A 59923-nucleotide genomic window follows, 5' to 3' on the forward strand; every position below is an offset into this window, starting at 1 on the left:
ACAAGAGACTCGTGACAAAAGGCAACGATTGGCAGCATTCCTTCCATTAAATCAGAGCGAGAAGGTGTCAAAGTGACAATTAAAACGGCAGTGTTTAAAAAAAGAGGCAAATGAGTTGAGCATAACTTCCTATTTTCACCTCAACGTTGTTACATGTCTGTTAATTAGAACAGATGTCTCCCTGATCTGTGCAAAACAGAAGAGGACCCGGGAAATGTGAAACACGTGCTCATCCACAAATATTACTAAATAAATATTACTAATTCCCATGTTCTGACAGCAAATCTTTTGCACTAAATGGAAAGACCTGGCAGTTCAGGATCCTGTCTTGCAGGGCATGGCTTACTCTGCAATACCCAAAGCTCAGATGGAATCATTTTCTCCTCCTTACACCTGCAAACACCTGGTTTATCCCAAGAAACACAAGCCTCTCCTCTTCCCCGCACACATTTTAGTTACACTTTATCCCCCCCAGGGCCCCTGTTTAGTTTATTTTGCTCACAGAGAAAAGACTCCATCAGTCACTAGCATTTGGTAAGCTCTTTAATGGCAAGCCTATGGTGTAACTACACTGTTGGATTTGACGCCTCAGCGGTGGGAGAGGAAAGAGGAAGGGAAGGATAGACAGGGCTCCACTGAAGGCTTACACCTGTTAAAGCATTGAACAAAAGAGCAACGTCCTTTGGCAACATGTCCCACAGCTTTGAAGTCCCATAGAGACAGAGATCTTCCAGTCAGAAGAACAAATGGTGGCAAGCACGTTAAGGACGGTCTTTGCACGGCATGGTCTAACATTATTCCTGCCTGACGTGTTGAGCTCTGACTGATCCCCACATCGTTAAAGGAAAACTCAACAACAAAAAGATGTTAATGACTAAAATCCGGGGTTGTCATTTCCACTGCCACCCCAAAGATGAAAGCAGACGTCCTTCATACACGGCGCTACCACAGATCTCTGCCTACAGGAGCAGCAGCATGTCAGTGCAGAAAGGAAATTTCAGAGTTCGATGTATTTTACATGAAACTAGACAGCTTTGTTGTAGTCAGTAGTAGCTCATTTGAAGACTGTTTCTTCACACTAAGGAACACCCTCTTTGTTAATCTGAGCATTTGTGACCAGGATGGTACAGACAGCGCTTTGTTACATGGCTTTGTGGGCACCAGGGTTTGTGATAACACAGATGTGTCTTCAGGTATTTTCTTCCTTAAAAACACCTCTTAGCTATGAGGGAAAAAAGCCGTGCCTAGAGCCTGTAAGTGATCATTTGGAACACTGAAGGAGTGACTGTGGCTAAGTGAGCAGGTTTCATTCTGCAGCATGCAGTGTGCTCTTGCCACAGACATCACATACCAACAATGCAACCGAGACTCAGAGGTCCAGAAAAAAACCCAAAGTGAGAGATTCTGGCCTCCAAACATTTCCTGTCAGAGATACGGACTCAATTTAGGGGTTCTCCTTATTTTAGCACCTGCTTTAGGAATGACCACCTCCAGCCTAGCCTGTCCCAGGGTGTGCAGCTCTCCACAATGCTCACGTGAAGGCTTCCAGCTTCAGCTGCCTGCACAGACAAGCTGCAGGGAGGTGGGGATGTCCTGCCAAAATTGGAAAGACGGAACAAAGCATTTCCCCATGGTCAGCAATTAACAGAAAGGGGCATGCAGCCAAAGCCCCCAAAAGGACCCTTACTGCTTTCCCTTGTCCTGTGAACAGCCTGCAGCCAACCAGCACTGAGACATGCCAGCTGGCTTACCAGTGACCTGCAGTCAGAGAGACCTCACTTTCTAGATGCCCAGCCAGGACAGCTTTAAAGGGGCCTGATTTTCAAAAGGTAGATCAGTTAGGTAGGCATCAGTCTCACACTCTTGTGAAAGGGATCTTCTTCACTCTGTCTGCTTTGTCTTTTCTGAAAGTGGGAAATTCAGAGGATTGAGAAGTACTGATGTTGGGTAAGGATGGACACGAGGAAAGGAAGGATCAGGAGTTAACCTTGCCTTCCACCACAGCTAAAGCTGACCACAAGCTGAGTGCCTGTGAAAGATCAAAAAAAAACAAGCTCAAAAAGGCTGCTGACTTGTTCTGTATGGCATGTTTCCAGAGCAATATCCATACTGTCACTGCAGTCAATATTCCTGTCCCAGTCTCATGTCCCAGCTTCCAGAGGAGAAAAGGCCAGTGACTTGCTAAGCAACCTTGCAGGCACATCTGCCCCCAGCCACCATCTCACGCAGCACACCTTACACATGACACTGCACCAAAACACAGCAGCCATACAGTCAGGTTGCCAAAGCATAACCAGCTTGGGCTGCTCCCCTACCAAGGAGCATTTTTACAAGCAGTCACCTTCCAAAGGCACTAAACAAAGAGGAACCAGCCCAGGGCAGAGCTGAAGAAGCCTGCGATCAGGCCATTGTGCTCAGGGACGCACTGCTCCTCAAATCTCTGTGAGGAGATAGTTTGACAGTGTTTTTTCTCAGTGCATTATGAGCAAATCCTGTTAAAGAGGTTTTTACTGCACACTTCATAAAGAAGCTTCCTGCTCCCTGCCTGTCACTCTGACCTGCTCACACCACCACAAATAATAACGCTGGAGAAGAGGAGAAGGCCTTTTAGTTTGCCTCTTCTCTACCCCTTCCTCCCTCATCAACTCAGTGTATTCATTGGGCCGGATGCAAGCAGAAACAAATAACTGTGCTCAAAGCCCTTGAACCGCCCAGAGCAATTTTAATAACTCACACACTGCGGAGGTTCAATAAGCAGATACTTTGCGGGTAGTTGGGGTGGTCTCCAAATCCCGGCATCTTCCCAGAAAGGTCCTTTTCCTGCACCCACTGAATTTCACAGAGGCCCAGCTGCTGAAATACAACCAAAGCTCAGAGCAGGGCAGTGGCAGAGCCCTACGTCCATGTTTTGTTATGGAGTCCCCACACCTGCAAGCATTTGAACATGTGTTCACAGGTGCAGCCTCCAGTCTAGCAGCCCAGCCATGGGCCTTGCTGCCCTCAGTGAATTACTGAATGGCTACCAACCCCAAAATGTAGAGGACTGAAGAAAAAATAAAACACAAATAAAATATGTAAATACTTTGTGATATGGCAAAGCCCATCCTGCATCTTCTTCATCGTTAGGTACGCATGGAACAAGTAACATGATCATACATACATGTATTTGGTCAAAGGAAGCAATAGCTATTCTTTGATAAAATATGTTCTATATTAATGCTCATTCACATTTAATACACACGTCACTTACGTTTTCTATGTATAAAATTCCAGTTTATTGTTAGCGTTGCCTGGCAGTGCTTCAGTACAGCAGTGAGGCTGCACATTCTGCTCCCAGCAGATGGGTGGGACACGAGTGTGCAGCTTTCTGCAGGGCTGAGCCTCATGCAGCCTCCAGAGTTGTGTCTGAATGCTGGTTGTAGTGGGGGCTTAGCAGAACAGCCCCCACCTACCAAACACCTGCGCTCTGGTGGACAGATCACTCCGATGGCACATGGCACTCCAGAAAAAGTGAGTTAGTGAATGCAGAAAATAATATATCTACATGATTTACAGCTTTACGTTTGCATACATCCATATTAATGTTCAACCGCTCATTAACAATTCAATCAATAGTTTGTGCTACTGTAAATTACATCTTGCTTGGCACTGCAGCAGAGGGAAGCCAGCCCCAAAAGATCCATCTGTACGAGCCATAACCAAAGCAATGGATGCTACAAAGAGAAAGCTTCTCCTGAAGCAAGGCCCTTCCTACGGTTATGGCATCTTTTTTTCATGGGGAGGAACAAGAACTCAGGGACCTAAAGCAGGGATGGAACCCACTGTTCTTACACTTCATATTTGTAAGCAAAAAGCCTATTGCTGCTGCACAGTGTTAAACAATGAACTGCCACAGTTCTCACATCACTAGTCCATAGAAAATGTGTTGCAACTACCATGTTTATGCCTGCATGCCAAAAGAATGTACAAAGTTTCACTGAGCTCTGTTTCTCTTCCGTTCTTTTCTATATTCTTAAACCTGAACTTTGAAAGCATTGCAGACATTTCTGTGCGGAATCGGGTACCGCACGCCGTCCTGGTTATGGAAGGTCTTTGCCTCAGGCTGGAAAAGTCAGGTGCTCTGCACCTCTCAACCCATCATCAGAAATGTAAATCCCCAAGAAAACTTCCTCTCTTAAGTAATCTTGAAAAATAAAAGTCTTTTAAAAGTCTATGGAAAAGGAGATGTTGTTACCAACGGGGGTTTTCAAAGTGGTGTGAGCTGTTTCTGGGAACTGTCCTATCATTTTCTCTTCGCTCCCTTTTTGTTTTTATAAAGCTAATTCTGTATAAAAGGGCTTTTGAAGCGCGTGACCTTCATTTTGCCATTTAAAAAGAATCTGGAAGGAAGGAGTAAATTCAGAAACACAATGATCAATCACAGAAAACGGATGTCTTACAACAGCATCGCTCTGATTCTTGTATCTTCAGTACAAAAGGCATGTAAATAAAGAGACCCTGCATCTTCACAGTCTGGCACTCATTGGAGCCACTTAAACCTAAGCAAAGTAGGTATCAAATATGGGGGGCCTCCTGCTTGGGTAGTATTTTAGCTCCCCTTGTCAGAGGTGGAAATGCCCAGATTAGCTCAAAGGCCCACAGGGAGGAAAAGGTCCAGCATAATGTTACAAGCTGGTTTATACACCTATGGCTTCCAAGTTAAGTTGCACTTCAATTGGCAACGCTGCAAGATCTGTGTAGTAATTTATCAATGTTTTCAAAATAGTGAAGCTTACAATTGGTTTTCGTGCACACATGGGATATGCAATGGCTGTTTATAATTGGTAGAATTTGTACAAAAACAGTATTTGGCTTTGGGTTAAATGGCGTGAGAGAACCCAGATTCATTCTGATATGTACTGTCAATACCAGAGCCCTGACTGCTCCCAGTTATGAATCCAATCACTTGTAAACCCAGGTGTCAGTAAAATGACATTAACAGGTCCAACACAAATACTCCCCGGTCTTCTCACTCCCCATCATTTTAGCTGAGCTTCCATGTGCATTTCTGCAGCACTGACCACTATTAAACTAGTGTATTTCAGGAGAAACTTCTCAAAGTCTGGTGCTCTGTCTGGCAGGGAGCCACCAACCACAGCTGTTGAACTAAAAAGAAAAGTGCTGGTTGCATCGACTCTCTGCACCAATTTCCCCGAGAGGTGACGTGCAAGGAGTACTCAGCACGGCAGCCCTGCAGTCCCTACATTCAAGGCAATCCTACATTCATGTCAGTGAACGTTACTCTCAAACACAAATCAAGGAGACGGTCAGCAACAAAACTACTTCTAGACTGGTAATGGCAGAATACTACCAAGACAACTCCATAGAAACTCCACTGAAGCAGGAGCAAAATTCAGGTCACTTCTTAGCAAAGCCCATCACAGATTGTTATTATTATTATTTTTTTTTAAATAAACATTTCATAAAACTTGTATCCTGGGAGCCAGATATCCCTCGTGTGATGCGCTAAATTGAACAGGCTAATGTGGGACTATCTGACCCCACCTGGTACCACAGGATTCCCAATTTTTCAGCTGCTCTGAAAATTACTGCTGACTGACACCCATTTGTTGGTGATCCGCTTCTGGTTCCTCTTCTTCCATATCTGCATTATATTCTTCAAATGCATCATCATCAACATCCGGAAGCCCGAGTAGCTACAAGGAAGAGAAAATATGGTGTAACAGCAAATTACGCACTCATGTTGTTTCACTGCACATCTTCCCACAGTACCTAGATGCCACTTCTTAGAAATTCAAATCCTAGAATAACAGCATTACATAACTATCTCGACTCTCTTTCTCTCCCTCATGCGACGACAGAGAAAGATTTGAAAATGCATCCTTACAGCAAATGAAGTGCTCAGAGACCAGAAGATAAATAAAACCAAAGCAAAGCTCATTCAAAGAGCTCTGCCTTTTTCCCTGAGGTCATATCACAGTTTTTGAGTGTTTAGACTGGGCAGTGGCTTAACTTCAGAACAAACCATGATCACACTGCAGCGGTATTAATTTGATTTAAGATCGTGTTCAGTAACCATCCAAAAAAAGAAACAATCCACATGCAGAATTGATAGTGCCCCTAAAACCCTGAAGATCCCACCGCGTTAAGTGCTTCTCTTAAACTCTTTATTCCATTACACCTGCGTGCTAGGTGAAGCAATCTCCATAAGAAATACTGTGTATTCAATTCAAAGTTGCCCAAATCCCTTTATATTTCCGACCAGGGAAGATGAGCTAGCCCAAATCTAATTTTCAGTGTCTGGATACCTCCATCCGACGGCTCACACTTCTGCAATGGCATTTGTTTGCCACAGGAAAAGGAGCAAATAGAAGTGCTTGAACTTTTCCCCTCCCCTCCAAAAGGCTGCCAAGCCAACAGAAGTCAGGAAGACAGATGAACCTAATAATAAGCAAACTAATGTATCTGTTCTGGAAATCTCATATTGGAATCCTACACTACCAGCTGTTAAAAACCTCAAAGCAAAATCACGCGCCAGGCATTATTTGGAATAGTACGTATTGAGCTTGCTAGGGCTGGAAGAGCAGCACAGCCACGTGCAACACCCTGTTTGGAGTGTGACACAGCTGCTGTCTCTCAAAAGAGACAAAACCTGGAAAAATCAAGGCAGTGATGCTTGCTCGGTGGTAATATGCAAATGAGAAGGCCGTGACGAGGCAGATGTTTAGTTGAATTTTGATTTGAATTTAGTCCACGATCAACACTCTGAATTGTTAGGCGGATATAAAGCCGATACACAGCATCAGCCTCTGGGTCCATGCATTCTTCAACGTCACCATGAGAAAACCATTTGTTCAGTTGCAGGGCTTCTCGGCATTGAAATGGAAGGAGAATTTGCTGACTAACCCCCCTCCCTCGCATTTTAAAAATGCCTGAAGAGGGACCCCAAGTGTTCTTGCTTTCTGAGCAGAACAAACAGTAAATACTCCAATGCACGCCTATTCTTCACATCTTACATTCAGCTGCATAACATGAATGTAAAACTACGTGGTTCATTTTCAGCATGTGGGGGCTTTCATTCTGAAGCTAAAATTAAAACGCTTTTTCAAAGCAAGGCCTCTACACTTTTTTTATCCGTCAGAATTATTTTCGCTCAACTGAGATTTGGTGCATTCAAATTAGATTTGTGTGTGGCATTGCTCTGTTTACATCAGCCAGCAGAAAGAGCTTTGATCACATTTTTTTTTGCCCAGCTCCAGTTATAATTCCTCCCTGATTTGCAGGGAAATGAGCCATAGGAGTGAGAGCCTCATCTTGGTGTTATGGAGACCGGGAGCCTTTTGGGTATGCAAAAGTAGCACAAAACCTCACAGCATACACCAGGAGAACCATGAGGACATGCATAAGCCTCCAGGTCTCTGTCATGCCTCCCCCCTCCTGCCTTCAGGACACACAGCTCTCCTCTCCCAGGAGTGGCAAACATCAGGGTGATGCCACCCACCTTAGGCAGGTTTTACAAAAGAAGATGAGAAACATGGTGTAAACTGGCCCCAGAGTGACTCTCATGTTTGCTTCTGGTCTGTATCTGCTACATAGCAGTCTGGAAAGGATTTTAATGGAGAGCAGAATCAAGGAGGGAAGAGGCAGGCAAAAGGAACAAAGGTGGCAGGTGGTGGAATGCATGGGGAGGAGGACAGGGAGGGTGGTGAGGAAAGAAGGAGGACAACAGCCTGCAGCAGCACAGCATGAACTACGGCTACTTATTCCTACTGGCCAAACTACCCATCTGCTGGGTACTTCTTGGAAGTAAAGGGGAAGTAAGCGGGACGTGCATGAATTCAAGCACTCAGGCTAAGTGGCTTTTACACAGCAGACTCCCCTCTCTGGACACAGGCTTTTAGATCAAAGGTAACTACAATCCATGAGTCCAGCAGTTTGCTGCTAAGTTTTATGACTCACATTTTGGTTCTCTGCAAACTCTTGAGGTTGGTGCCATTTTCCCTCAGGCATTTTTTTTATTTCCACATCTTTCTTAACTCTTTCAAAGCATCCTAATGCAAATAACCTAGTAGCTTTTACATCTCAGACTCAGGAAACAAGCAATGCATCCTACCAGAAGCTGACATACAAGCACACTGAAAAACAACCCAAGTACACAAAAGAGCCCTAGCACACCATGGGATGCTGTACAGAGGTTATGTGCTTCAGTTGCAGCTCGGTGTGAAGGGATTCCAGGTGGATGTGCTTAGAAGCACGGACACCTCTGTCTGATCCCTCATCTCCCTGCCAAAGGCTTTTAAAACTGCCTGATCATCTTGGATGTCCAGCTGGAAACACACAGGGGAACCTATCAGAAAGAGCACACCAAACTCCACAAATCTGCTCCCTTCTCAGCCTCTCAGACTGAGTACCCAAGATCATGGGGTGCTTCAGAAAAGCATGATCTGATCTTTAGCTTTCCCTACGCTGCTGTTTTTCAAACGGCAATCAGCCAGACCTTCCTCTTACAGTGAGCTTTGTTTGGATACTGGGGAAGAAACAAACTGTAAATGCACCATTACCTCCACACTCACAGCAAGGCTTTTTCATTAACAAAACAGGTCTGGCAAAGAAAGGACGGGGGATGGAGGGAAGGAGTGCCAAGGATACCATTTCCCAGTACTGATTGGTTCCATTTTGATAAAGGCATGAGGGTGTACGATCGGTGAGATACTGGAGCAGGCTGCCCAGGGTGGTTGGGGATGCCCCGTCCCTGGAAGTGTTCAAGGCCAGGCTGGATGGGGCCCTGGACAACCTGATCTAGTAAACATGGAAGTCTGGTGGTCCTGCCAGGCAGGGGGTTGGAGCTTCATGATCCTTGATGTCCCATCCAACCCGGGTCATTCTGTGATTCTGTGATAACTGTTTCCATATATCCATAATACCACACTTCACTTTTTAAGTGAATCATGGTTCTGTGTGTCTGCTATTTTTAATTATTACATTAGGGGAGATACATCAGTACATTTCTCATTAGACTTGTCAACACACAGCCAGACACTGAATAATAAAACCAGTTCCATTACACTGATGTAAACCTCTCAGTATCTTAGTGAAAGGTGAATCTCATAAACAATCTTTGTGGTACAATCCAGGGAAAATGAAGAGGTACTTGGCTGCAGTCTGCTAGAGGGCTCTAGGAATGGAGGGTGTTCTTGAGCAGAGGAAAAGCACCGTGAAATTCAACAGTCAGCAAGCAATGCTAGAAAAAAATCAGATTATAACTAAAAGAGTTTTTGGACGAGAGTATAACTAATGATGAGAAGGAAAACTGCCCATTAGTGTTGCACTCATTAAGTCACCGGAAGTCTTCACATCAAGACTGGATGTCTTGGTAAAGACGTGTTCCAGATTAACTACCGCTTGTGAGCTTGGCTATAGGAATCACTGGGTAAATGCTAACGAAGCACCCAGACTAAACGAGCATCATGGTTCCCTCGGCTTTGATTTTTTTATCCCAAAGAGTAGCTTAACTCAGTTTGACTGAAGCCAATTTCTCAGCAACTTAAGCTACACTGAAATAAATGCGGTTTAAAATGAAGTAACTGATCTGTACCAATTCAATTAAGTCCTTTTGAAGTCCTCTTTAGTTAAACCGATGCAAGTTTCTCCTCAAAGACACAGCTTTCCTGAGTAGGAGAAAACAGCCATGAAAATAACCAAGAGCTAAATATTGTCCTGGGAAGAATATTTGTATTTTTGTATGTTTTCAAAATGACAAACAGCTGTACTGAAGGATCAGATTTCCAGTCCTTTCTAAGAAAAGCGTGCATCTGTTCTATTTATTTCCAGTCTCTCAAGGATTAAAATCACGCTCTTTCATGTCAACCAGCTGTGGCTTTCCACGGCAATACAAGGGTGTAACATGGGGAGGTCCCATGTTTTCCTAACACTACTCCCTCTCGCTCTAAATACTTGGGGTAAATTTTCAGTCTTTGTGATTAGCCAGTCAGGAAAACTGAGGAGGGAAAGCTGTCTGCGTGCTGAGTTTCTGATCAGCTTTGCCATGGCCATCAAGTGAACCAAGGGCCTGCCAATGAAGCTCCACCCAGATGCCCAGCCCAAGTCACGTCAAAATCAGTGAGTTACCAGCAGTCAAGCTTCAATTATTGTATTTAATTATTAAATTTACTGTAGTTGTTGTATCTAAGCAACCCTTTCCAAAAGAGAGGCTGTGCAAAAGGAGCGTTTGGCAAAAAAAAAGAAAAAAAGAAGAAAAAAAAAAGGAAGCACAGCGGCCAGCCCAACAAAGTCACCTCACCCTAACAAAATCCAGGCATCAACCCAAATCTTGGTGATACATAAGGTCAGAGAAGGCTGAGTAGCAGCAAACCAGCCAAACAAAAGCCTCCTTCCCACAAAACCCAGCTTCTGCTTCAGCCTCTTCCCCAGCACAGAACAGAAGCATGGAGTCATTAAGGCTGGAAAAGCTATCTAAGATCATCCAGTCCAACCACCAGCCCATCACTACCATACCACTAAACCACATTCCTCAGTGCCACATCCACACAGTTATTGAACACCTCCAGGAATGGCATCTCCATCACCTCCCTGGGCAGTCTGTGCCACTGCCTCACAGCTCCTTCTCAGAAGAAATCTGTCTGAATGTTCAACCTGAACCTCTCTGGCATGACTTAAGGCCATTCCCTCTCATCCTAAAATTTGCAGTTATCAGATAGAGGCTGACATGCTAACACCCCAGTGCCTGAGAGAAGCAAGCTGCTGCAGAAGGGAAGTGGCTTTGCTCCATCCAGTGTGGCCATACTGACAGTCACAGACAACTGACAACACTTGGAAGTAAAACAGAGGCACTTACAGGTCTGAAGGATTTGAAGACTTTTTCCAGTATTTCATGGAGTGTCTTTTTCCCACAGGAAGAGATGTAATCCTGCGCGAGCTGCAGAAAAGGTAAGCAGTCCTCACTCTCACTCCAGACGTGCTGAAAGCCAACAGCAATACAAGAAAGAGGTGTTAACAGGGGCCCACGCTGACCTCTCCATGGGTTTTTAAAAGGTGATGGATCATAAACATCTGCCAAAGTACACCAAGCCCCCAGGTTCAAATCTGCACTGGGGGCTGGATCAGAAGCCAGGCTTCTGGGGAGGAACTTTGATTTTATTGACACCAAGAAATGGGAGAGAAAATCCCTAGTGACTGCGCTGGCAACATGCTTTGTATGCACACGTGTTTTACAGGCAGAGGTGCCTTCTTTGATATTAGCCATGTTTAGACCTGGAAGTCACATTGGGTGTTCTCATTAATAACCTGCTGCTGAATCTTCTCCTAGAGATTTGCTCCCCCTAGGCCTTGGGAGCCACATTTAAACCCAATTGGGATATTCCTCTCCTCTTGCTCGAGAGAAGCTAACTCCCCATCCTGGCTTTGTGAAGCCTCTCCCAAAAATGCTGCTGCTGCTCTGAGGCTGTTTGAAATGGAGAGCTGATGGGTGGGAGCACTCTGACAGCGCTGCTCCTTGCTCACAAGTGTGGCTCACAGCAATTTAATGTGCACTCTCAAAGACCTTTACCCTGAAGTCTTGTTGGACAGGACTGTCTTACAAAGACAAGTGGAACACCGCAAGAATTGTTGGAGACACTTAAATTGTTGGAGACACTTAGACCTCCATTTCTGCATGGCAATTCTTTTCCCCAAAGTGCTGTACAGCTTTTTACTGTGCTATAAACAGCAGGTTATGCTTCAGTGGGGACAGGAGAGGGTTTCTCTGAAGCTTAACTAATGCTCAGAGAAAGAGTAAGAACCACACACGTCCATCCCCAACGCAGGGCTCGCAGGCTGCCTCCCTGCTCAGCAGTGAGCCAGGGATGCAGTTTTCCATTTGTCTAACACAAACACTACTTAACATCACTGAAGTTGTGCCTTTAAGGCAAAAGCAGCAATCAGCCTCGCTACTGACCTCACTCAACCTGCATAACCGCAGCAAAATGGTATGCTAAGAAAAATCCCTGTCTTACAGAGTAGGTTCGACTTGTTCCAGGCACCCAGAGTTATCTCTTGGCAGTCTGGCAGCCCTCAAAAACACATACCACAGGTCTCACCATACCCCATGCCATTTCGCAGCCATGGGCCTTGCGCTCCTACAAACATACAAGCAGCTCCTGTTTCAAGAAAAAAAAAAAAAAAAGCCTGGCTTTGGGATTGTTATGGCCTAAAAAGGCAGGAAGTACATTAAATGGACTCAGATGAACCCTTTTAAAAATACCAATGAGCTCTTATCCAAATCACAACATTGTAACAACAGCCTGGAGATTTTGGAGGTCTGGCTCGTGATTTCTTAATGTTCAAGCAATAACCTTTTTATTGCTTCTAATCTTTGTGCCAAATATAAGGCCTGAATGTTACAGGTCAGCAGTTTGGTTTTTGTGCTGAATAATTGTTTATATGCACGTAATGATCACGACTGTTAACATCCTGGTTCTTGTTTAAGCTGTGGCTTCTTTCAGCGATGAGATCTACAAGCAGGGGCTTCTATATCCACAAAAATCAGGCCTTGCCCTTTTATAACTAACAGCTAGTTTGCTTCCAGGGAAAGTTGACCACGTGTCATCCTACCATGTTTTTACAAAGTCTTTTTCATTTTGCAGTCTCCACATTTCAGTCTCCAGCAGGGATGTGCCAGCAGTAGCAGAGAATAAGATGATGGAGCGCAGGGAGAAAACCTGAGCAATCCATTGTTCAGCCTTTGAAGAGACATATGCATGATATCACAAGGCAACAAACAAGTAAGGCTTCCACCAGTTTCCTTGCCAGCGGATTTAAAGCTGTGGCTGCGGCAACACGGACAAACTGAAACCATCACCTGCCATCAGCTTATGGAAAATATTCATGACCTCTGCTCTAAAATATTGACAGGAAATCTTGCAACCAGGTGTCATAATGTTTTTATTTGCTTGATCAGTTACTTTGAATATCAGCAATAACAAGGTGGCAAAACAAATGTCAAGACTGTAAGGAATAGCTCCTCAACCCTCACCCACATCACTTACGGCTGTACAAGTCCAATTAATCTTCTGAGAACACCACGAACCTTGGGAGCTAAACTGTCCATAGCTCAGCTGTCCAAAATGCTGATTCGGTGCGTTTTAGCATCCAGGACGTGCTGACAGTGGGCTCCTAAACGGGTCACCTGCACCCCCAGCATGCTGAAAGACCCAGCCCAGAGGCACCTTTCCAGGAAATCAAAATTGTACAGTCCTGGTGATCTCAGGTTTTATACAAGATCCCGTTTTTATCTCCCAGATTGCTTCTTGGCAACCTTGCCTTGTCTTTCTCCTCTTTTAAGCTCAGCATGCTTGTAACTTCCTCCTCATAAGTGAGTTATCATGGACTTCACTGGCACCTCCTACATAGTCTTTAAAGTCATATTATTATGAAATGAGGACATAAAGAAAGAGAACAAGAATACCAGGCACCAGATGCAGGTTAAACATAAGGCTCCTTTGTAAGACCTGTAAGACTAACACATCACAAAGTCTACCACTGGTCCTATTTCCTTGCTCTGTCATGCTCTTCCATCTTACCAGAGCTGTGCAACTCAAGGGGCTCAGCTGCAAATGAGAATCAGTCCCATGGCCCACATTAAGCCTCCTTAAAATAAAGCCCAGCTTGTAATTGCATATAGAAAGCAAACATAGTTTGGAACATGAAAAATAAGATAGGGAAGGATAGGATAGGATAGAACAGAGCTGCAAAAAGGCAGCAAACCAAGATAGCTGAGCTGGGAGTATAAGTGAAGGGCCCACAGTGCACTCGGAGCAGAAACGATGGTGCTGGTGAACGATGCTGGTGAACCACCTCATCAGCAGTTCTTAATCGTACTAAGGAAACATCATCAACAAGAAAAGAATTAAGCATTCTACCTTGAAAGTCTTGTTAATAGGAAAAGTGCTTTCAGCGGTAATGCCGTAAGAAAGAAACGTAGCCCTTCTGCTTGGTTTTGCCTTCAGGTGGGAGTCCTTCCCAACCAGCCCAGTCCTGCTGCCAGACTCATGCAGGGCCCAGCACGGCCTCCTGCTGCAGGTGGGCACTGGTCACACTGGGGCTGCCCTGGCACAGTGGTCCCACATGTCTTGGCAGAAGCAGAGCTCATCCTGGGTCGCTTCCCTCAGGATCCAGCACAGTTCTCTGCCCAACGTGGCAAGCATGCATCCTGCTCACCACGACCTGCCCTCTTGCTTGGCTGCTCTTTGTCTCATGGAGCCGGCTGTCAAATTCCTCTCTGCTCATCTGCAGGGTTGGGAATTCTTCAGTATCTCCCAAGCAGGACTAGGGCTGGAAGTTGCTGCAGGAAGAGCACGAGCCGCAGCTCCGACGTTCCTCCGGGAGCTATCAGAAACGCAGTCCTTTAATGCACCCGACCGGCGCTCTACACACCCACCAGTGAGGAGCCGGAGTCGGACCCGATGTTCCTTATGGTTCCCTTCCAACTCGGGATATTCTACGACTGCGTGACACCCTCAGCGGCGAGGATGCTCTCCCCAGCGAGGCAGGGGCCGGCAGCGGACACCCCAGCACCACAACTCGCTGCCCAACTCGGCGGGGCCCGGCGGGAGGAGCCGCACCTGCCCGGGGTGCAGCAGGGGCGGCCCTGCTGTCATCCCGACTCCATTTTATCCCTGCCCATTCTCCATTTGCCACACGGCCCTGCGAGACCCCAGTCAAACCCGGGCAGCACGGCGGGGGCTTTTGTGGAGGGGGGGTGCTGAGGAGCGGCGTACGTGTGTGTGTGTGGGGTGCATCGCGCCCCGTGCTCCCGGCGGCTGAAGGGAGGAGGGGGGTGTCTGTCCGTGCCCTGCCCGCGGGGCCGCCCCGCACCGGCCAACGACTCCATCTTGCAGCTTTCGGTGCTCGCACGGAGGGTTCCCCCTGCCCGCAGCCCCCCCCTCCCCCCCGGCACCGAGGACCTCCCCCCGAGGCCGGGCAGCGCGGCCCCCCCCATCCCCGGGCTCTAACACCCCCGTCCCGCGGTCACTCACGAAATTGTCTCCGCAGGCGGCCTCCGGGCACAGCACGTAGAAAGAGACGCCGGGCTCGGCGTAGAAGTCCATGCGGCGCTCCGTCTCCTCGGCGGCGATGAGCTGGAAGGGCGTGCGGGCGCACCATCGCTCCGCAGCCTCCGCCAGCGCCTCGAAAGCCATCGCCGCCGCCGCGCTCCTCGCTCCGCGCCCGCCCCCGCCGCGCCCCCGCCCCGCTGAGGTGCCGGGGTGGCCCGCGGGGAAGTGGGGGGGAGGGAGGCGGCGGGCGGTGGGCCGGGCCTGGCCGCCCCCCGGCGAGCTGCGAGGGAGGGGGCGCCTCGGAGCACGCCGCCCCCCAGAGCCCGCTCTTCGGGTTCGCTTCTGCCTCGCCGGCGCCTCGCCAGGATTCGGGGCTGTTCGGGAGGACGCGAGGCGCTCCGAGCCGAGCGGTTGGTGCGGCTCCGCTCGGCAGAAGGCAGCAGGCGCGGTGCGCCGTCCGAACCGTGACGCCGGGAAGTCTGACGTGACAGCCCGTCTGCCTCAGCTCCCGGACTCTGTGGTGTCCTCCAGGCGCTTGGCCTGGGCCCGTCGCACCGCGCCGAGCAGGCGAGCAGGGCTCGGGGCTGTCGGAGCAAAGGAGCCCCCATCCCGCTGCCGCTGCCGAAGGGGGCAGTGACCCAGCAGAAAACCCCAGTATGAGCACAGCAGCGCGGTGCTGGGAGGGCTGGGACTTGTGCGCATACAAAGCCAGGAAGGATGCAGCGTTTTGGCATCCATCTGCAATGGCAATTTCAGACAGATCATGTCCCGGATAGTGCCTATGGCCTCCGTGCACCTCCAGAGCCCCTTGTGAACCCCTTTTTATCCCTTAAGACACCACTCTGATGTGTGCTATGCTTGTTAGCTCCCTTCCATGGGGTATGGAAGCTGGCAGGTTCCACTGAGACGTTAAATGCCTTAATGCAGCAAGTGCTGCTAAGCCTGTGTTAGTTTGATGTCATCGATGAATCTCAGAGCCACAGAATAGCAGGAGTTAGAGGGGACCTCAAGGGATCATTGAGTCCAACACCCTGCTAAAGCAGGTACCCTACAACAGGTCACACAGGTAGGGTCTTGAATATCTCCATACAAGGAGACTCCATAACCTCTCTGGGCAGCCTGTTCCAGTACTCCATCACCCTTACCATAAACAAGTTCTTTTGTATGTTAGTACAGAGCTCTCTATGTTCACGTTTTAAGCCATTGCTCCTTGTCCTATCACTATGCACCACTGAGAAGAGCCTGGACTCATCCATTTGCCTCCCACCTCCCTTTAGATATTTATAAACATTCATCAGATCCCCCTCCATCTTCTCCAGGCTGAACAGACCCAGGTTACCCAGCCTTTCCTCATGAGGGAGATGCTCCAGGCCCTTTATTGTCTTTGTGACCCTTTGCTGGACACCTTCTAGGAGATCCCTGTCTTTTCTGAACTGGAGTGGCCAGAACTGAACACGATATGAAGACATTAAAGAGTGTTAATCCCAATACCACAGAGCATGGTCCCTAACATGGCGGATCAAAGGTACAAGACAGCAGCAATGGTGAGTGGATAAACCAATGTTCTGCAGTTTGCACAGACTGGAGGAGGTCCGGCCGCCTCCGTGATTATTTTTCCTTTATTTCTCTCATGAAGAGCCCTCTTTGGCCTACTTTCAGTGAACTGCCAAGTCATTTGCATTCATTTGCCTGACCAGCTGTAGTAACCCGCTTGTCCTCCCGTGGCCCTCATTATTCCCCCTTCTGCTGTGGTCTAAATGCAGAAAGGGCAGCAGGGTGACCTCCAGAGAATTACCAGAGATGCACCCTTATCGGCTGTACCATTCTGAGCCATTCTCACAGCTGGCTGATGTCTCACACATCATTCTCCACCTGCCTGCCCTGCTTCTGAAGGCACTCAGCTTCCCCCAGACTCATATTGGTGTTCTTCTTATCTTTAAGGATAGAAATGTGCAGTTTCTCAAGTTCTAAATGACCAAATAAGAGTGAAAAATAAGGATCCCACTGCTCCTCCAAGTCCTGATATCCTCCTTTGAAGCCAGTGGCTGTCAAAAACACTGGCTGATTCTAAGAGCTGTTCACTTTCCTGGAGGCTTTCTGTAGCACAGGCTGCATACACCTTTAATGCTCAGTGACCTTTGGAAAACAATATTTCTTTCATCTCAGCTATAAACATAGTGGCAGGAGCAGAGAACTGTGAGCTGTGCTCGGAGCTGACCAGTTGGATGTGGCCCGCCTGGGGGTTAAGGGTGGAGAAACCAGACAGCATCTGCCTTCACACATTGCCTTGGGCAAAGAGGTTGGCATGGCTCCGCTCCTGCTGCTTTCACCAGGAACCTTATACATGCATCGCTCTCTCATAACGTTGGCTACACTTTGATTATTGCTTATCATTGGACCCGTGCAGCCTGCGTGGCCAAATGGGGGTGTGTAATCACTTGCTTTACTAAGACATGGAAGTTGATTTTGTGAAGACCTGAATGTCATAAGGCACCATAGGCTCTTCAGGCAAACAATTAGGATTTCTTGTCGATTTGCTGTCCTTTATGGTACTGAAAGGGCACAGAGATGCAGACTGTCCCTGATTTTCAGATGAATTGCTCGGCTGGTATAAAAGATACTCTCATAATAGTCCCAAATTAGCTGATTGCTTGAAGTGCCAGAATACTTAATGCTCTGCTATTTTAAACATATGGAAATTGATTTGACACTTATCATCTATTTAGAGATGTAAATTTATTGAAAAAGATGCCACTTCTTCCTCAGCTCCAGGCAAGCTCTGACGCTTGGTTTTCTGGGCACAGGCAGTTTTTTACAAGGCCCAGTGATTTTAACTATGGTGATTTACATTCTTTCTAAAGGCAGAAGTAGAGGAAAATTGACTGCATTATCTACAGAGAAAAAAGCTTATCAATATGAGCACTAGTGTAAACTGACGCAGCTATGGCTGTAGCTGGTATGTTGTACCCTGAGGACCTTATAACAGACACAGACACTGGCCCAGGCTTGACCAAAGCTTCTCTTGCAGCTGCTCTGGCAGTAGGGCCCACACTGACAGCAGCAGCGTGGGTTTCTGTCACAGCAGCACTGGGACACCATCATAGGAAGTGATGGAGTGCTAGCAGTGTCTGCTGTCATGATGGATGGGTGAAGACATAAAGGGCATACAACTAATGGAGAGCATCCAAAGAAGGCTATTAAGATGGGGAGGGGTCTGAAGGGCAAGGTGTGTGAGGAACGGCTGAGGTCCCTGTGTTTGCACAGCACAGAGCAGAGGAGCTGATGGAGGCCTGATGGCGGCTGCAGCTCCTCACAGGAGCGGAGGGGCAGCGCTGAGCTCTGCTGTGTGTGACAGCGACAGGGCCCGAGGGAACGGCATGGAGCTGTGCCAGGGGAGGGGCAGCTGGGGGTCAGGGACAGGGGCTGCACCACAGGGCGGTGGGCATGGAACGGGCTGCACAGGGCTGTGGGTATGGCCCCAGTGTTGGAGATCAGTGAGCGTTTGGACAGCACTCTCAGACACTGGGTCTGTATTTTAGGTGGTGCTGTGTGGAGCCAGCATTAGACTCAATGGTTCTTGGGAGTCCCTTCCAGCTTGGAATATTCTGTGATTCCGTGGTTCTAAGGCAGGGCACCCCTTGGGAAAGGGATCTGTGCCCCATGCAATGCAGCCAGAGCTGCTGAAAGCACAAAGCATCCAGCATTTATCTGCAGTCCCTGCAATGGCAAACCCTGGGCTGATGTCAGGCATGCAAGGCTGTACCAGGATGGGATGAGAAAATATATGGCCAGCCTGGTTGTAGCTCTGCCTCTGGATCCTCCCTTTGGATTTGGTGCGGTCACTTTACATCTCACATAACAGTCAGATGGAGATTCATGTGCATTCCACAGGAATGGGGCTGGCTCAGTGTTAGAAAGCACTTATGCACTGAATGCCCCAGTCACCCTCTCTTACTGTGCTCTGGTTTGCGTCACAAAAAGGGCTCACAAAGTGGGTTCCTCTCATACGAAAGGCACATGGTGTGAACACTGTAAACTCAGCAGTCTCCTGCATGATGGACCCACTCCCAGACTGTACCATTCAGCTGCATAGGCACAGCTATAGCATGTTTACTGCACCTTAAAGTCTGCTGATGGCATTTGGAAAGTGAGTGAATGGGCTGGATTAATTAACTGCAGAACCCAGTCTCTCGGCTAGCTAATATTTAATTGGAGACTTTATTTTCTTGACACCTGCTTATTTATGTTGCTGTCTTCAGCCTCGGTAGCACAGAAAGAAACTGTTTGCCATTCCTGAGGTAAGGAGGATGCTAAGGAGGGGTCAGAGCTGCAAAAGAAAAAGCCAACTCCCAATTTATAAAAGGATCGTGGTAGAGTTCAGAGGTTGGCTGTGGTTGTGCGGAAGTGAAAAACTACATCTCATTTGCAACATGCAGGGGATGCTTTCCTTCAGATCAGGCCTTGCAGAACTGTGCCTCATATAGGGAGGTTTTCACATGGGCACCTATGGAAAGAACTGTTTTCACTAAAGTTCGAGAGAATTAAAATCACAGAAGGAATGATGCATGCAAATTAATCTTCTGAATGGAAACGCTACTCAAGAGAAACAGGGAGAGGGTACCCAAATGAATTAGGAGCTCATGCTTCTCTGAGCGTCAAGATGCTCCTAACCTTGCTCTCTTTAGATGACACCCATGGACTCACAAATGGAGCCTGAGGCCAGAAGATCCGGGCTTCTGAGAGCTAATCTCAAAGCCGATACCAAGTGGTACGGACCCTTATCCTGCTGGCAGGCTGAAACAGTCAATTGCAATTGTATTTGCTCTGGGCTGGTCAGCGCAGTCTCCTTGGAAGTTGGACGTGGTTACTTTTGAAAATATGACACATCTGTGACTTCGAAAGGCACTTATCAGAAGTTATTTACAAAGTTTCAGGTCTTGTTAAAGTAGCCGGAATCACAGCCTGGTTTCTGTAAAAGAAAATCTGAACGTTTCTAACCCCCAGATTCAACTGGAAGAGCGCATCCTTCTGATTGTGTTTAAGGGAGCTTCAGCCATTGCCTTTGGTGTTTATGGTACAGCAATGTCCCGCTTTGGCAGTGCTTTGGCCAAAGATCTTAAGAGCAGAAAGTACAGTCCATCAGGGGTATTTTGCTGTATGACACCAGAAGATGTACCAGAATTTACAGAATCTATGGGATTCCAAGCCAAATATACAGGATTCCTGCCAAGAAATCCCATAATTTGCCTGATTTATTTAGTCAGCACTGTTTTTAAAACACACGGTCCAACTGCAATCCAACTCAGCCTTGTTCCAGCCTCTGCTTCCACCCACAAATGGCCTAAGTGTCATGTGTGGGTACACACAAACCCATTGGCAGTACTAAATGAAACGGAAGCATCAAATGTCTCACCAAAACTCTTGGTCACATCCCTTTAGCAAGATGTTTTTAATGGCCTCCAATACTTACAGTGAATTTTATTTATAATAGTGATGCTAAAAGCATTCAGCTAGTGCAGGCTCAGTGAGAAAACATCCTCACAGTAAGCAGTAGCAACTCAAGGGCTTTTCCCCTCACATAGAATTATTTGAGTTGGAAGAGACCCTTGAAGACCACCTAGTCCAGCTCCCCTGCAATGAAAAGGGACTTCCTTTCCTATCTATGTTCTTGGGTACACGCGGGTAATAAAAGCCTCCAAACAGCAAGGTGAATTCCACACATCATCACTCATTGTCACCAGCTGAACCTCAGTAACTCAGGCAATTACTGAGAACAAGCATTCCCCATTACACGCAATTCCAGGCCTCATTTCTCTTAGTTTCCAAATTAAAAAGATAAATACACGCATGGATTGGTGAACTTCATTTTTATTCACGTAAATAGACTCGGAAGGGGGAAAGAAGACTGTAAAGCTTTGCCCAGCAAACTCATTTTATACATAACCACAATGAGGCGGAAAAGTGTCTCAAAATCGGAGCGTCGCCTCTTTGAGCGACTCTGAGCAATGCTCAAGAACACTGCGATTCTCCTCTTAGTTCTTCTCAACCAGCCAATCTTTCATATTTACATCCAATAAATCAAATAGGAACCGCATCGATTCAATGAGATTGGCATAAGTTGCAATTGAAATCACTGTTGACTATCGGTACTAAAGCAATGCTGATTAAGGGAGAAGTCATGAGCAGGCCCTGTTTGCTGCGGAGTCTTAAGGCAAGTCATAGCACTGCACTGGAGGAAGACAGCGAACAGAAGAAAAGTGTTTATGGGTAAAAAATTAGCCTAAGGTGGTAAGACCTGCTGGTGTTAGGATAGAACCGTCGGGAACACTTTGCTCCATTAAGGGGTCTTATCGAAGTGTGGTTTAGTCCATTTATTTCTCTGGCGTGTTGAAGATACCCCCAGTCAACAAATTGAAAGCATTCTAAACAACTGCTTTTCTGCAAGTGATTTCAATTCCCATTTCCATCTGAATAGAACTTGCTGCAAATCACCAACAACAGATAAGCGACGTTTATAATTCCTCAGCATACGAGACATCAAGCGTTAGGATCCCCAACCAAAACATCAGGCTGGCAATAGCTTTAACACACTGCTGTTCATTAAAGGGCACACAAAGGGGGCAGCCAGCCTTTCAGCCCTACAAGCTGCCCACCAATCTTCTCACAGGGCTGACCTCCATCAAACACACCACGTACCTGTGGGCAGGGTAGGGATTCCAGAAAGCTTCTCAGGGAGGAGATGCCTGGAGCCACTTGTGACAGTGTGAGGGAGGGGACAGGCAGGTCCCGCACACGTAGGGACCGGCTCACACCCATGACAAAGCTGTGGGCCACCATGTTTCTCACTAGCCCAAATGGGTGCTTGACACGGGGCTGAAATGCTCACAAGCTGCAAGCAGGCCATCCCAACACAACACACCTCCAGGGGACACAAAGGGTGGCTGAAATGCAGCAGTGATAGGCATCTGTGTGGAAATATGCTGCTGTGGTTGGAGGGGAGGAAATGGGGGGTAAAGGTAAACATGACCTTGAGTACAAACACAAAGCAAGGCAGAAACTGACTGTGTGAACGAAGTTTTCCTGCTTGCTGATTTAAACCACAGTTAAAGTGGTGATTCAAATCAGTGTAGCCCGCTGTTGTCTTATCCTCTTCAGTTCCACGTATTTTGTACATATATAATTAGTAAACTTCCTATGACGTGTCCTGGATTTTAGAGCGTACGTGCAGCCAAGAATGAGGCAATGAAACCGTCACACTGCTGCCTTTCCATTTAAACACAGGCAATAACACCAACGGAACTCAGCTATAAGTGCCAGTAATGGGGGAACGGTAACAGAAACGCCTCCCTCCTCATCCCAGTCTCAAGCTGGGAAGTCAGGAGCAGAATTAGTACTGGTTACACTGCCAACTAGCATGCAGGACTCCCCCACAAATGTAAAACCTCAGGCTGGCAGAAGCTTGAGCAGAGCACATTTACTCATGGAAGAACAGGAGGAAAAAAACCACAAGACACCAAACGAATCACATCAGCGGTGGCTTTACATCAAGTATATTTCATAATTGTATGTTAAAATATGTACCCACATCATAAAACACTTTAAAAAAAACCACACAATTATTTTTAAACGTTATGTACAATAATGCAAAAATATGCCTAAATGAATGCAAAAAAAAATTAACCATTTAATAAAATCTCCCTTCCAATGACACCCTGCTCTTCAATACCTTAACAAATAAAAGGAAAGAGCTTGGTAAACAAACAAGAGTTACAACACAAACTATCAGACAAAAGCAGTGCAAAGCAGACATTTCAGAATAGAGAGGCATCCGATCCAGTTTAAGTTCCAACCGGATTACACCACAACTGCAGGGTCGCTCAGCCTGTATCACTTGAATTTGGGGTTTAAAAAGTTAGCCTTGTGCTCAAGATTAAGAGGCTGCCCTGGAACTCATTTCCATCGGAGCAAAAAGTTAATGATCATCCAGCTGAGCACCCTTTAAACCCCCTTAAACAGGGGTGAATTTCATGGTAAGCAAACATTTCTTGTTGTGTGTAATTCTGCCAAGCACGGAGATCCCGTCCAACAAATAGTACGGACTAAAGTCTACCTGGACAGCTGTGGTGGGAGAGAGATTTGTGCTGTTCCACAGTTGCTTTGTCGTCTCCTCTTTCTGCATCCTTTAGGAAACTGCAAAGAAGGCCCTGGGCCTGACCATTTCAGCAAGTCCATTATCTCCTATTTGTGACACTGCAATTTCATTGGCAATTGTGCTCCTATATATTTCTAGGACTGAATGTCTGAATCAAATTAGATGCTTCAGTTGCATGAGGAAATGCTGATCTGGTTCTTACTTGGATGTGCTCAGGTGACTGACATATATCCTATATCTCGCTAGAGTATCTGCCCTCAGAGCGCAGCCGACCTGTATGTGAAATACAGCTCTTCTTTGTAAGAGCAATCTGAAGAGGTTTCGGTATTGCTCCCTATATGAGAGGTGGCAGGAAGCTCCATTTAAAGACCTGCTTGTAAGGCACTGGTGCAGCAAGGTTTGTGACGAACATGGTTTTATGATTTCTCCTTTCCAACTATTGAAAAGTATGTCCATGAAATCAATCATAAATAGCAATAAAAACACATTAGAAAAGTCCCAAATCAAATAAATCAACTTAGTGTTGAAGCTTAATTTTTTAACAGTCCCACTTCAGTGCACACTGTAGGTTCTGCATGGTTGGTTTTTTTTTAATACTCACTGTTGGCTCGTGCTCACCCTATATTACAAAAGCCCCCCAACAGAGACACAATGGGCTGAATATCTTCCACTATGGACTGAATATCTCCTACAAACAAGAAATTCTCAGATGACATGATGAAGTTGCACGTTAAGCTTACAAATAATGAACAGATAAGAACATAGGGGCACATACTGGCTTACCCACTGTACATACCTATGTAAAGCTTTTAAAGAATAAGAATATACACAAAATATACACTCAATTTGCAAGGTAAAACAGCCCTCAACATCTGATATTTTACAGAGTTACACATTCCTTCTATTAAAATTCCACACATGGAAGAATTCCTGTGCCAGATCCTCTTTGTAAGCGATATGATCACTTCAAGGTAAATTAGTTCTTCATGTATATGTAAGAGAAGCAGGAAAAAATCTCAGCCTCTAGTCATCACTGTCACTCCCAGATTCACTCAACTGCAAGTCATTTCCTATGGGAAACAAAAACAACAGAACACAAGAAGTGTGTAGGCACATTTAATTGCAATCAAAGCAAAGTACAGCCACGTGTACACTAGAAGATATAAATAAGCATAAGAACCGAATGCAAACGTCATCTCTTGCTCCCCATGCCCAAGAGCATTAAGAACTGCACAGGGCTCATACAAAGCCAGATCCAGGTCCAACAGAACCACCTGATCTGCTCCCCAGAGGGAAGACAGCACTCCCTCTGCTAGCAGCTGCAGAAGGCACTCCACAGCCTCCACTCACCAAGCTCCTGTATACAGCTCTAGGACCAGGCACTAAGGAATTCCCTGGCTTTCTTGACCTTATTAAAACAGACTTCTTTGTTTTAAGGCAGCTTGGGTAGCCAGCGTAAGGTCTCCACGTGTCAGTAAGCCAGAAAAAATGTTAGAGCCACTGCAACTCAAAGCTATTGGCTGAAATCAGCTGATACAGGGCGTGAAGGTTAAGGAAGGCCAAGGGCAGCCCTCCAAAGTGCAAAGAGAGATCCAACACAGGAAGGACTGGAAGTAGATCAAACCTACAGTCTTTGAGCCTGCATCTGTAATCTGGGGAGGTGGATGGGGTAAAAGTGTGCAGTAATCATGCTCAAGTTCTGGTTACTGAACCCAGCCCTTCGGGCGCTCTTCCAAGACGCTGTCCCAAACACAAGCCCTCTGCAGAGCAGCCTCGCAACAGCTACAGCCTGGATTTCTTCATCTGTTTCCCTCTTTGGGGGAAATTTGAGTTCTGGTCACCAGTGACTTGAATACTCAAGGTCACATTAATCAGAGCAGAAATCACTGCATGAAAAAAAGGAGCTACCTTAACAGCTCCCAAATCCTACACGGGTCAGAGACGTCCAGAAATTCAGTGACCTACGTGGTATTGCAGCCTTGGCCCAAAAGAAGCAGGGAAGAGGCAGCTCACAAACAGAAACAGGGACATGGAAAGAGTCCTGCTGACTTTGCTGAACTTTGGTTTTCACCCAAGTTTCACCTCAGGCATTCACTACTGTCAAGAACACTGACTGGCTTTGCCAGTTTTCCAGCAAGCCTCTTCAGTATCATCTGTATAAAAGCTGAACTTCCCTTTCTGAAGCTGGAAACGCTACATTTATCTGCATTTGAACTACACAGTTCCCTCTGTGTGGATTCCAAGAGATGTACTCAAACTTGCCTCAGGAGAAATTAAAAACAAATTACGATAAATAAGTTACGGTTTCTTGTAAATGCAGTATTTTAACTCCAATGAACCTGATCCAGAATAAAGCCTAATCTGTGTTTCCACATTAAAATAATTCTCATCATCTGGTGCACCATATCCACCTGCACTAATGCTCTGCTGTCCACTCCTTCCACTTGGAGGCCTGAATTGAGACTCAGCATGGTCAACACAGGTGACAGTGCTGATGCCCACAGGTTTTAGACCAGACTGAAGCAATCTTCAGCTTCAGGCACATCTCAGCCTTCTCTTAAACATCCCCCACATCTGTCCAGATACTTCAGTGCACCTCCCTGGGATTACTGTTGGGCCAAGTGTACTTCATGGAGCTAGCTTAACATACTAAGTGATCTCAAGCAGCTTCCCAGAGTAATAAGACAGACAGAAGCCTTTACTTACGGAGCGTGTTCATGAGCTGATTGCTTCCTTGTGGCCTGCTGGTGCCGTTAGCAACAGCATTCCTATTGTTATACTGCTGGTGAGGTGGCTGGGAAGGGGAAACATGTGCCAGCTCTTCCCCCTCACTGCTGGAGCTTTCATCTTCACTTCCAGATGAGCTTTCTGAGTCCGATGAGCTGCTTCCACTGCTGCTGCTCATCTGCTCAATGATTTCAACCTCCGCTCTCAGCTCTGAAATAAAAGGACATTCATCTGGTTGGAACCTTATAGAATTTGGGAAAAGAATATGGAAACGCAATCGTTTTGTCAAGTACAATTTATAACATCAAAATAACTCAAATGAAAAGAGAGAGTCGGGAAAGAAAAAAACAAACCATCCTGACAGTTTTTTCAACCCAGTTGTTGCAGCTGAATTTGAAGAACAGCGAAGTTCAGTGCCATCAAACCTTCATTTCTGTTGTTGTTATTTGGAAACTCTACGCTTACGAAAACCTCATTATTTTCCCACAGGTTTTTACGCTTTACAAACAAACTAAACACATTCCCTCATTGAGCGCTACAGGCCAACAGTAAGGCCTGTTTTTAAAAAGAGCATTTAAACACGCAGGATTCTAAATTCTGGTAGAAGTCAGTGACATTTCGGCTCCTGGTAAATGCAGAGAAAAAGAGAGCCAGCATTGGCATACCACCACAGCAGAAAGTACCTTGACTTAAGATCGTGTGTGAAACTGCTCCCCAGCACCAAGTCACAGCTCATTTGAAAGGAACTCGTGGAACAGATAAATGACATCAGGTGACTCAGCAGTGGGGCAGACAAGAACAGATGAGAACCTTCACACGCTGGGGAGTGGTGACAGTACTTTAACCTGCCATAGAGCTAACGAGTAGCCAGGGAAAATGGACTGCTCAGAAACCGGCAAGATATTCAACTCTCACACCTCATTAATGGTTACCTGTGTAAAGAAACAGTGGAATACCACGACTGCCTCATCAGCAAGAGTTGGTGCTGGCTGAACAACCAGTTACTAAGCAGACGTTAAGGTAAGTCACAAACCATTCCACACTGTTAAATTTGTAAAAAGTATAAGAAACCATCAAAATTTAGGCTCTCATTGTGCCAGCAGTTCTGCACCCGCAAGGTAAGAACACAGTGCTTGCTCTGGAGAACTCAAAGGCTGAAGAGACAAAGAAGAAAGAAGAGACAACACAAGCACAACTGTGCCTACCCAACAAATGGAAAAGCTTTCATGGCTGGAGTCTGGTACAGGTAAAAATTAGCACTGCTAAGTCACTGTTCTTACCTACCCTTATTTCAAATGATAAACATTCACGGTGTTCAAGGCTAAGTAAGTCATAGGGGAAAAGTAAACAAGAACAAAAGCACTTTCCCTTTAAATATTGTTTTTCCTAGCTTCATGAAATTTCCACATACTTCTAACAAGGATAAGAATCGTTAGCTATAAGTTGCAGTGTTGCTAATACGTTACTAGAACATTCTGGATCGTAGCAAGTACAATCACATACAGACTGCAGTCCACAAAGCAAGAAGATTCAATAAATAGGTCTGTAAAAGGATAAGTGAAAATAACATATAAGGTAACGGAGTTATCAGTGGCAGTGGTTAGGGATGGAAACTCGGCTCAAAGCTGTCTTCTAATCAACATTTGCCTCACAGGGGCTGTTCCACTTCCTTCCACATGCCTTGTCTCTTAGTTCCTCAAATCTAGAATTCTAAATGTCTCATCTCTGGGAAGATGAGAGAAAAGTAATTGTTTATACTAATGTGGCTGAGCCAACGATGACACCAAAACCTTGCAGGTAAAAATGGCCTGCTTTAAAAATGTCAGGTTTTGCATTTTTCAATTTGCCTGTCATGCTTAGTGCAGATACAGGTATTGAAGCATCAGCTAAATGCTTCCTTGCAGTGCCTCCAATTAAAACAGCTGTGCACGTATATACCTGTACCTATACGCTAAGCTGAACAATGAAAAAGTCAGACCTTTCCTAGACCACTTTTTGCTCCTCGAGATCAAGCTCCTCATGTTGACGAGCCTTTAAGGCTTAAAAGATGAGAAGAGTCAGGATGTGCATCACCTAGCTTTGAGGAAAGCCTTTCATACAGTGTACTTTTGAACATTTGCCTTAATTGAGTCTACATCATCTGAAAAGGCTGACATTGCCAGGGGAATCTTTTGCATCTCTAATGTTACAGCTGTAAGTTTACCTTCAAGAAAAGAAAATGGCTTGCTGTTTTATACTGACAGTCCATGCAGTTAAAGTAAAAATAATAATAATAATTTAACAGCCTTTCTCAGCAGGGCTCTTTTCTCTGTGTATTTCATACCAAATGCCATAATCTCTTCCAGTAATCATGGCTAAGGGTTCTTGCCTCTTCAAAACCAATAGGCAATGCAGGACTTTTAACTAAAGCCCTAACCTTGGGCTGCAAGAATAGCACAGGCTTTTGGAAATAATGTCATTCAGCATTAGGGAGAATAAGGCAGAATGCTCACAGCAGAATACTCACTTTTAATAATGGTATGCAAGCTGGAGAGAAATCAACTTGATATTGGCATTTTGAATATGCAGAGATGGCAGCTAGAAGAGGCAGTACTTCACTGTGAAGTGCAACAATTTTGGTCGAGAAGTCCTTGAGAGTCAAATATTGTTCTGTGGCATAAAACTTACAAGACTACAGCTGCCTTTTAAGTAAATAATATCTGCTCAGATTTTTAAGCACTGAATCTATAGATTCCAAATGGGATATACATTTATGTGGGTTTTGCACTTAATGTGCACTTTAATTATGTCAAAATTATTACAAACGTTTCTGTCGTGGTCAAGTACATCTCATAAATAGCAGTAATTTCATGTATGTAAATGGCTATTGTGGAGCACCTTTGCAAACGTTCACTGCTTAATGATATTTCACCATAAGTAGCCATGTATTCAAAAGAATAAGCTCTTACCCTCTCTGTTCCTCCTTTCAGGCAGGAGGACAAGATAAAAGCTGTCACAGCAAAAGACTCTTCTAGTGCAGGACCCTATAGACAGTCTCCCAAAGGCCTCTCTGCCAGCAGAAAGGACTGGTTTAACTCCCATGTGTTCTGCCTATGTCCTCAAACACTGCTATTTAGACAGCAGTAAAAAGGGATGGATGCAAGGACCAACTGACCCAGAAGTCCATTTCCCAGCTCATTTGTAAGGGGAGATGAAGGAACGCACAGCTGAGCGTAGTGGAGGTAAGCAAAAACCTACACTGAGGCTGGCTTAAAACTATTGTTAAAAATCACAGGGGCTGTGTTTTACCACACCCTTGAATAGGGCACACTGGGAGCAGGGATAGCCACAGCGCCACAGAGATGTTTTCAACGACTTCCTATGAGGATTTTAAGTTCTGTGCTGTATCCATAAAAGAAGAAACATTGAATTTCATCTTTATGTTTTTTGTTTCATACACTGGAGTTAATTTAATCACAGGACAAGCCAAGGCTTGAATGGAAAGAACACAATCTCTTCACAGCTTAAAATTCTTTAGCCATAAAGATACACATAAAAGGACTGAAGACTATCTTACAGCTTCTACATTTAAGTTCTCTTAATTGCTTTCATTATACAATGGTGCCACTTTAGTCCTACCTTTGCCAAGTACTTCCTCATTACGTAGATGGTTTAGTAATGCTGATGCTCTAGATCAGGTGTGTCCAACCTGCAGGCTGCACGCAGCCTGGGGCGGCCAGTATTGAGGCCCCATAAGGTTGTAAACTTTTAACGTTATAATTTGATTTTTAGAGAGTCGACTGCACACAGCTCAAGCACAGACTGAGCAGGCAATGGAACACTGTGGAGGGCACAGCACAGGGCTGACTCTGCCTTTTGCACCACCACACACAAACAGAGTCGAATTGAAACCTGCACATATTGCACATTACACGTGTTGTGCCACTTGGCATAACACAGTCACTGCCCATAACAATGCTTCAAACCACCCACACCCGTTGTGCCTGTGAAGACGTGTGTTTTACAAAGCAGACATGTAAGTTTTCTTATTTAATTAATAAAGTTGGGCTTGTGTTATTTCGTAGAATGATTTAATAAGTTAACATGCTCTCTTTGGAAGAAATACCCACAACACTCAAGTTCTGTAATTTTCAATGCTTCACAAGTTCACAAGAAGTACAAAAGAGTCGGTGATTTGTTTGTTTGTTTGTTTGTTTGATTTGGCTACTCATTTCAATGAGTTAAACACATGTTTTTTCAAGGTGAAGATCAGCTAATCTGTTCTAGAGTTCAAACCATAGTAGCATTCCAAATGAGACTATGGCAAGCTCATGTGATGGCAAATAATTTTATGCATTTTGATATGTTGGCTAAATACAGTCCTGTGAATACTGGAAACTATGAAGCTGTTGTGCTTTCTGTTTTGATAAAGGTTTGAAAATAGGTTTCAAGATTGCCAAAATATCTTTGTGTGTGTGCGCGTATTTGTGACTCCATTTTCAACCAACATAAATGTTACCTGTGAATTTTCAAATGAAATACATAGAACTGCAATCAGACATTCAACTTGAAGACAAAATTTGATCATGTCTCTCTCCTAGATTTTTATAAGCTCCATCTGACCAGAGAGAAATACTCCTTGCTTCACAATCACACCTTGCTCACATCATTGCTTTCTGGCTGTACGTACATATGTGAACAAATATTTTCAAGGATGAAGCACAGGAAGAATAAAATTAGGTATAAAAACCTCTGATGGACACATGGAGAACTCCCTGAGAATAGCAACCACTGTCATCTAACCAGACACTGATGCACTGGTTTCACAAGACCAAGGTAGAATATCCCACTAGTTTTATGTTTTTCTTGCCTTTTTTTGTTTTAATACAAACATATCAAAGAAGTTTTGTTACTTATATAATATTAACTATGTTATATGTGTATTTCATATGCAGCCCAACACAATTCCTCTTCATACAACGCAGCCCAGGCAAGCTGAAAGGTTGGACACCCATGCTTTAGATAATCAATGGTCAAAGTGGTAAGAAGTGCTGAAAGATTGAGAAATGCTTAGAAAAATAAAAAGAGCACATACTGGAAGCAGAAAGTAAACTGCCCAGGTATTTGCTCTCCTTCTTTTCGGCCTCTAAGGATTCTCTCTATGAAATACTAATTCAACACCCTCCTTTTAGTGCAAGTCAGGTGTTCTTTAGCTTGATTTTGGAAACCAAACTCAATAGATCATTTGTTTGGTGGTACTTCCCAATAGAAGACGATCATGTGGCAAAAAAAAACCAAAACACACCAAAAACCCAAAACTGTAACAGTTCTAAATTATGTGACATATTTTTAGATCGCTAGAAAATAGTATTTGCAGTACAGATGTCACAACAGACAAATATAATTATTCTGCTGTAAGAACATGACCCTTACAAATTGCCACATATATGCGGAAGAGTGCCCCCATGGTTAAATATCTTATTATACATCATAAATAAAGACACTTAAAATTTACAACTGATTTAGTTTTTAAATTAATATATAACCTGATAGCTTTCTCCTTACCTATTACACAGGAAATAAAAATGGCAATGCAGCTAAGGGAACTGTAGCTAACAAACTCTCAGACTTCGATTCTGTCTGCTGACCAGCTTCCAGGTATTGAAAATATTACTGCTGTGAAAGAGTGAAACCAGTCAGCACCTATACAGACACACAGACAGCTTAGCTGTAAAAGTGTCACCTAATGATTATCAAGAACTGAAAAGAAAAAAAAAAAGCCCCATTAAGTAATTAACATAGACTGAGAAATTAACACAGGCCAAGTCTAAAGGCAAAAGTAGCTATGTGGGATAAGGGAAGAGATCCAGAAAGAAAACACTAGTCAAAAGAACAGCCTTAAAAGAATATAATTGTGTCTGGTGCCACACAAGTAACCAAAGGAACCAAAGAAAAATCTAAATTTAAGACCTTCCTCATCCTGACAGTATTAACTGCAGCAAAATAACGCCAGCATGAAAGGAAGGACTTGGGCAAAGAAAGTGAGCACTGCCCACAGTGAAACACTGAGACAATACTTTTCCTAAGCAGGAGACTCAGTTGAGGCAATAATCACTTGAAGGGTAAGAACAGCAACTGTACGTTAGGTGTGATAAAAGCTACAGAGGAGCCATAGTAATGGAAGTGCTGGGCTTGTTCTCTCCCTCATCCCTCACCTGATGGCACTGCTTGATACGGCACAGACTCCAGTTCATGTAATGAGGACACAGTCACTGAGCCTTTCCATCCCCCTGGTAAATGGTTCCAACCTTGCTCTACACAGGGATAACTATTTTTCTTGTTGCCTAACTAGATCTTGGATCAGCAGCTTTTGCTGCCGTTGCCTAAGACACCCATATTCAGCCTGTCTAGCATTCAGCTGCAGTAATTTCTACCTTCTGAATTCACACTTCTTTTGTCATCTTTCCAGGTTAGAGAAATAGTTTGCAAGAGAGCAGTATAAACAGTAGTATAAATACCTATATGCTGGCAAGAGAGAATAGATAATTCACCTTTAAGATGAGATATAAAGACAACAAACCAACTGTCAAGAACCAGCTTCTAATCCCTGAACGTTCTCACGTTTTTATACATTGTAAGTTGTAGTTTTTATTAAAAAGAAAAGCAATCCAAACCCAGAAGTTACACACCCTTGTTTACCTCTCTTAATGTCATCCAGTTGAGGCTCAGGTGAAGGATTATCTTTCAAAGGAGAAGTTTTAGGTCCAGTTGCTGGCTTGGTTGGGGCTCTGAACTGTGGAGGAGGTTGTGATGCTCGGGCAGACTGTTGTTCTATTCGGGCTTGGATCTTACTGCTGCCCTCTGCTCTGAAACAACAACCAGAGACATTGAGCACTACTGTGCATCTGTGTTCAGCTTTTTCAACATCCTGGTGCTAATGCGTGATGTGTGACTTCCTTTGAACAACACTCTATGTTGTTCCATTAAGCTGAGCAGTGAGTGACAGGTTTCTGTATGTAACACATGCTTTTGGCAGCAAGTATGCCTACTGCAACATCCTTAAAGAATGCATTTTCAAACTCAGATGTGTTTCATTGGTGCCAAATAGCTGAGGAGTAATAAGGGTTTTCTTTTGGCAATCAATATTTGTAATTTTAGCAAAGCATTAGTAACCATGCTAAGTTAAACCAACTAGATGATTACAAAAAGAAAACTCAACAAAATCCTGATTAACATTACAGCAAAATGCATGTTTTTCTCACTTGCAATGGTACATTCTCAAACTGAACTCTCTGAGAGGTCAACCTGACTGGAGCAATATGTTTTGCTGATAAACACAGCATACAAGCATTTATTTTCCACTTCTCACTCATTTACCATTATCCCTTAAAGCAACAACAACAACAAAAAAGGAAAAAGAAAAATAGCAAAAACCCAGCTTAATATGTTTCCTTAGTGGGAAATTGTCCACAGGATAATGCCGTACTTAGCTGTTCAATCCCAATCAGGTGTTATTTCCTTTTCTGAATCAATGATGTTATTCAGACTGTAGAACAGTCAACATCCTTGGAAGAAAAAAACATACTAAGGTCCCTCTGTGACACACAATAGTGAGGTTAAAGTATGGGGTGTATTTATCATATAGCAACAAAGCCTTTGGAAATATGTCTCTATGTAGCACAGCATGTAAACAGTTTACGTGTATAATAGCTCAGTTTTGGTTCAAGAGGGTCCCAGCTCAGTAATGTGACACTTTGTGCCTGTAAGCTATTCCCACACAGGAACAAGTTAAACTAGCCCATGTGGAACTTCCCAGGATTTCACCTAAACATCTTCTGGTATCTGCCCCACTGCATTTAGTGCTAATTAAAGAATGCGTGTGCTACAGTGAATTGCTGATGAAACCACAAAAACTAGGCACATATCCACCTCTTTCTCACTGAAATACAGCCTCTGCATATCACATCAATATATTTTACAAAAACATTTATGAGAAATTTTTACTCAAGAGGATGGTGAGGCCCTGGCACATGCTGTCTGAGAAGCTGTAGTGCTCTGAAGGTACTCAAAGCCAGGCTGGATGGGGCCCTGGGCAGCCTGATCTGATGGCTGGCAGCTCTGCCCACAGCAGGTGGGCCTTTAGGTCCCTCCCAACCCAAACCATTCCATAACTCTGATTCATTCTATGAGTCTGTGAATTAGAGTACAGGTGGAGATCTGGGGACATGCTCACTATCCCATGTGAAAGGTAAAAGCAACAGACTGTTTCCAGTATTAATTATGAACTTAGAAGTACAGAAGACTATATGTAAATAAAATACAGTTTATCCTCTACGAATGTATCAGGATGTTAATGCTAAACACACTGCTCCCATAGTGTCCATGGGTTGCTAAAATTGAAGTAGCCATGTGAAAATAAAAAGCCACTTCTTAGACAGGATACTGAAGGATTTAAAACCCATCACCTTTCCTCAAAACACAGGTCTCCATTTTTTTTCCCCCCTCCCTGACTCTGCTTAAGGAAAGCTGAAATGTTTAAACCTTGACAGAGCCAAAACTCAGTGTATCTGAACAGGGTACTGAACACAACCCCCCTGGTGCTCCTTTGGTTCCTCTCTGCCTTAAACTTCATCTGGAATTATCAGCAGGATTTAAATAGCTGGGAATCTAAATCTCACCTGTAAGCGCTCCTATCCAGCGGAGAAGATGCCCTGCCTCTGAGTGACACACAGATGAGTTACCATTACTGACTCAGAGGAGCATTACAATCCATTTACTTCTAACTCAAGGTGGTTTTTGGCAAACTTCCATCCAGTTCCTAACAAGCTGCAACCCACGTTCCTATTACTTGTAGCATCTAAAAGCTCTACAGTGCAGCAAAGTGTTTTCTTCTTAAAAAGACAAAGTATCATACTTGTAGAATTGTTTAAGACCTGCTTCTTCTGGAAACTGCTTTTAGATCTCAGTATCCTGTGGTTCAGTGGTGCTGAAAGCACACACTCCAAAGGTTTCAGGCACTTGCAGAACAGCAAGATCACTAAAAATGTTCCAGCTGCTCACTCTGTAGCATTTGCACAGCAAGTCTGGATATTGGGTCAGAGAGGTTTCTGGCCTCAGCAATTCCAAGCAAAACCTCACAACTGTTATTTCTTCAGTTTTCCTTTTTTCTTTTTCCTTTTTTCCTTTCAAGTCAAAGCTTTGGACTTCTGCTCCACTCAATGTGTCACTGATCCAATCCAGTGATAAGCGTTTCTTGCTCCTTAATAGTATATTATTAAAGTACCATGACTCCCACAGAAGCTGTAGGGAACAAGCCCATAACGCCCCACAATCCTTTTGATAGCCTAATATTTTCATCATCAGTTTCAACTAGCCAGAGATTCCTGAAACACATTCCATCTTTCAGTCAGCGTCCAAAGCTTCAAATCATCAGAGATGCTTCTCTGCAAACTATAATTATGTCCTTTCAGCGGTGGAAAATTTACGTATTCTTTACTCTTGGATTCATGCTCCCAACAGCTACTTGTGTTTTTTAGGCAAGATAATTGGCTGTGTAAAGCTGATAAGGTTTAGTAAGCAAACATTACTCCAAAATAAAAGATAATTGAGTTCAGGTGTGAAAGACACAATCTGAGCAGGAAACTTCAGCAAGAATTCATCCTATTAACTCAGCCCAGTCCCCAGCTTTACCTTGTTTTCTTGACTTGAATGCTGCTACTGAGTTTTTCCAGAACATACTCCCCAGTGTCATGATTGATAATAAGCACGCAGTCCTTCTGATACGGCCTTTTATTTCCTTTAAAAACAGTCATTGGAGGAGTTGAACCCTGGTATCAAAGAAAGAACGTATTTTTGTTTGGTTATATTGCGCTATCCAAAAGTTTATAAACACGAAGACGAATGTATTTCTTCTGTCTAGGGGGCTAAGCAGTTAATAGTTAGTTCCTATTGAAATAGGAAATTGAAATAGTTAGTTCCTATTTTCTTCGTTCATGAAAAGGGAAAAATACAATCAATGCAGTAGAGCCAACTTCCTCATAGCAACATTATGCCTTTCACCATTTTGTGCCTATAAAGTGATGAAACACCTTCTCCATATTTGCCATTATTTACATTTGTTTGCTTTCCTGCCATTAACGTGCATCAAAACACGACATTACAAGACATACAGAAATAAGCTCTCAGCTACGAGTCCTGAGATTTCTCTGTAATGTACACCTAGCTACTCAACACCTCAACACGAGAGAATAGTTACAAATGTTTATTCATATGCATCTTTGCACATTAATGGCAGGAAAGCAAACAAAATCAGAAATAACTTTTATTCTGAGTTAGTAAAGCAAATCGATCAAATATTAACAATTCAGAATGAAATTCCTTTTCCCAGCATGGCTAATGAATAGAATATTCTTCAATCTAAAATGGCTTCGGACCAGTAAGGGTGAAAAATGAGAACTTCCAACAAAGATACTGTAAGATGTACAGGTATGATTCAGAAAACATCAAAGTCTCATGGCGGTCTCATCTTCAAAGGCATTTTACATTTTTATCACTCCTACATTTAAGTGAAGAAAATAACATTTAAGGGAATAAAAAGTAAGTTGAAAGTCAAAGCCCGCTCCCTGCTGACAAATAATTCAGGAAACAAAGAACAAATTTAACAGAAGCTGATCAAAGTTTGTTGGCCATCACTCTGCTAACCAGGGATCTCTAAGCTCACAAAGACCTTCATTTGGGCTGAAAAATGAGCAGAAATGGAAGCCCTAACTAAGTAATCTCTAACACGAGGCTTCCAGATCCTGTTGGTTACAGCACAGAGGAAGGTGGATGAAACAGGTAGCATTAACCACAGCTATCTGCTAAACTCTCATGCTTGAGTACAGAGATCCTTCATTTCCCCAACCACGGCTGTTTATCAAACATGAAAGCTGCTAAATCCATAAGTAGAAATAGTGTTTCAAGTTACCCAAGCAGTCAAGGGACACAAAACCAACTCTACTGAACAAATCATTAAACAGAGACACCCCCAGGGATCAGGCAATTTCAAAACACAAGCTAGAATCTGAATCCAGCTAGCACGCAACTCAGAAGCAAAGCAGGAACCAAGAAATTCAGTAAACCTTCTAAGAATGAAATGACCTCAGAATTTTTCACTCCTCTTCATTATGTTTCGTGTTTCTAAGGAGCACAAGCAATACTTCCACGGAGCAACATACACACAGTGGCTGCAGTTAGGTCCCATCCCTCCAGAGCATACCGCAAGCTGAAAGCCACTCATACACATGGGAATGCAATCAAATTAAACTCATCAGAATGAAGATTTGGAAAAGGGCATTACAAGTGATGTCATTCAGCACAAAAGCTGAATGAACAGCACAGTACCCAGACGATCAAAGATAAATACCATAGCTATTAATCACATCACCGCCTGCTCCCAAACAGCACTACTGCATTCACCATGTTTATAGACAAATGAAAGCATGCGAGCTCCTAAACGCGACCAAAGCCATGTAAAAGGCAGGAGCAGGGGAAGCAGGCTAAAGCCTTATTCAGCGAGAACTATCACAGCATCACCAGCTACTGATTAAAAATACCTGAGTGCTAAAATAAATAACCCCACAAGGATCTGAGATGCGGCTTGCAAAGTGACTGCTGCTGCCCTGCAATCAGCAAACTTATCTGCATCTGTGAATTCTTGCTTGTTAGCTTGACACGTAGAATTATTCAGCTAATAAACAAATCAAAGTTCCAGCATGCAAATGCTTTTTATTTTTTTATTTTTTGTTTTGTTTTGGTAAGGCAACCACACAGCTTTCAAGTACAAAACAGCTGCACCTATAAACAGTTTGAACACTTGTTTTATTACCGTTTGACCATCATCCTCACCCACTAGATATTTATGGCATAGTTTGAGTAGGAAGTGGATGGGAAACTACTTCATTGTTGCTCACTAGAAAACTCCCCCCTGTTCCCATTGATAAAGCTAAAGGCAGGGAACCATCTGTGTGTGTTGGAAATAAACAAGCCTACAGGCCTAGCTGCAGATTCTGAATAGCACATCCTGACTAATCACACCATTTCTTTGCTTCTATCCCTGACCTTGCAGCAGTGAAAATGGAAAGAAAGCAGGTAAAGAGCTTCAGCTAAAAGAAGAAGTTGTCCTTTTATACAAGTTACACTAAGAAGGAAGGAATCAAAAGAACCAACTGGAGCCCTACAAATAAGACCCTTAACACGGACTCAATTGTACAGACCTTTCCTCACATAACATGCTGCAAGTCTAGCTGCTCAAACACTAAGCCCACCTGTTTCTAGAAAAGACTGAAGTAAAAAAAAAAACAACATATAGGACAGACTGGAACTACATTGCAAATAACTTGAACACATTCAATACCACAGATAGCATTCTTACCGGAATATGCGGCAAAGTGATTGTTACATCATCTCCTTTACCCACTTGGATCTCCCCTTCACAAGACGTATCAATCGATGCCGGCTTAAAATCATCTAAGAAGGAAAACAATTGTGGTTATATCTCTGGGAGTCTTCAGAATTTGGAGCCTTTAGAATTCTCCTTTGCACAAAGGCACTGCACATTCATTGTTGCTACAGGAAATGCTAAAATACACAGTAGCTTGCACCAGGGGTGGAACGGTACACCAGTACAACCTGTTCATACTCACAGCCCCTGCCACTTGATGATAACAGATGCAAAATTCACTTTTTAAAGTGGAAGTAAATTAGCAGTCTGTGTCTGAAAGACCAAAAGCAGGCTCCTTCTGATGTGTGATGTTGCACACAGGTGTCAAATTGTACCAAGCATCCCATAGGAGTATCAGATCCCAGACCCAGGCCCCAGGCTCCTGCCACCTCCAAACCTGAGGACTCCATCTACATCAAAGGCTAATTGGGTGAGACCGGCTCATTGAACCCCGCTGATATTTCTGACTACTAACAGATATCTTGCCTCTGCAACACCTTCTTGGGGAGACACCTTGGCTCCCACCTATGGGGAAAAAAGAAGGTGCTGATGTTCTTTCGCCAGGTTCCACACAAGGCCAAAGCTGCTGTAGGTGGAGAATGGAAAGCATAACTGAGGTCAGACACTGCTGCAGCTCTAAACAAAGCCCCGCTTTAAATAATTTCTGCTGCATTGTGTGGAATGCTTTCTCCCCCAGGTAATGCATTTGTGTTTAGCATATTTATTTGAACTAAGAACATTTGAACTTCAAAGTATTTCCCCCCTCTGTGATTCTGTCATGCTGATGAGCCATAAGAAACACGTAACGTTGTGACAGAGGATTTAGACAAAATGAAATAAGATCAGACAGTATTTCTCACAAACAGGCGTCCAATTCTAGCATCTCTGGATACGTAGAGGTGCAGTTACAGTCACAACCAAGACTTTTAATTACTGCATTAGTTAAGACATTAATACCTTAGAAAAACCAAATTTTAATTCCACTTTGAAAAGCGCATTTGCTGGGGAAAGAAAACAGCTTGTAATAAATTCTCATTAAGGGGACGTTAATGTCTAATTGCATTTCACTTTGACAGCACAACAAGCAGAATCAGGCACACTTGACTTAATCCTCATCCCTTAACTGCCAGACCAAATCACATCTTTCATTCTCATCTGCACAATCTATTTCTAGCTATTGTTTCCCACCTACTTGATGTGCAAGCTTGCTAAATAAAATGAACCAGCTGTAGATGAACCGGCGTCTTTGCCAAAGAGGGATCAAGAGTTTCAATGGCACAGTGGCTAAATGAAAAAACACAGCACTATCACACTCCTTTCTTAGGTAGCAGTAAAATACACTTATTCCAAGCGAGCACACAACAAATTGCTTTCATTCTGAAAGCTCATTAGGCACCCATGCTTGACTAGTTTTGCTGTAGATGGAGAGCACGTATGTCTTTTCAGCTGTAAAACCCCATCCTTTCACCAAAAGTCAAATATCTTTAGATGTGTCTCCCAACCCAGTTCTTCAGTACAGGATTTCATAAACATCACAGAAAACAATAAAGGTATTTTAAGGAGGCAGAGACAAATCCAGCCTGCAAAATCCTCTTACTGCAGTTTGCATGAAGAGGATTACAGGAATGATACAATGCTCAGTTCCCGGGCAGATCACCCAAGATCAACAATTAGGAGAAAGAAAAGTTTTAGCCAGAAAAGAGATCTCACTTGAGCGCCACTGACTGAAAATACAGCACATTAAAACCTCTTCTGAAATCAAAACATACTCTTTCGGTTGCAGCCTGAAGTGCTTTGGCTTTGCAACCCCTGGAGAACTTGATTATGAAAGCACTTTATGTTCTAGAAATACACTTCATCTCTATCCAGATACAGCTTGGGTTTAATTCATGCACTATCAGACGGCGTCCTTATTCCTTTGATGGTCGGGCTATTTTAAATCTTTGATTTATAAGTGGGGATTTGCTGGTGCAGCAGAGCTGGCTAGAAGCATCCAGCGTGACATGCAAACAGCTAAACACACCAATTGTATGGTACGGTATTCTTCAACCTGGTGGAACTACGTATGATCAGAGGGGGGGACCACACACAATATAAGCAGACAGAAGCTTCTGTTTGGGGAAATAGCTTTGCTTCAAGCACTGATCATCTCGAGGAACAGCTCCAAGTTGTTCCTTCAGTGCTCACTCCAGCCTCACCAAATTACACACTCACAGCCACAAGATTGCACACCCTGGATTATGCATCACATAACAAAAATCTCTAGCATTAATTGTACCAGTTCCCCACCCAATCAAAAAGCGACCAGAATACAACTTCAGCGTTATTCTCATTTACTTCTGCTGATTAACTACTCATTTTAAGCCTTGGGCCTGCTTATAGAATCATAGAATTGTAGGGGTTGGATGGGACCTCTGGAGATGACCAAGCCTAACCCCCTGCTAAAGCAGGTTCCCCGCAGTAGGTTACAAGGATGAAATAGCAGTTCCTTGGGGATGATTAGGAGGCAAAACAGCAATTTCTTGCCCACAGAATTCCAGCAGAGGAATGCAGCGAGCTCCTCTCCCAAACCATCTCCTTAATATGAAACAAAACACGTCCAACGCCACAGAAGAACAGTAGGAACGATCTCTGGTGACTTCAAAAATGGCCCCAATCATTCTAAAACTCTGTTAGTGCCAGAGACCATACCTCAACATTTCTCTTCAGAGTTACCACATGTGTGGCAACACTGTGTGAGCCTGAGTCACTTCTCCCCGCTTCCCCAGAAAGTGACTTACTATCTCCATCACTAGAGGAGGGGTCGTGGGGTCATGACGGCAACCACCTCCATTCAAACTTTAAATTCAAACCGCGGCTCCTTGAGCTGGGCCCGCGGTGCCCTTAAGGAGAAGGATAAAGGAATACAAGCGGCAAGCCGTCCACTCACGGTGGTTCCACGGAAAACTTCAGAGCCTTCGCCCACTGCCTGCCGAGACCCCGAGGGAGGGGGGAGGAAAGGGGGATGCTCACGGGGGCAGAGAGGAGAAGAGAGAAGGAAGGGCCGGCGGGAGGCACGGCCGCAGGGAGCGAGGGGCGATGGCGGGGAGGGACCCCCGTGAGGGCGGCGGGGCACCGCGCGGCCCGCACCCCAGCGCCGCCCGGCGGGAAGGGGCCGAGGGCAGGGGGCTCGTCCGCGGGAGGGGCGGCCGAGCGGGGCGGGAGAAAAGACGCGGCTGGGCTAAGCGGGAGGAGAAGGGAGGGCGGTGCTCACAGCGGATGGTATGGAAGGAGGCCTTGGGCCGCCGCTCGAAGCTCTCGCCCAGCTGCAGCGGGTGCTCCTCCTTGTCCAGCAGCGGGTTCGCCGAGCCGTTCATGGCCCCGCACCCCCCCTGTCCCGTCCCGGCCGGTCCCTTCCTCTCCTCCGCCCGCCGTGTGCGCTGCCGCCCCGCGCCCTTCCGGGCGCCGAGTGCAGCCGGGAAAGCGCTCCGGGGCCGACGGCGGCGGGTGCGGAGCGGGAGGCGAGGGGCGCGGGGCCGAGCGGGGCTGCGGGCCCCGGGGAGGGGGAGCGGGGCCGGGGGAGGGTCCCCCGCGCTCTCCGCCCTCGGGAGGGCAGGACAGCGCGGGGCACGGGGGGAACGCGCCTCAGGAGCCGGCGCCGCGGGTAGCCTGGGCCGAGCCGGGCAGCGCCGTGCGGGTGTGGGCTGAGCGCGTAAGGCTCATGGAGGGGGGCCGTGCGGGCTGAGTGCTGCGAGGCTGGACTGACTTCTGACAGCTCTTTGTTTCCTTTGCCTGTATATGTAGTTCATGCGTGTGTTCGTGTGGTGCTGTTCCCATCACTGATGATCAAATATCTAAGTGAAGTGTTTATTTTTTTTTGCTTTAAGTTAGGTACCGCTGCTTCGTTCTCACTTCCATTTTGGAAAATGGATGCTAATTCCTGCCTAGGGTTGTTTGCATTCATATCTGACGCGCTTGTGTTGCCTGCGTTTCCCTGGCCATGCTAGATTTTTACCTTGGAAAAGAGAAGGCTCCGGGGAGACCTCATTGCAGCCTTCCGATATTTGAAGGGAATGTATAAACAGAAGGGGAATGGCTGTTTACGAGGGTGGATAGTGATAGGACAAGGAGGAATGATCTCAAACTGAGACAGGGGAGGTTTATGTTAGTTAGTAGGAGGAAGTTTTTCACACAGAGGGTGGTGACGCACTGGAACAGGTTGCCCGAGAAGGTTGTGGATGCCCCATCTCTGGAGGTACTCAAGGCCAGGCTGGATGTGGCTCTGGGCAGCCTGGTCTGGTGGTTGGTGACCCTGCACGTAGCAGGGGGTTGGAACTGCATGATCATTGTGGTCCTTTTCAACACAGGCCATTCTGTGATTCTATGATTCTGTGTTTTAATTCATGGTGCTTTCCTGGGTCTGGATGTTTGCAGCAAGGCAGAGCTTAGAACTAGCTTAATACTTTTGGGATTGGATTTTGGATTTTTGGGTGGTGCTTTGTGAAGCCAGGAGTTGGTCTCAATGATTTTTATGGGTCCCTTCCAACTCAGGATATTCTGTGATTAGGGGTAGGATCTGGATCCCTCCTCAGCCTACACAGATCCTTTTCATTGCTTCATTTTCCTTAACTCCTGGGGTGGGGGAGGGAGGGAAACAAAAACACTCAAAACAACAAACAGTGATGGTTAAAAGGGTTGTGTATACTTGGCAAGAAACAGGGAAGGAGTGCTGACACAGGCTGGCTTTAAGCATTCTTGTCACCATGCTGGTTTTGCTCTGTTGCCCAAGTATCTTGGTGCTATAAATGCTGATGTTTATCTCACTGAGGTGAGAAGAGGAAAGAGAAATGCTAACACAAGCACAGATTGTTTTACCATCTTGAATGAGGCTGTCACCTATTTATCACTACTTTTGTCTTAGGTGTTGCTAACTGGAGTTCACAAGAACCAAAGCTTTCTTTTTAAGTCAGTTTTAGTGCAAGAAGTTTATAGCTACGCCATCTTTCTCCTGGAAGTGGATTTCTACAATGCATAAAGTAGACCAGTAGATTCTTTTAAGTATCGTCTTTAATTTTTATGTCAGTGGGATTTCATGCTCAGTGTTAGCTTGCATGGAAGAGTTCTGAAATTAAGAGAAATCAGATGGCTTTGCAGTTTGTCATGTACAGTAGATTACCATAAGGCCCTAATCAGTATGCATTGATGCATTGTGACTTTTCCTCATTTTTTTTTTCTTTTTTCAGTTGCTTTCAGGTATTTGGGAATTTTACCTATGTTAAATGATGGAAACATACACTGAAGGAAAGAAAACCACCCTTGGGTCTTTGGTATTCATATCTGTGTGAAAGATTCTAGGATGTTCCATGAAAACACATCAGCTGATTGCTTAACTACAGTAAGAGCATCTACTGAAGATGGTGCTTTCCAAACAAAAGGCCGTAATACAAGAATCCTTAGCCCAGAAGAAGCAGAGAGACTGGCAAAAGATCAGGTTTTGGTGTCTGACTTCAAACAACTGAAACTGGAAAAAGAGGCGCAGAAGAACTGGGATCTGTTTTACAAAAGAAACAGCACCAACTTCTTCAAAGACAGACACTGGACAACCAGAGAGTTTGAAGAGTTAAAAGCGTGTCGGGAGGTGAGCTCTGTGCACTTCCTCTGTAACAGATGGGATTGATTGTTTTCAGATGATCTGATAGTATTTCTAATGAAGCCATGAATTTGGGAGCACTAACATGTTATGTGTGTGGTGCTCTGTGTCGTCCCTCTTACTATCAAAGGTAACACCTCAGAATCAGATGCACCAAATCTGTTTAAAAATTGACCCACGTGGATGCTGAGAATGAAATCTAGAACACTTTTTCTGTGACCTAAATAGGCTGTAATGTGATGTTTAGAGTTGGAGCACTTCAAAACACAGCTTTAAGGAAAAGCACCCAGAATAACAAGCTAATTGCAAAACGTTGTTAAGAGGAATAGTTATCTGCATCTGTTGCTCCTTATATCTGAATGAGACAAGGCAGAAATGGTACAACAGTCTGTTTAGTCATCTACCCCTCAAGTAATTAAGAAGTATTAATGCATTCTAAAAAGATGTGTACTTTTACAAAAGTCAAGATTCCTCTTCTGTAGCATGAAGGTTATCCAGTGGATGGCTGCTTTAATTTCTGAATCAATGGTAATTAAACTTGATTATTGCTTTTTATATACTGATTGAATGGTGTCTCTGCTGATAGAATGAGGAAAACAAAACTGATGTGTTTTTTCTTGGCTTTCTCCCACCCCAGTTTGCAGACCAGAAACTGACCGTTTTGGAAGCGGGCTGTGGGGTTGGAAACTGCTTATTTCCGCTCTTAGAAGAAGATCTGAATATTTTTGCATATGCCTGTGATTTCTCTCCTAGAGCTGTTGAGTATGTGAAGGTTGGTGTGATATTTGGAACTTCTTTTAGAGTCCTCTTAGAAACTTACACCATTACAAACGATGGAGTGATGGGCTTCCCTGGCCTTTTTATATGAAGAGTAGAACAGACCTACGTTTTCCATGTCAACTTCTAGTATTGCAGTCATATATATGAATGAATGTGTTGCAGACTCTGTTTTTTTGGGAGCGATGCTATGTTTCTGGCTATGCGGTACAAGCAAAAATTCTCAGGGATGGAATCATCCCTTTCTATTTGTTTTATACTTTTTTGATGTAGTGCTGCTGATTTTTTGCAGTGAAAGCATGCTCTTTTCGTTCCCCCAGAAAAATCCCTTATACGACACTGAAAGGTGCAAAGTGTTCCAGTGTGATCTTACCAAAGATGATCTTCTAGAAAATATACCAGCAGATTCTGTGGATGTCGTCACCCTTATATTTGTGCTTTCTGCCATTCATCCTAACAAAATGCATCTTGTCTTGAAGAACATTTACAAGGTAACTCATTAACACTTTATTTTACAGCCTTTAAATCACTTGTATTCTCTTTAGCTTGAAATCAGTACAATTGTATTCTGAATCCTGGTCTGGCGTATGTTATAAACACAACAAAGTGGTATCTTGCAGCTGTGAGTTTGGCTTTGACGTTGTCTGATACAAATAATGTTCATGGGTTGCTGAAATGTCTGGCGATGAGGTATAGATGATAGCAAACTGTAACTGACTTCCAGAATGTGGAAAGACTTGCAGTTAGGACATTATTGCTATTACTAAACCCACTTGACCTGCAATGATTTGGAAATGGAGTGCTTGCAGATTAACAGTAATATAGAGAGACTCAGCACCCTGGGCTGCCTGTGTTGGCTGGTAGGTAAAGGTAGGCCCCTCCAGAGGGCATTTCTAAATGATCACAATCAAAATGGTTTTATATATGTGATCTCAAGTCATATATTGACTGTGAAGAGGCATAGTCAACATATGTATTTTTTTATATAAATGTATTTATGTGTTTGGGCTTTTGTATTATCAGATATCCTGTTTGTTTTATTATCAGTAGTTAGAAAAAGGAATGTTTCTTTGTTTTTTTTCCACGTACCTCCCTTTCTAAAGCAGAGATTGGTTTGTAGCTCTGGCACCTGGGAAGGCTAATTACTGTTTTCTGTGTGGAAATGTCTGGCTCATTTAACTCACTTGTAGGTTTCTGTACAAATTTGCAAGTTGCAAATATTCATTTTCTCCTCCAACAAATACAGCTGGTATTGCTGAGGTAGAAAGGTTGCATGTATCAAATATCACCAGTCTGAAAGGGTAGTGATTGTACGTTTCTAAACGTTGAACTCTTCATAGCTCGGTTCCTTTATCAAAGAGCAATTTAAACAAAAAATGAACACCTGACCTGCAACCCATTTTCCTAAAATAGTTCCTTTTTTTTTTTTTTTTTCTTAGATTGCACTTTTTCCCCCCCTTCTTGCATTAAAAAGTTGTGGCTTTCTGTATTTTATTTAGCAGAATTGCATGCTAGATGGTACCCTAGCCAGCGAATAAAGTGCTGTGTTAGGACTTCATTTTTATTGTTACACTGTATACATTTTTCTTTCCTCTCTGTTTGAAGAGTGTTGCAGAAAGCTTCTTTAATTGTTCAGCACCCAAACAGTTATCTTGAAGCGTATTGTAGCGTTCATGGGGAAGAATTCTTTTAAAAGCTAGCAATCCAGTTTGTATACAACACTTCTGTTGCATGAGGTATGAATTCGAAATATATATTGCTTTGTGTATCGAGCGTGTTAGGATCCCTTATCTTACTTATGTGTGTATAAACATGAATGCATAAATCAATCTACCTTATTAAAGCATATTATTTTTACATGACAGATATTAAAACCGGGCAAATGTGTCTTGTTCAGAGACTACGGACTGTATGATCATGCAATGCTCAGGTTTAAATCTGGCAGCAAACTTGGAGAAAACTTCTATGTTAGACAAGATGGGACAAGGTCATATTTTTTTACTACAGGTAAGATGCTTTTTTTTCTGTCATCTTCTACTTAAGTTTGATTCAGAGAATTGGTAACATGCCCACAGAAGTTGTGTTTCTGCACAGGTGGCTGTCAAACGGTCGTGTGCTTCATCTGCACTCTCTTTTTGTTACTATTTATGGGAGGTTGTTTATTGGATCGACCGGACTTTATGGAGCTGTTGCTTCATATATATATATAATATCTTGTAATATTAGTTTCTAAATTTGCTAGATTTCATTCAGATCTGTTGTATGAGGGGAAAAAGAACAAAGTTCAGTAAAAGTTCAATTAAAAAAAACATTTGTGATGCAGTTTTGTTGAGGTTATTTCTGGTTATTCATGAGGTTATTCCTGGTGTGGAAGATTGTCTGCCAATGAAGAGCAGAAACATGACTGGAGGGCTGAGCAGATTGTACCCAGATCCTACTGAAATATCTGTGGTCATTGTCCTTTTTTTCTTGATGAAGATGAGGCAAAATAAGGTTTCCATTTGATAAGGTATTTTAACAGCTTTTCATTTAGTGCTCTCAATGCTTTAGGAAGGATGATAATTGTTGCAGGTTATTGGCTGCTAAATTGAGGCACAGAGACACGAAGGAATTTGTTAAGACTCTCAAAATGAACTGGGTTTATAACTCATCTCTTAACTCCCAATTCATGCTAAACTTTAGTGGTCCATTACTTCTCCCTATCAAATATAGGACATTGTGTAATAAAAGCTCTGTGTTTATTTCTGTGGACTCCTTGTTCCAAGTATAAAGCAAAATATAGTCACTGAAGAGACCAATTTGAAGCCAAGTAAATGTTCATATATTATGACATAATGTATTACCTAATTGCTTCTGATATATAAAAAACATTAATCATGTCTGAGATCTTTCTGTTTTTCACAGGACTATGATGAAATCCAAGATAATGCAGGCTATTCTACAGCTTCACTAAAGCATTTCCAGAGCTATTATTTACTGAGCGATTTTTAATTCCACTTTAACAAATTAGCTCTTAAAAAGAGAATGGGTGCTAAAGGACCAAATAAGAAACGGACCTATCTATGTAAACTTAAATCCCATTCTTACAGAGTGTTAGAATTGTTTCTGAGTAAGAAATTCCACTCTAGTGTGAATGTGTGCTCTGGGGGAAGAACTGTGATAGGGAGAGTGAAGAGGAAGGAAGGAAAGCAGTGGACATATCTTACATATAGTTGTTGTGCCTTGGGCCTATCTGTGGTGTCTCACAGACCACTTCTGCTCCTGCTTCTTATCCATTTGGATCTCGTTCATCTCACTCATTTTCATGTAAATATTGGTTAATGCTTGAGGATGTCTTTGTTACTAGAAATGTGATTCCATCATTCTTGTACAGTTGGCAACCAGTGCTATTTTTGTAGTTTAGCAGAGGCATTGTACTGCTACATCAAGTCATTGCTGCTATGTGGAATGATTTGAACAACGCTTGTTGGTAGTGTATCTGACCTCAGATAGCAGCACTGATGTTCCATGGCAATGAATCCATTCTTCCACTGTTAGAAATGATCTTAAATTTGGGGATGAGTACATGTTTCTAATTCTGATTCACGGGATACGTTCAGTTTACTCATATGAAATTTCAGTTGATGCACAAGTGCTATTTATTAGTTTTTCATTAATGTGGATTCTCCACTTTAAATGAACACTCACTGTTTATGGCCAGTCCACGTGGTTTCCTGTTGGGTTTATGACAACAAAAGCCTGCTTTACTGCTGAAGTTAATGGTCTCTCTTGCCCTTCTCAACACATCAGCTCTTCTAGTGCTGGTGCTCCTAAGCCACATGATCAGCTGTTTTGTCAAGCTCATCTCCTGTGTACTGAGAAAGAACATGTGCCTTTGTTTTCTACCAAGTAGCGAAAGTTTAGTATGGCTTAAATTTCCAGAGGAATTGCACCTGGAGTAAATGAAGGAAGGGGTGGGAAAGGAAGGATATTGAGTAGTAAGTCAGCAGTTGGGCAGCCCTATCTGTTGCACAGACCGCCTTGTCTGTGAGGCTCTTCTGCCATCCCAAAGGGAGATAAGCTTTGAATGGGAGTCTGTTGTGTTTGAGAAATGCCTTCAGTTTGACTTAATGCAGACTTGGTACCACTAAAACTACTTTGCCTTTTTTTTCCCCTTTTTCTACTGAGCAATAGTATGCAAAGGTCTAGTAGCCTAGTTTTTTTTTTGCAAGCAGAGATGCATTTTCAAGACTGGATCACTTGTGGAATATTTGGAATAAGTGTTGTACTCACCACATCAAGCCAGCTGTACAGTGTGAAAATGCATTGGAGTCAGTCACAGGGAGAATGAGAAAGATCAATAAAAATAAGAGATGTGGCGCACTTTGGAAACTGAACAGAGTAACTAGCTTAAGTCTCAGTTTTCAGGCTGTTTTGCTTAAGCTGATGTTTCCAAAGGTATCCTGTATTTTATTTTATTCTGTATTTTATTCAGTGCAAGTGTAGCAGTCTTCTTGTACAGAACAGCTTGAAATCTAAAGGCACATAGCTTTTAGTACTCAAACTCATTGGAACATAAGCTTATAAAAACGCTGGCTAGTGCTTTAAAAATAGCAAAAACATAATTTTTCGTCTAATGCTTGTTTTTTCCTCTTCTAGAGTTCTTGTCTCAGCTCTTCAGGGCAGAGGGATATGAGGAAGTGGTCAATGAATATGTGCACCGAGAAACTGTGAATAGGAAAGAAGACCTGCGTGTTCCAAGAGTTTTTCTTCAAAGCAAATTTCAAAAGCCTTTCAGTAAGACATAAGTTCTTGCTGATCAGCAATAGCATCAGTGATAGCACACAGTGTTTCCTTGTGGGTGTTCAGCTGTTTGGTGAACCATAAATGACTGCATCCTCTTGGTTTTCATCCTCAGATATGAAATACAAATGTTAATTCTAATTAAAACTTAAGATGGTTTTGCAAAGCAGGAAACTTGATGAGTACCTGCATTCCTGTTTTTAAGGTAAATCCTCTGCAGCACTGTTGGAATGTCAGGGGAAATAGACTAAAAAATGTTTAATTTGAAGTTCTAGCTTTTATTATTAACTGGCACAATTGTTATTTCCCTTTTGATTAAAAGCTGTTTTTATTAAAAGCTGTAGTAAGTGTTCTTTTTCTATCACTTGTGTTTATGATTGACTTCTTAATGTTACAGTATTTCATCTTCTCATTAAGAGGAAAGGTTGAAGGAACTGGGCTTGTTTAGCTTGGAGAAGACTCTGGGGAGGGACTTCATTGTGGCCATCTAGTACTTGAAGGGAATGTATAAACAGGAGGAAGAATGGCTGTTTACAAGGATGGATAGTGATAGAACAAGAGGGGACGGTTTTAAACTGAGACAGGGGAGGTTTAGGTTAGACACGAGGAGGAAGTTTTTCACTCAGAGGGTGGTGATGCAGTGGAACAGGTTGCCCAAGAAGGTTGTGGATGCCCCATCCCTGGAGACATTCAAGGCCAGGCTGGTCTGGCGGATGGCAACCCTGCACGTTGCATGGGGGTTTGAAACTCGATAATCATTGTGGTCCTTTTCAACCCAGGCCATTCTATGATCTTCTTTCAACATTTGTAGGGCTTCCGAGTATGATTTCTCAGGTGCAAGAATGAAATGGACTCAGTGAGGGTTACATTTAAGTTGCTTCAGTATATTAATCTTTTTAATGTGCTCAGCATTTAGATATTTTAAATGAACATATGTAAACATATGTTCCTAATTTTATGCTTGAAGGAGAGAGTTAAAGAAACAATTTGTCTTTATCCCTAATTAATTTCATATGTTCTTCCTTTGCTTAACCAAAGCAGTCAAGGTTTTGCAAGTCGGTTTCCCACTTGGAATGAAAATTTGCAAGCTGGAAGTACTTTATTTTACATTAAGTGTATTTCGCTTTTCCTTTCCTGAGCAGAGGTCTTAACTCTTCTCTGTCACTCTCAGAAAAGAGTTGTTTTTTGCTGTTTCTGTCACTAAGAGAAACATTAATGTTATGGCTCAGACTGCTTGAAGGGGATTTTTCTTTTCCCTTTGATGGCCCTGGCTCCTTGTACTGCAGAATCACTTGTTCTTGGATTATATCATCTCAAAAACATGTCTGCATCTTTAATCTGTGTTTTGAACAGCTGCTCTGCAGCAGGGGAAGTATCTGGTGACTTGTGCAACTGGCAGCAGTGTAATGTAATGCACACAAGTTGCGAGAAGGGACATTTCAGAGAAATACTGTTTTTTGGGTGGGTTTGGTGTGGTTTTTTTTGTTGGGAGGAATGGGGAAGATATGTGCAGGCAGACGCTGGGACATGGACAGAGAGGTGTGGGACCTCCATCTTTGGGGATATGCAGAAGTTGACTGGGCAAGGCCTTGAGCAACCTGCTCTGTTCTAAGCAGGGATTTGATCTCTTGTGGCTTAAATGACTCAGGTTGTTGCTCTGCTCTACTTCTGTGCTATTAGATGACATATATCATTTTCGGCATAAAGCCTACTACTGTTACAAAGTTAACCAGTCAGATTCTTTGAACAAATGGGAGCTGTCAGAGGTCCTCTATGGTTGAGATGGTTCTGAATACATTTTCAGGAGATCATTGCTTTGTTTCAGGGCTTTACAGCTTGTTTGTTTGTTTGTTTTGGTTTCTTTTATCATCTGCTACAGTGAGCCCCAAAGCTGGATTTATTGTATAATCAAACTTGGGCCTCAGTGGAAAAAGAGATTAAGCAACAGATTTCTCCTTACGACTCTTTGAGGATGGTTATTATATGATATCTTATTTTACAGAGAGTATCATCCTGGGATTTATGTATTACTGATTCCCTGCTGTGCAATCCATTAGCGCTTTCTGCCACACGAGTAATAAATGTCTAGTAACATTTACAATAAATGGAAAAATATATTGGAAAGGGATATAACACTGATAGCATTATTATAATCTAAGTAATCATCATTTTGTGGCCTCCCTCAGCAAACGTTCATCTTTATTACAGCAGTTTTGCTACGATTGGATGTATCCTGAGCTCTGTTGGCTTTAGAGCAGTTTGGACCCTACAACTCCAGGTGTCGTACAGGGCTGGATGCTTGGTCCTTTCAGAGAGATGGAGCATAAATGAGGCTGAAGGATTGCCTACCATGTTTTCATGTCACTTTGGCATTCCTCAAAAGGAACTGAAAATTAGACAAGTATTAACAAAATATTAGTCAGAAGCTTTCACGTTTGAGTCAACTCAGTAGACTTAGCTGCAGACAGCAATTAACTTCCCTTTTCACTATGAACTAACTAAGCATTTCCTGAACAGCAATGCACCATTTAGTGGCTGTAGCCTCAGTAGTTTAATACATTTCTTCTGAAGGAACTGTTGTCACTTTTTGTGTAGGACACATTCAATTGAAAGTAGTAGTAGTATTTCTTTTTGTTCTAATTTAGTCTCATTTCCAGACAGACCTTGAAAATGAAATAGCATTCATTACCATGCTGCTCTGCCAGAAAGGCTTTCAGCTGTAGTTGTAGTAATGCAGAGGTTGTTCGGAGATGACTGGTTTCTATACCACTCTATGCTCTGTTCCAATGCACTCCAAATCATTGCAGGTGTTTTTAACTGTGGTAAAGTTTGAGGAAGTTGAGGGAGCTTTAAGAAGTCATCACATGGGATGTTATAACTCATGAGATGCACAAGTCTGCTGTTGTGCTGAAAAAAGCACTACGCGCTGAACCCTTCAGCCATTACCAAGCCCATGCAAGATCACCAGAGACTGCAGTCGACAAGGACAGATGTACTTGGAATAGTCTCAAAAGGACTTGACAGAAAAAATTTACATGCACTGAATTGCGCCCACCTTGCACAAACAAGCTACTATGCCATTGCTGTAATTAATATATTGATCATTCTGTGATTGAAGTTGTCTTCAGTCAATGAGGGCTGCTGAGACTGAATTAATTGCTTGCAGAAAACCTTCCTTTCATTTCCCTTAAGCTGAGCTGGCTGCTTTATCTGGCAGGCGTAAGTAATGTGGGCTCTGGTTGAAGATTTTCCTGCAGTTATGGAGTCCTAAACATCACCCTCGTCTGTGGGATTCTCCAGTGTCCTCTACTGGAATTGAACAACACATATCAAGAGAATCCATTAGAACAAAGGCAGATGGTGAGCTTTTACTGTGGGTAGGCTCACAGATATGTTGCTTGCACAGATAAAAGCTATTAGTCAGTAAGATGATTCGTTAGAGATCTCCTTTCTATTCCTACTTCCCAAGTTGATGGGCACCATTCATTGTGTTTGTACTGAGGGGAAAACACTGCTGCTGTGAAACTGGAAGGGCATGAGGAAAGTGTGTGTGATTTCTCCAAAAGACTCTTGATCTTGTCAATCTCTACACAAATGATCCTAGGTTAGGAACATCTACCCTTCTGTAAGTCATAAGTCTCATCTTAAGAAAGTTTGATTTTGAAGGTCTTTGCCAAAGACACGGGTATAGCCAGGCATGTTCTTGTAGAGTATGTGAGGTGAAAGACTGAGAAAAGCAGCTGTGTGACTGAAAGAATAAATCCAGGTTTATTCTTCTGACTTCTAAGATGCTTAATACTTCTCAGTCACTTCAGTGCTTTTTCAGAGGTCCTGCCATTCTGTGCTGTGCTATCCTTGGTCAAGCTAAATGTGCCCTATTAACACCAGCTCTGGTTTACAACATCTGTAGTGCCTAGTGAACTTGCATCTGAAATAATAGAGGGTTCTCAAAGGAAAGTTCACAGAGCAGACAAGCCAACCTGCTATCTAGGCTCCATTTGGTGGTCTTCTATAATCACCTTCTCTCGACGCCTACCTATCTGTAGTAGACTTTATATACTACATGCCTTTGGGATTGTAGTACAGCTGGCACTCAAGGATTTTGTTGCTGCTTTTTAAAAAAAAAAAAAACAAAAAAACTTTTTTTTCCTAGCTTTGGCTTCAGGCTTTTACGTGAAACATGACATTTAATTGGAATCTTTTGTCATCTAATATACGCCTTTTAAATATACCAGACCTGATCCCATAAACTGTGGCAGAGTCATGCTCATTGGCCAGATGAAAACTGGATTAGCTTATCAGTTGATACCAACAGTTTTCATCTTGATTCCCTAATACACAGTTTGTACTTAATCCCTGCAGACTTACTGTGTATGGGAGCTCTTTGTCTGATTTGCTCAGCAATAGAAGATTAGTGAGAAAGAACTTCAGTTACAACAGATTCTGAAGTGTGCTGGTACTTCTATGAAATAAAGGCTTCTTGACTTCATATTCCTGCAGTTCCAGTGGCAAATTAAGCAGCACGAATTCTTTGTCTATACTAGCAGCAATATGATTTGTTCATATGCCAGGCCAACCTATCTGTCGGCAGGTAATGCAATGTCAGGCAGTGTTATGAAGTACTTCAATAGTAGTCTAAAGATTAATACACTTTCTTTTTGTAAAAAAAAAAAAAGAGTAATATGGAAAAATGTAGTGAGAGGAGCTTGATTGTATCTGGCATGCTCAAAAAGCTTGCAAGTGAAACCATAGTTGCAACAGTGGTGTTACTGATATTTACACACCAAACAAAGCTGAAGATGTGCAGTGCCAGACTTTGCTTGGGGACAGTCAAATGGTTTTGCAGCCCAAGTAGAAGCAGCGTAACTGTATTACTCTGATCATACAGTTCTGTTTCACAAAGCCTTGCATTTTGTTGGAAGTATGTTACTGCCGACTACTTCCCTATATATGAATAAGGCATGAGTCTTACTGTGGAATTTGCTTCTGTGGCTTGATGTGACATTTCCTGGAGCCTCTAACATTATACATCCTTCCTTTAGCTAAGCTCTCATTACTATTGATTTATATGGTGAACATGTTGAATGCTACAGAAGGTGGCAAGAAATATAAAGTGCTAAAATGGTAAATTGTACAGATCTACAGAGGAGTCCCTGAAACCAGGTTGAATGGAAACCAAATACCAGCTTTAAAATATGGCATCGTCCACAGAAGATTCTTTTGAACAAAACCCTTTTAAGATATTTACTTCATGCTTGGGGTGTTATCTGGAGACCTGAGTATGGGACAGCATTTTCTAAGAGCTATAAGCATGAAGTGGAAGAAACAAACTGACCTGAAAATTATAGCAGTTCAATTATGCGAGATGGGTAAGCAGAGGAAGAAGGGCATTTGTAATAGGGCATATAGATCAATATTTTCACTACTCAAAATTTAAATTACTGTGAAAATTGCACTGAAGAAATGATTTCCCATTTCTTGGCTCTGTGCTGCTGCATGACACTGTCCTACGTGAGATGCTTGTTTCCGAATTGAAAAGGAGTTTGATTTGATGGATGAACCACCTGGTGGATAAGAAATTGGTTGGCTGGTCATGCTCAAAGAGTTGTGGTTGATGGCTCAGTGTCCAGATGGATACCTAAAAGGAGTGCCATTTAACAGGGGTTGGTATTGGGACCAGCACCATTTTGGGAGGCACCCTTTGCAAGTTTGTGGATAACACTAAGCTGACATGTTGACATGCTGGATGGAAGAGATGCCATCCATAGTGACCTTGACAGGCTTGAGATGGGCTCATGTGAACATCATAATGTTCAACAAAGCTAAGTTAAAGGCCATGCTCTTCAGTTGGGACAATCCCTATCACAAATACAGGCTTGACAGTGAGTGAAAAGAGAGCTGTCCGGAGGAGAACTTGTGCAGATCTTTGTAGAGGTACACTTGCAAGATCCTTGGCTGTATCAGAAGAATGGTGACCAGCAGGGCTAGGGAAGTGATTGTCTCCCTCTGCTCTGCTCTCATGAGACCCTGCCTGGAGTACAGTACACTGAGGCCTTAGCTCAAGAAGGGCATCAAGGTGTTGCAGTGAGTCCAGAGGAAGTCATGAAGATGATCAGAGAACTGGAGCACATCTCCTGTGGAGACAGGCTGAGATCACTGGAGTTGTTCAGCCTGGAGGAGAAACCTAGTAGCTCTCCAGTACCAGGAAAAGCTACTAGCAGGGCTGCAGGAAAGTGAGGGAAGGACTCTTTCTCAAGGAGTGCAGTGATAGGAAAAAGGGCACAAGTTTTAAACTAAAAGTAGGTAGATTTAGATTAGATATTAGGAAGAAATTTTTCATTATGAAGATGGTGAGGCACTGGAATAGGTAACCTGGGTAGTTGTGAATGCCCCATCCCTGAAGTATTCAAGGTGAGGCTGGATGGGGCTTTGGTTAATATGGCCTTGTGGGAGTTGTCCCTTACCATGGCAGGGGTTTGGAACTGGGTGGTCTTTAAGGTCCCTTCTGACCCAAACTGTTCTGCTATTCTGTGCATTTAAAAGACAAGTACTGTTCCCAACCCTGCTGTTATTTTCTTGGATGATCAAGGCTTTCTGCCCTGTGGAGAAGGAAGAATGATCTTGGAATGATATGGTGCATAGGAAATCAGTAAGTGGTTTTGATGTAAATTCTATTTTTTATTTCTATTACAGTCATGAAGTAGGCACTTAAAATCCACATGATTTTATTCTTAGGGAGGAAAAAAAGTGCCTTGATATCTGTTTTAAGCAGAAGTATTTTAGTTAACATTGGTGCCAGGAGCAGATGCTATAGTAAAACCAGTAGTGTATTACAAGAAGTGGAAATGCTACCCTTCATCTGACATCTCCTTATCTTTCCAATCTGCTCCTGATCTCAACAGTAGCAAATACAGCACTGCAGTACCTGTAGGGAGGACAGAGAGTTGGTGATGCCTGTGTTTGCTGGATTTATAGCTTTAAGCCGCTTTATATTCAATAGTTTCAGTGTAATGCTGTCTTGCACTGCTGTTTGAACTCCAGGCACAGAAGGAATATAAGTATTTGAAAAAGAAACCGACTCAAGAAAGGAAGGAAAGTTTGCCTGTTAGTGTAAGTTAGTAAAATATGCAGCTGACACGATGAATATCCCTTGAATGAGGGTAACATTAGGCACTGCTTGCAATCTAGTGGAAAAGGAATGCCTTTTCACACCACTAGTAAAATCCCTTCCTTCTTTGTAGGTTATCTCTGTTTTGTTGAATTCCTATCTGGACTGGACAGAAGCTCTCATAACTATGCCTAAATGTGGAGATGTTATCACTAAGTTACTTATCTGTGCAAAAGTTGAGCTTCTGTGGGTTTTTTCCCCCTGCTCTGCTATGTCAGCTGCAGTTTGACTAAGAGCGAAGGGATGGCGTTTGGAATTTTGTTCGCAAGATGGCAGTAGCCACTAACCGCAGCGCTACCTTCCTTTTAACACTAGCGCTCAGCTGTTGGCCCGGCATTTAACGCAGTGGTAGGAAGAGCTGGTAATGGTTATACACGAACTAGACAGCCCGAGTCTTTTCTTACATGTGGTTAAGTCATCTTTTTCTCTACTTAAATAGCTCTTGGGTCTCCAAGAAGGAAAGTAAAAGGTGTTTAGAGAAAATATAGTAGTATCTTAGCAATGCTTGTTATTGAGAGAGAATGTTCTTAGAATGTGAGGGAGGCTAAAGTGCAATAGTATCAGATTGTAATGGCAGCTGAGATCCTCATTACCTCTACCTATGAGGCAGTAATTTGTTTCATCGACAACTTGCAGGCTGTTTTTGTAGGATCTGATTCCTGCTAAACTGTTACCGTGGAAACTGCAGCGATTTAAGATTACAGCTTTTGAAGCTTTGAAATGCAGTGCCTTAATGTGATATTTTATCAACTCCTCAAAGATGTTAGACAAATCTCTGTATGAATTGTTCCTGTTTTCTTCCTATCGCTATCAGAGCTGCATAAGACGTGGGAGACCAGAGAGGTTGTATCTCTTTCCTTCCTTACTGTGTTGAACTCAGTTATAGTTTCATTTGCCATTTTGCAGTTTCCACTACTGTAGTAATCCCTATTTTGTCTCCAGCAAACCTTCCTTCTTAAAAGGAAGAATGGAATAAAATGTCATTTACCTCTTGCTGGCTTCACATCTCATTTTAAACACTGTTTGTTTAGTGTAATCGTTACCAGGCAGCGCAAATAAGCTACATGTAATGCTGCCTAGCCCACATTTTAAGCAACAGTAATTCTTCTGGATATTGAATATCTGAACTATTGTAAACACTAATCATCTGCCACTGCAGAAACCTAATTGGTTAAAAATAGAAATGAAAATGAGAGAGAGAGAGAAGAGGATCCTCTCTGTGCTTGTCTTGCAACATTCATGGGTAGACAGTGATAAGATAAGGGTGAGTGGTTTTATACTAGAAAGGGGAATATTTAGGTTGGATGTCAGGGGAAATTTTTTCACTGTGGTGCCCCATCCCTGGAGGTGCTCAGGGCTGGGTTGGATGGGACCCTGGGCAGCCTGATGCAATGACTGATTTAGTGGTTGGCAATCCTGCCTATGCCAGAGGGGGTTGGAACTAGATGATTTTTGAGGTCCCTTCCAGCTGAAGTCTATACACATATGTGTATGTACAGGCTGAGAGAGCAGCCGAAGAAGAGGTAAAGCCAGCTGAGAGGGTGCTGGTGTAGTGGGGTTGATCTTAAGGTATTCCTGATCAGGTTAACTCTGGCTGCTAGAGTGACACAGAGCTGTGGCACTATGAGAGCTTCCTTGTTTGGATCAGGCTTCTGTTCAGCCTTGGCATCTCTTTTTGGTAGGTTCTGAAGCAGCACCAGAGTAGGGATGTTGAGTAGTACCTGGACTGCAGTGTTCCTGTTGGCAGATTGCTCTTGTTGTTGCCTATAGCTTGGAGCAGACAACCTGCAGGGGTAAAGGATGAAACCTGCTTTCCACTGTGCTTGCATCATGTCAGCTACTAAGAGCCAATGGCCATACAGCCCTGCAAAAGTGATACTAAGGCTGTCCTCTGCCCTTTATTTAACAGTTTGTACCACCCTGGCATATACTCACCAAGGGTGCATCCAAAACACAGCTAGGGACAGTGCTGTTATCCCAGCCTTCATTATGTAGCCCATCCAGTACTCCCTGGCACCAGGCAGGGCAATGGAATAGGTGACATTTTGTACCCCGGGTACTTTTCTGATAGTGCTTTGCTGGGATCTCAGCCTCACAGTCACGTTCCTAGCGTGAAAGTGGGAACAAAAGGCAACTGGAGGCCTACGGAATGGTTGCTCCCTCCTCTTTTCACAGAAGTTGAATGGAAGCATGACTGCTCTGTGTTGTAACTAATCAGTGGTTGCAGCTGCCTCTGAGGCTGTGTAGGGGCATTGTACCCTTGAGAAACCGTGACACAAGCAGTCAGAGTTGGATGCTGTGCAGTGCAGTGGCTCCTTGTTGTTCCAGGCTAAGCAATTAGGGCTCATCCACTGAGTAAAGGTGGGTATGGCCAGGCATCTCGGCCATGTGTGACTTGTTCAGCAGGTGGTACCTGGAGTCTAATGGATTAAGAAAAAGTTCTGAGTGGGGAAAATATCACAGTTAAAATTGCCACCACAGCTAACATTTTCTGGAAGAGAAGAGGCCAACTGTCAGGGTCTTTCATTCAGGCTGTGGGTACCAGCCAAAACAAAGACAATCATGAGACATATATGTATTATTTTTCTTCTGGCAATAATTCTGAATCATTGGACATGTCTCAAAAATTTTGAGGCATGCGTCACTCTCTATGAACCAAATAAAGATAAGAGGGAAGGATATTTGTATTTTTAATGTAGAATCATTGAGTGACTTAGTTTGGAAGGGACCTTAAAGCTCACCCAGCTTCAACACTCTGCCTTGGGCAGGGCTGCCACCCACCAGCTCAGGCTGCCCAGGGTCCCTTCCATCCTGGCCTTGAGCACTCCAGGGATGGGGCACCACAGCTTCTCTGGGCAGCTGTGCCAGGGCTTCATCACCATCAGAGTAAAGAATTTCTTCCTAACTTCTAACCTAAATCCACGTCTGCCCTCTTTTAGCTTCAAGCCATTCCCTCTTGTCCTGTCAATATCATACAGTGTAAAAAGTTGCTTTCCTTCCTGCTTATAAGCTCCCTTCAAGTACTAGAAGTACTATGGGAATGCAAAATAAAAATAGAAACTGAGAAACCAGTTTTTCCAACTGGGGTAGTTGATATAGACCCTGATACATTGACTGGGGCCTGAGACAAATCAGCCTGAGAAAGATTACTAGAGAACGCAAAACCAAACAATTATGT

The 59923-nt window shown here is 43.6% G+C and overlaps 3 protein-coding genes across 4 annotated transcripts; 1 reads left to right on the forward strand and 2 right to left on the reverse strand.

The window, feature by feature from the left end:
• Positions 1–525: 525 nt before the first annotated feature.
• Positions 526–15501, reverse strand: MTURN (maturin, neural progenitor differentiation regulator homolog). The gene is made up of 3 exons (XM_072327371.1): positions 15033–15501; positions 10856–10978; positions 526–5696 (listed from the first exon to the last, which is right to left on the reverse strand). Exons 1-3 carry the CDS (start codon positions 15192–15194, stop codon positions 5586–5588), a joined length of 396 nt encoding a protein of 131 aa, XP_072183472.1. The 5' UTR covers positions 15195–15501; the 3' UTR covers positions 526–5585.
• A 7071-nt stretch (positions 15502–22572) lies between these two features.
• EAF1 (ELL associated factor 1) lies at positions 22573–41882 on the reverse strand. Its single transcript, XM_072329146.1, has 6 exons — positions 41643–41882; positions 38321–38415; positions 35599–35735; positions 32608–32774; positions 25909–26139; positions 22573–24272 (listed from the first exon to the last, which is right to left on the reverse strand). Exons 1-6 carry the CDS (start codon positions 41743–41745, stop codon positions 24226–24228), a joined length of 780 nt encoding a protein of 259 aa, XP_072185247.1. The 5' UTR covers positions 41746–41882; the 3' UTR covers positions 22573–24225.
• METTL6 (methyltransferase 6, tRNA N3-cytidine) lies at positions 41743–49937 on the forward strand. Of its 2 annotated transcripts, none has more exons than XM_072329144.1 (6): positions 41743–41875; positions 43612–44006; positions 44656–44790; positions 45116–45286; positions 46661–46802; positions 49434–49937. In XM_072329144.1, exons 2-6 carry the CDS (start codon positions 43725–43727, stop codon positions 49580–49582), a joined length of 879 nt encoding a protein of 292 aa, XP_072185245.1. In that variant the 5' UTR covers positions 41743–41875; positions 43612–43724; the 3' UTR covers positions 49583–49937. The 2 variants fall into 2 exon arrangements, with proteins under 2 accessions (XP_072185245.1, XP_072185246.1); XM_072329145.1 differs by lacking the exon at positions 41743–41875 and adding an exon at positions 42061–42080 and having other exon boundaries at positions 49434–49936.
• The last annotated feature ends 9986 nt before the right edge of the window (positions 49938–59923 follow it).

Source organism: Excalfactoria chinensis, chromosome 2 (genome assembly GCF_039878825.1).
Source record: "Excalfactoria chinensis isolate bCotChi1 chromosome 2, bCotChi1.hap2, whole genome shotgun sequence".
NCBI lineage: Eukaryota > Metazoa > Chordata > Aves > Galliformes > Phasianidae > Excalfactoria > Excalfactoria chinensis.

Coding starts and splice junctions, on each gene's coding strand:
- METTL6 (XM_072329144.1), top strand. CDS start 43,725: ATGTTCCATGAAAACACATCAGCTGATTGCTTAACTACAGTAAGAGCA. Junction 44,007..44,655: donor AGTTAAAAGCGTGTCGGGAG/GTGAGCTCTGTG, acceptor CTCCCACCCCAG/TTTGCAGACCAGAAACTGAC. Junction 44,791..45,115: donor GAGCTGTTGAGTATGTGAAG/GTTGGTGTGATA, acceptor TCGTTCCCCCAG/AAAAATCCCTTATACGACAC.
- EAF1 (XM_072329146.1), bottom strand. CDS start 41,745: ATGAACGGCTCGGCGAACCCGCTGCTGGACAAGGAGGAGCACCCGCTG. Junction 35,736..38,320: donor TCACTTTGCCGCATATTCCG/GTAAGAATGCTA, acceptor CTTTGATACCAG/GGTTCAACTCCTCCAATGAC. Junction 26,140..32,607: donor ACTGGATGACATTAAGAGAG/GTAAACAAGGGT, acceptor CTTTTATTTCAG/AGCTGAGAGCGGAGGTTGAA.
- MTURN (XM_072327371.1), bottom strand. CDS start 15,194: ATGGCTTTCGAGGCGCTGGCGGAGGCTGCGGAGCGATGGTGCGCCCGC. Junction 10,979..15,032: donor CCGCCTGCGGAGACAATTTC/GTGAGTGACCGC, acceptor GTTGGCTTTCAG/CACGTCTGGAGTGAGAGTGA. Junction 5,697..10,855: donor TCTTCAAATCCTTCAGACCT/GTAAGTGCCTCT, acceptor TCTTCCTTGTAG/CTACTCGGGCTTCCGGATGT.